The sequence below is a fragment of the Notolepis coatsorum genome (assembly GCF_963971535.1).
Source record: "Notolepis coatsorum genome assembly, chromosome: 19".
In the NCBI taxonomy this organism is placed as follows: Eukaryota; Metazoa; Chordata; class Actinopteri; order Aulopiformes; family Paralepididae; genus Notolepis; species Notolepis coatsorum.
Window position 1 is genome coordinate 15429078 of NC_140183.1, and position 72089 is coordinate 15501166.

The 72089-nt window shown below is 43.5% G+C and overlaps 2 protein-coding genes across 5 annotated transcripts; both read right to left on the reverse strand.

Moving 5' to 3' along the window:
- Positions 1-289: 289 nt before the first annotated feature.
- LOC311246264 (uncharacterized protein) lies at positions 290-10374 on the reverse strand. 4 transcript variants are annotated; one of them, XM_084336396.1, is made up of 4 exons: positions 10251-10304; positions 9870-9902; positions 926-1087; positions 290-467 (listed from the first exon to the last, which is right to left on the reverse strand). In XM_084336396.1, exons 1-4 carry the CDS (start codon positions 10258-10260, stop codon positions 370-372), a joined length of 303 nt encoding a protein of 100 aa, XP_084192522.1. In that variant the 5' UTR covers positions 10261-10304; the 3' UTR covers positions 290-369. The 4 variants fall into 4 exon arrangements, with proteins under 4 accessions (XP_084192522.1, XP_084192521.1, XP_084192523.1 ...); XM_084336395.1 differs by lacking the exon at positions 10251-10304 and adding an exon at positions 10052-10206; XM_084336397.1 differs by lacking the exon at positions 9870-9902 and having other exon boundaries at positions 10251-10374.
- Positions 10375-22578: 12204 nt separating this feature from the next.
- Positions 22579-40279, reverse strand: LOC311245799 (tissue factor-like). Its single transcript, XM_084335787.1, has 7 exons — positions 40161-40279; positions 35563-35677; positions 35107-35196; positions 32060-32163; positions 30203-30420; positions 26568-26736; positions 22579-23296 (listed from the first exon to the last, which is right to left on the reverse strand). The coding sequence occupies exons 1-7, from the start codon at positions 40225-40227 to the stop codon at positions 23184-23186; spliced, it is 876 nt and encodes a 291-aa protein (XP_084191913.1). The 5' UTR covers positions 40228-40279; the 3' UTR covers positions 22579-23183.
- Between the last annotated feature and the right edge of the window lie 31810 nt (positions 40280-72089).

Here is a 72089-nt window from a genome sequence, read left to right on the forward strand (position 1 = left end):
CTTTGTTACTCAGCTGATAGAGTTGTGCTCTTCCTGATGACTTGTCGTACAGAACTTTTAAGTCGCTTTGGATAAAAGCGTCAGCTAAATGACTAAATGTAATGTAAAGGGCTGAGCCCTCCATATTGTTCAAGTGGTGACTCAGCTCTTTAGAGGCTCCAATGTCCCGATAGATTTTGATAGAGGGCTAGAAATGATAGAAACATTTTCCTTTGTGTCATTACTTGGATTCTAAGATGAAAGGTTCAGACTTAATGCTTGGCAGAAATGAGAGAAATCAAATCAAATGCAAAGCAACTCAGATTTATTATGGAAGGTGACCCCTTGGGAACTCAAGAGGTGCTGCTGCTGCTGCGTCGTCTTTTGTCTTCATCTGACATAGCGTTTAAGGAACGCTAGAGCACCCCCTACTGTTCCACCGGCGCCGGCCAACGCAGCAGTGGCTGCCCCCGACAGGCCCACCACGCCTACAATAAAAGTGATCAGTTACAATTAGGGGTGTAACAATGCATCGATGAATCGAAATGCATCGATTCTAATGTGTTAGAATCGATGCATCGATTTGAATATGTTAGAATCGATTATAATCGAAATAAAAAAAAGAAAAATGTGTATGTGTATTGTTTTTATTGACCTATAGTCCCATTCATGCTGAGTGAATCAGTTCCCCCAGCCACATTTGTGTATTCAAAATTTTTTGGGGAATTAACTGATCGAAAATGTATCGAATCGTGGTCAAATGAAGATTTCATGATGCATTGAATCGTTGCCTGAATAATCGTAATCGAATCGTTGTGTGGTCGCATCGTTACACCCCTAGTTACAATAAATTTGTACATTCACAATATCATTTATACTTCATTTCACTAACAAAGGCTAAAATGATTGATATTTGACAAAAGGTAAAAAGGTCAACATCATTTACCTGCTGACTGCAAGAGCGCCACCGTGCCTCCAGCAGCCACGCCTCCTGCATTTGCAATGGCGGCTGACGACATCATACCTGCCGCATAGGAGCCGGCGCCGATCCCTGCTGCACTGAAGCCGGCAAAACCCAAGACAACGGGGGCCAGAACTACAGCACCACCTTGAAATGGACAGAAACAAAACAAAATGTCAAAGGGTTTGGGTTGGTCAGGTGTCATACCCAAGACCTCAGGAAGCTCCAGGTGGTCCAGAACAGGGCAGCACGGTTGGTACTGGGCTGCTCACTAAGGTCTAATGTGAGCCGTATGCATGCCCGCCTCTCTTGGCTTAAAGTGGAGATGAAGCAGTGAACAATGTGATCCTAGTTTGTTTGTTGTGTACCTTGTGTAAGACAGGGTCCTATAATAAAATGTGAAATCCTGCTTATTTGTCTGAAAAATCAAATATAATTTCCCTGTTTTCGCCATGGGCGGCGCCATTTTGTTGCTGACGTCACGGTGTTGGTTTGGTGTATACACTGCTAGTTAGCTGCATAGTAAACATGGACTGTCGGGTCAGTCAAATGTTGCCTACCAAACAACGGGACCGCGGTGGTTCTTTTTGTATTGCTCCTGGCTGTTCAAACTAATTTTACCATGTGAAAGAGAGAGGAAAGTTGGTTAATTTCCACAAACTACCAGTGAAAAAAACAGTGTTGTTGGCACGTTGGCTCAGGCTGGCTGCACTCAGGCGGCGCGATCAGCCTGTTGGACAGGGAATGAAGATCTCCAGCGAACACTTCATTGCCTCGGATTATGTTGTTGGGGTGGGAGGTTTGTCCAGAAGACCACTAATCAGCTGAAGCCCGATGCAGTTCCCTCGGTCTTCGACAGACAGACCGGCCCAGGCAGTTCAGCGTCGCGGAGCATTCAGCCTGCTGGCTACCTAGCTCCACTTCAACCAGCGTTGGGAGCTCCAACGTTAGCTTGCCGATGCTACCAGCACATCGACAAGCTGCTGGAGCCAGCTAACGTTAGCTTGCTGATGCTACCAGCACATCGACAAGCTGCTGGAGCTCCCAACGCTGGTTGAAGTGGAGCTAGGTAGCCAGCAGGCTAAATGCTCCCGACGACATCGACAAGCTGCTGGAGCCAGCTAACGTGGCTACTCGTCCCGGGAGATAACGGCGCTGCCTGGCTGGTTGTTGGCTAACTAACGTGGCTACTTGTCCCGGGAGATAACGGCGCTGCCTGGCTGGTTGCTGGCTAACTAACGCTAACCAGCCAGGCAGCGCGTTATCACCCGGGACGAGTAGCCACGTTAGTTAGCCAACAACCAGCCAGGCAGCGCCGTTATCTCCCAGGACAAGTAGCCACGTTAGTTAGCCAACAACCAGCCAGGCAGCGCCGTTATCTCCCGGGACGAGTAGCCACGTTAGTTAGCCAACAACCAGCCAGGCAGCGCCGTTATCTCCCGGGACGAGTAGCCACGTTAGTTAGCCAACAACCAGCCAGGCAGCGCTGTTATCTCCCGGGACGAGTAGCCACGTTAGTTAGCCAGCAACCAGTCAAGCTAACGTTAGCTGGCTCCAGCAGCTTGTCGATGTCGTCGGGAGCATTTAGCCTGCTGGCTACCTAGCTCCACTTCAACCAGCATCGGGAGCTCCAGCAGCTTGTCGATGTGCTAATAGCCTCAGCAACCTAACGTTAGCTGGCTCCAGCAGATCGACAAGCTGCTGGAGCCAGCTACCGTTAGCTGCTGGCTACCTAGCTCCACTTCAACCTTCCCGGCTACTTGTCCCGGGAGATAACGGCGCTGCCTGGCTGGTTGCTGGCTAACTAACGCTAACCAGCCAGGCAGCGCGTTATCACCCGGGACGAGTAGCCACGTTAGTTAGCCAACAACCAGCCAGGCAGCGCCGTTATCTCCCGGGACAAGTAGCCACGTTAGTTAGCCAACAACCAGCCAGGCAGCGCCGTTATCTCCCGGGACGAGTAGCCACGTTAGTTAGCCAACAACCAGCCAGGCAGCGCCGTTATCTCCCGGGACGAGTAGCCACGTTAGTTAGCCAACAACCAGCCAGGCAGCGCTGTTATCTCCCGGGACGAGTAGCCACGTTAGTTAGCCAGCAACCAGTCAAGCTAACGTTAGCTGGCTCCAGCAGCTTGTCGATGTCGTCGGGAGCATTTAGCCTGCTGGCTACCTAGCTCCACTTCAACCAGCATCGGGAGCTCCAGCAGCTTGTCGATGTGCTAATAGCCTCAGCAACCTAACGTTAGCTGGCTCCAGCAGATCGACAAGCTGCTGGAGCCAGCTACCATTAGCTGCTGGCTACCTAGCTCCACTTCAACCAGCATCGGGAGCTCCAGCAGCTTGTCGATGTGCTAATAGCCTCAGCAAGCTAACGTTAGCTGGCTCCAGCAGCTTGTCGATCTGCTGGAGCCAGCTAACGTTAGGTTGGCTCCAGCAGCTTGTGGATCTGCTGGAGCCAGCTAACGTTAGGTTGCTGAGGCTATTAGCACATCGACAAGCTGCTGGAGCTCCCGATGCTGGTTGAAGTGGAGCTAGGTAGCCAGCAGGCTAAATGCTCCGCAACGCTGAACTGCCTGGGCCGGTCTGTCTGTCGAAGACCGAGGGAACCGCATCAGGCTTCAGCTGATTAGTGGACAAACCTCCCACCCCAACAACATAATCCAAGGCAATGAAGTGTTCGCTGGAGATCTTCATTCCCTGTCCAACAGGCTGATCGCGCCGCCTGAGTGCAGCCAGCCTGAGCCAACGTGCCAACAACACTGTTTTTTTCACTGGTAGTTTGTGGAAATTAACCAACTTTCCTCTCTCTTTCACACGGTAAAATTTGTTTGAACAGCCAGGAGCAATACAAAAAGAACCACCGCGGTCCCGTTGTTTGGTAGGCAACATTTGACTGACCCTACAGTCATGTTTACTATGCAGCTAACTAGCAGTGTATACACCAAACCAACACCGTGACGTCAGCAACAAAATGGCGGCGCACATGTTCATAAATGCTACATAAATGGACAAATCGTTTTTTCTTAGAAACGCCTTCTTTTTATAACGTGATTTTTTTCTGTGGTTTATCTAAATACTAATTTGATGCTATGACTATGTGTTTATCGCTATGCTTCATCTCCCCTTTAACGTTGAAAATAGATTGTCTTTTAATATACTTGTGCTGTTCAAGTTGGTCATGAGCAGTAAAACTCCTGTTTTTATACATAAGATTGTTTTTAGTAATACTGTGCATGAGCATTACACTAGAGGTTCCAGTAGTGGGCAGCTTGAATTGCCAGGTCCTAGAACCAGCGCTTTGGGGAGATCTTTTATTTTTAGAGCATTAACTCTTTGGAATGGCCTGCCTCGGAACCTCTGCTGCATTTACAGTAGATTCACTTTTTAAAAGAATGTTAAATTGTTTTTAAATTGTTTTTAACACTGTAAAGTAATTTTTTGTTTTAGTTTTAGTTTTACACTAATGTAATTTTAGCTATCTTAATTGTTACAGTAGTTTCATTATGCATTGTGTGTACTGACTTTTAATAATTGTTTTTGCAATAGTGATTGTTTTTGTATGTTTTTGTGTGTGTGGACCCCAGGAAGACTAGCTGGTTGCTATCGCACCAGCTAATGGGGATCCCTAATAAAATAAAATAAAATAAAATACCCAAGACCCATCGTGCATTCAGTCTGGAGGTTTCCGTGTTTACCACTGGGAAGTTTTACTTGAACGGCCGACCAAGTGGTAAATAATACCAGTGGTAAACTCGAGTTTACGAGTTGTGACGTATCACTGACCTTTAAGCTTTTGTGGTGCAAACATACTTAATTATGAACATGGAGTATCATGAGACGTCTTCAGAAATATGTTGTTGACATGTTGATTCCAAAAAATTGCTCAAACCACCTGCATCAAGAAAGAAAGGTTGCATAATCTGTCTGAATCTGTTGCCTTGCATCCGATTGGTCCTGACTATCATAACTAACACACCCGAATGCTATCACCTTGCATATACGACTTGGTCACATGATACATTTATGACTTTAAAAGTTGATGAGGACCTGTCAACCACACAATCATTTTAACTTTGACCAAGCAAGTGAGGCAGCATTCCTTCACACCGGAAGGCAAACATTGCGGCATAATTTTGTGTTTTCAAAGAGAAAAAAAAACATTTGTGCAAATGCTTTCAGCTGCTCGGTTCCCAGACTCTGGAACGAAGGTTATCCTATAACCCTAGTTATATGAGTAACTGGCAAGCGTCTTGCTCGGTATTGGATAGTACTCGTTATACCTATTGTATACATTGAAAGTATTTACTCATGCACCTTATATCTACCTGGCCACGCCCACTCCTGGTCACATATATAAATGTGACGTGTGGCCGTGCTCAACCCTTCCAAGCCTGAGTTTCATTCGAAAGACAGTCAGGGGTCCTCAGTGCCATAAAGCAAGACGCTTGCCAGTTACTCATAACTAGGGTTATAGGATAACCTTCGTTATATGTCGTATAACTGGCTACGCGTCTTGCTCGGTATTGGACTAATGGGCTGAGCAAGGCACGTAGGCCCGATAAATGAACCCGCTGAGGCCCCCTTTACGACCACCAGAAAACCGGGGAGGGTCCTGGCCCTCATGCTCGTCCGAACGAGGAGCGGAGGGATAGAACACCGACTATGCGGAAAAAGGGTGCAGTACCCAAAAAATGCATAGAGTAGACCGCGTGAAAAAAAAACTGCATCTACCTCACCACGCATCCCGCCCGCTTACCTAGCGACGGGATGCAGGGGAGGTTCCAGCCCCATGGACCGGACGAGAAACAAGGCTCTCTGTCGGGTCCACGAGCTAGAACCCGCCAAAGGGACCTGGCGAGGACAACGAAGCCACGGCATACGTGCCCTCCCCAGGCATTGCTTACGACACCACCTCCCCTTCGTCATGACCACTGATTTCCACATTACAACGAATCGTTGATTGGAAGGTGGGAGTTCAGGATGAGCCCCGAGTCCCTGACGCAGCCGCACCTCCATCACTCGGTGTACCAGAGAGAGGGGGCCGGTACGTAGGATGACCACTGGCATACCGGGGAGACATTCACTCTTGAAGAGGGTTGCTCCTTTAACCTAGGCTGACAGGTACCTTAGTAAGAGCAGGGCTTGACTGTGCTTGGAGGAGACTTACTGCTCCTTTAGACCATGAGCCACACAGGGGCGCTTTGAGGGGCTAACTGCTAAAAACAGATCAGTGCCCCCCCCCCCCCGGAGGACGAGCCCCCGTGCTGTCAGGCCTGCCCTGCTATCTCCTCCTGGAGAAGCACAGAGCCTTCAGACTGACAGGTACCTTAGTAACAGCAGAGCTGGACTGTCGCCTGGCGGAAACCGAGCTGGACCGACCCGGTCCGGCATGACCAGAATGAGTCCTGGGTCCCTAATGCCGCATCCCCCGCTTTTAAAACCGGTTATCCCAGGCGGGGAGGTACATGTTCTGACCGTAAACCACAGGGGGCACTACCGGGACAGACTGCCCAAAAGCAGCTCCGTGGTGGCCCACCCACAGGGTGGGGAAAACCCCCCTGTGACGTACAATCTGTCTCGTCATTTCCTCCTGGAAACGTAGGAGACCCTCAAGCTGCGCAGATTCCTAGCATTCTGAGCGGAGCAGAGCTAGACTGCCGCCTGGCGGAGACATACTCCCTCCTGACTGACCACATACACGCTGTTATGTTGTCCGGACAGACCAGGGCGTGCCGGTCCCTAGACAGCGTTAAAAACGCCCGGAACGAGGCACTGACTTTCCTTCCCCAGTACGTTAATTGCCACAAAAAAACAGGGGGCAGCCTCTGTCTGGCCAGGTTTTGTCTGTTTCGGACAGACCAGGGCGTGCCGGACCCAAGGCAGCGTTTACAAACGCCCGGGACCAGGCACCGCCTTCCCTTACCCAGTAAGTTAATTGTGTCAAAACACAGGGGGACAGGCCTTTAAATTTACAGCCCAATCATTAGGGATGGGAATCGAAAACCGGTTCCCGTTGGGAGCCGGTTCCTAATTGTCCGATTCCTGGAATCGCATGCCTCCGTGACTATCGATTCCTCTTATCGCTGCCAGTTTTTTCCGACAGTTCAAAACAATAACGTTAGCGCCAGCATGCAGCCATAGAGCAGACTATTTTATTCCTTGCCTGGTTTTTGGTCATATGCTCCCGAAATGCTCCCGCTGTTTGACTGTTTCTATATGTGTAGTGAAAACGAACCCAATGCTTTAGAACCTAGTCATTCATTTAATTCGGTGTAACCTAAAGTAAGCCGCAGAGCTAACGCTAGCTAACACACAGAGACAGAGAGCTCAGGTAGAAAAAGGGTAGAAAGAGGGTGGGGGCGAGCGTGGACCGGGGAGGGGAGCAGTCTCTGTGTGTGTGTGTGCACGCTGGTCTTCTGAAAGACCAGAGACAGAGAAGTCCGAGGAATAACGACCTGTTGAATGCAACTACGGTTCAATAGATAAATTAGTTTAAGATATTGAACTGTAGTTGCATTCAACAGGTCGTTATTCAATAGATTAAATTAGTTTAAGAATAAAATAATTCAAAAAATAAATAAATAAATTAGTTTAAGAGAATCTCAAATACATTATTTTATTTAAGTGTATAGTTAATTTTATTATTTTTTTACAGTTTTTGTATTTTTCTGACATGGGGGCTCAACAATAAATGACAATCAGAAATGTCAAGTTGCATGTTGTTGTTCTAACCAGCTTAGTTCTGTTGCATTTCCAATTTATTTATTTAAATTATAAATCTATCAGGGATCGGTAAGGGAATCGACAAAGAATCGCATCGATAAGCAGAATCGATAATGGAATCGTATCGATAAAATCTTATCAATTTCCATCCCTACCAATCATATCGGGGCTGAAACTGGCCGAAAGAAAAGGGCTCGATTCGAAATCGGCCTCTGATTGGCCAGGGCTCGTCATAGCTGCGGGCTCTGGTAACAGAGCCAGGTTCGTAAAACCCGCGAACGGAGCTGGGGGTATTTCTGATAAGAGAGACCCCAACCCATCGTTTTACCCCAATCTGAAAATAGGAGAGGCCTGGGCCCTCGTAGGATCTTCGGCATGGGATTTTCATACAGAACCTGGGAAAAAACACCTGTCGCTATATTAACCTCTTTAACCCTTTCTCCGCCGGAAACGGCTTAAGACGGGTTTCAAGTTCATGCGAATTCTGCCAGATCACGGCGTACGACGTTATTCTGATCATATTTCATATTTTCGTCGTGGTATTTCACTCACGGACCCCTTGTCAGATGCTGCGGGACTCAGCACAACTCTGCAGCGCTTCAATACTGCCACCTGGTGGCTGATCGGCGAGTTGCCAAACCGGAAATGCCCGTTGCCACTCGTTTATCGTCCCTGGACTCAAGACACACACCGTGGATGATATGAATCGTTGCCATAACTCAATAATCCACATCATTTGGGCGTATATTAGTATTATACAAACCGGAACTGGATCGCATCAATCCACATCACATAACTGGGATCGGTTTGCTCCACGAGGAAGCTGCCGTGAGTTTCAGCGTTTTTCTTTATTATTAACCATACAAACTGCTCTGATCTATATATCACACATACTACATGAAGCATTTAACGACTATCACGGAATTATAAACAACCCCCCCCCCCCCCCCTCCGTTCACCCGCGCATGATCAGTCATAACGTTTAGGACCATGTACAGTTGACATTTTTTATATAGCGTCGATCGGTATCAAACTGCATTTGATGATCTAATATATGCATTTGTGCCTATATCTCACGTTCTGGGAAATACTGCAGAAAACGATAAAAACATATTTATACTCTAGACGGTATTTTCGTATGAATGTGTGAATGAAAAAGTAAAACGTTCCTACATCCTGAACGATAGATAATCGATGTTGAATGGGCCATAGTAATGTCAATTTAGCAATACAATTTAAAAAGTTATAGCCCTGCAAAGAAGGTGAACATCTCCATAGACTTAAAGTGGTGGCAGAGATCAAACATTGATGGATATAAGCGTGGCAGAGAATGGGTTAAGAGGGAGCAACGCCTATTTTCCCCGCAGACCAGATTTGATAGCATGAGCTGGGATCCTTAGCAGAGCAGCCTGACAAATTTACACGCACAACCATTTCTCGGATAAATTTCAGGACTGGAACCCTGTGATGATATTTAGACGGGACGCACTCTTAAACAGTACTGTATTTGTAGATCTGGTATGTCATAAATGTCTGGATGTAACAGTACTGTCTATCTGTATGTCATACATGTTATGATGAATTGAAAATGGGGGACCCTGATGTAAACAAGACGAAAGTCTTTCTCTGGTCTGCATCCCCTGTGTGTATTGTACCCATTCTGCAATCTGTTAATAAAATGTTCAATAAATCGATCAAACCTCACTTCGAGTCAGCAGATATGGGGGACCCTTCCTCTGCATCGAGCAGGATATGTAAATACCTGCTCCGACGCTGGGGACGTAGAGGAGTCCGAGAGGGGGGCCAGGAGGAGAGGCAGCTTCCTCTGGTCCACCAGGGAAGACTGCTCCAGCCACAAATGCCGGTGGGTGAGGGTAGCCAGCGCCCTCAGCTTGCCGGAGGCTATACCCTGCAGCTGGGTCAGGTGCAGGGTAGCCCCCAGGGCCTGGGCGAGGACTGGGCTGGGGGGCGGCCTGCGCAGACCGGCGCAGACACCGGGACCGGGGATCTGCCTCGCGTATGAGGGGGAGTTCACTACGGCCTCCGGCGGCGGCCCAAACCCAGCACCGCAGGGGCTCACCTGCCTGCCATGACAGGGATCCCTCGCGGTGAGCGGTGGAGGCCGGGCGGGAGGGACGCTGGCGTTGATGACAAACATTATTGAAATCAATCATTAGTTGACTCTTGAAATACTACAAAATCCGTACCTGCCCCTGCTGATATCAACGCGATTGTTGTTACTGAAACAAGAGTAAAAACAGAGAGCTACAATTAATTGAGATCACAGTAGCCTATGTTGTATGAATGAATGAAAACTTTATTTAACAGATTGCAGAATGGGTACAATACAGTACGGCTCAATACATACAATTGTTAAGGGGATGCAGACCTGAGAAAGACGTTTGTCTTGTTTCCATCAGGGTCCCCCATTTTCAATTCATATAGAATAGATGATACATTCATATGTATCAAATACAAAGAGACAGTTAATTATGATCGCGTTCATTGATTAACAAGGCAAATTATGTATTACACCCCAGAACTGTTAACTATCACTATCAGTGATATAACAATGGTACACTACTCACACAGACCCATGATCGTCTACTGCGTCTATCGTCTTGAGGTCGCGGTTTTAATGGTAGCAGCGGAGTAGGGTCCAGTTGCAGCGCCGGAGAGTCCTCTCAAGGGCAAACCTGTGGCAGCCACGAACCTACTTTCTATAGAAGCAGCTCGAAGGTGCGCTGTTTTAAGTGAGCGTGTGTTATTGGATTGATTGATTGATTGATTGAACATTTTATTAATGTCCGCCTTGTTTCGAACTGGTTATTATGCTTAGGCCCTCTTTCGAAGTCGGTTATGCTTAGAGTTTATCTTTAGAGCAGGGTGATAGACCACCAGCCCTGATTCCAAACTCTAACCATAACCATGAATGAATGAATGAATGAATGAATGAATGAATGAATGAATGAAAACTTTATTTAACAGATTGCAGAATGGGTACAATACAGTACGGCTCAATACACACAATTGTTAAGGCAGGGGATGCAGACCAGAGAAAGACTTTTGTCTTGTTTACATCAGGGTCCCCCATTTTCAATTCATATTGACATTTATGACATACACAACATACATGACATTTATAGCATAGGGACATATAGGTATTTAGTACTGTTACATTTGTGACATAAACAGTATTCAAATATACAGTACTGTCGGTTACCCATAGATCCTGACAAGAGTATATACATATGATGGGGAGGGGACTGTAGGCTACATTAGGAGGGGGTGGGTGGGTGGGTGGGAGAGAAATATACATATGGTGTGGAGAGAATATATACATGCAGTGGGGAGGAGACTATTAGGAGGGGGTGGGGGGTTTGGACATTTACGGTGGCCAGTTTCGAATTGCAGCCTCCCGTACCTGCTCTTTAAGAGCGGTTTTGAATGTGGGTAGGGATTCACATTCCTTTACAGCTTTGGGTAGGGCGTTCCACATTGATTGATTGATTGCTGTACTCTGTCGTCTACTCTAAGCCATCCTAGGTTGTCAAAGTGGGCAGGGGTTGTCGTGTTACTTCACACGGTAACAAATACGTGAGTCCTCTGCTTTGGTTGTTAATATCTTTATTAGCTTATGCGTCGCTACATTACACGGGTGTCCATTCTAGGTTCCTCTCGAACTCTACCTGACCCCCAGTACCGTGGCCTATACCTCTCGATAGCGCACATACATTAACATAACACCACAGGGGTGAGGTGGGTTCTAGGGGTAAGGTCAAGTAGTAGTCTGACCAGTTTGTTTTGTGATGTTTGTAATCTTGTTTTTAGCGCCTTTGAGGTGCTTTGGTACCATGAGGTGCAAGCATAGTCGTAGTACCGGGAGCATGTCTATGTTCCCCGGGTTCTATGTTCCCCGCTTTGATTGATTGATTGAAAATGTTAGACCACCAGCCCTGATTCCAAACTCTAACCTTAACCAGTTCGAACGAGGGCCTAAGCTTAACCGTTCGAAACAAGGCGGACATTAATAATTAATAAAATAATAAAAATTAATAAAATGTTCAATCTATTAATCAATCAAAGCGGGGAACATAGAACCCGGGGAACATATGGATGATCCCGTAGTAGTACCCTTGAATGAGTGCTCCTGCCAGAGTCTTCAGGGTATTCTTGTTTACCAGAGAGGAGATCCGGTACAAGAATCTAGTTTGTTGGTTGACTTTTTTTTTATTACATTGGATGCCATTTTGTCACAGGAAAGATTTGCCTCTAGGATGGAACCCAGGTAGGTAATTTCATCTTTCCTTGTGACAATATTGCCATTGTGAATGAATGAATTGAAAAGACTTCAAAAGATTGCAACTTTGAAAGGGGGCCCGCCTAAGCATAACCAGTTCGAAACAAGGCGGACATTAATACAATTTTCAATCAATCAATCCAATAACACAAGCTCACTTAAAACAGCGCACCTCCGAGCTGCTTCTATAGAAAGTAGGTTTGTGGCTGCCACAGGCTTGCCCAGTGAGATGATTCTCCGGCGCTGCAGCTGGACCCTATTGGAGTAGCGCATCATTTCAAGGGAAACGAAACTAGACAAAGATGTCCGCGCATGCGCTGTGACGGCCGTGCAGTGAGGGCCGCGCACGCGCTGTGAGGGTCGCTCAGCAGCGCCACCCACCCAATGGCTTTGATTGATTGATTGAAAAGTTTATTAACAGATTGCAGAATGGGTACAGTACAGTACAGCTCAATACATACAATTGTTAAGGGGATGCAGACCAGAGAAAGACTTTTGTCTTGTTTACATCAGGGTCCCCCATTTTCAATTCATCATAACATATATGACATACATGACATACAGATAGACAGTACTGCTACATCTATACATTTATGACATATCAGATTTGCAAATACAGTACTGTTTGTGATACAAAAGTGTCCAGAAAAGGAGTGTATATACATTTGGCGTAGAAACTGTACATTGGAGGAGGTTGGATGTGTGGGGTGGGGTTGGGTGGGTTGGGTGAGGGCTGTACATTGGAGGTGGGGGGGGGGGGTTGGGTAGGGGACACACACACATTTTACACTGTACATTGGAATATTGACAAAGCCTTACTTGGTCATTTACTGTACAACTAGGTTAGGACATTTGTAGGGGCCAGTTTCGAATTGCAGTCTCACGTAGGTGTTTTTTGAGAGTGTTTTTGAAAGTGGGTAGTGATTCACATTCCTTTACAGCTTTAGGTAGGGCGTTCCACATTGATGTGGCATAATTGCGAAACGTGTTTAGTCCCTTGTTTGAGCCGAATCTGGGTTTTACATGATTTGTGGAGCTCCCTCTGGTGTTGTGATCGTGGTATTCACTGACCTTTGGGAAGTATTTTGACATGTACATGGGTACCTTGGTCGCGTAGTGTATCTTGTAGACCAGGCCCATTGCAAGTTGCTGTACTCGGTCGTCTACTCTAAGCCATCCTAGGTTGTCAAAGTGGGCAGGGGTGAGGTGGGTTCTAGGAGTCAGGTCAAGTAGTAGTCTGACTAGCTTGTTTTGAGATGTTTGTAATTTGTTTTTTAGTGCCTTTGAGGTGCTTTGGTACCATGAGGTGCAAGCATAGTCGTAGTACCCTTGAATGAGTGCTCCTGCTAGAGTCTTCAGGGTATTCTTGTTTACCAGAGAGGAGATCCGGTACAAAGAATCGCGTTCGTTGGTTGACTTTTTTTATTACATTGGATGCCATTTTGTTACAGGAAAGATTAGCCTCTAGGATGGAACCCAGGTAGGTAATTTCATCTTTCCTTGTGATAATATTGTCACCCACTGTAACCGAGAAGCCGTCGGTCTTGCTGAGTTTGTTATTTGAACCGAAGAGAATGGACTCTGTTTTGCCCATGTGTAATGATAGTTTGTTGTCGGCGAGCCATATGCAGATTTTGCCTAGTTCCGAGCTGAGGGCTTTTTCAACCTGTAACTTGTTCTTGTCAGAGACCAGCAGGGCTGAGTCGTCCGCAAACAGGAACAAGTTGCAGTCACAAGCTGACGACATGTCATTTGCATAAATTAGGAATAGTAGCGGTCCTAGTATGCTTCCTTGTGGAACACCACAGCTCACTGTGAGGGGGGGGGGATAGGGTACCGTTTACTTCCACCATCTGTTCCCTCCCCTCCAGGTAGGATTGTATCCAGCTCACTGATAAACTATCAAAACCAATTTCTTTTAGCTTGTCAATCAGAATGGTGTGATTGACAGTGTCGAAGGCCTTTTGTAGGTCCAGCATGGCAGAATTGGTTTGATTGATTGATTGAAAACGTATTAACAGATTGCAGAATGGGTACAATACAGTACAGCTCAATACACACAATTGTTAAGGGGATGCAGACCAGAGAAAGACTTTCGTCTTGTTTACATCAGGGTCCCCCATTTTCAATTAATCAGGACATTATGACATACATGACATACAGATAGACAGAGCAACACTGTGTGTCTACAACTAATCCAATACAGGAGCAGAGTAGAAACAGTACAGAAAAAAAATAAAAACGCATAGTATAAAAGGACAAATGCTAAGAACATCCCCTAAAGTGCATATAGTAAAGTGCATAATGCATAGGCACAATTTATAGTAAAAGTGCATAAATCATATATAAAGTGCGTGATGCACAGACACACAGAAACAGCACTTCCACAACCTGACTAACAACACACCAAATATAATAATGCCAGAGGCACGGGAAAGCAGCCTGGCACCATAGATCTCTTCTAGAGCTGGCAGGCTAACCGCGATTGTCTTGCGTGCGTGACACACAATTCTGTTCAGAGATTTCTTCTCCTGGTCTGTAATGTTACCAAACCATATATCTAGCAATATTATGAGCATCTTCCCTGTTGTGTCAACAACATAATATTGCATAATAAGAAGAAAACTGTCCCGTCTGTGAGTGATATTTGTTTTTGCTTAATGGAGTAGGAGCTGCCGTCTGTGAGAATATTAGATTAGAGGCAGTTTGACCTGTTGGTTTGTGGGTTCTCACTCAAATGATATGCGGAGGGGGGAACGCAGAGAATGACACACACACACACACACACACGAGAGGGGCAGGGTTGGGGGAGAGCGAGTGGAGAGACAGAGCAAGGGGAGGGACTGCAGGGAGAAAGCAGAAGGTGAGAGAGATAAAACAGAGAAAGACACTAATGTCTCCCACTCTGAAGTAGTCTGAGATAGAAAGAGAGGCTGCATATGGTAGGCAGCTAAAAAGAAAACCTGCAAAAATTCCTATATATACTGTAGATCTAGCAGTCTGTGTGACCATGCTTGGTGGTTTTAAAGGTATACATGATCATATATAGATATAGTGGTTATAGGTATACATGATCATATATACTGTAGATAGTGGTTATAGGTATAAATGATCATATATAGATATAGTGGTTATTAGGTATAAATGATCATATATAGCTATAGTGGTTATAGGTATAACTGATCATATTAGACCACATAGTGGTCTGGTGGTTAGTTATAGGTATAAATGATCATAGATATAGTGGTTATAGGTATAAATGATCATATATAGATATAGTGGTCTGGTGGTTATAGGTATAAATGATCATATAATGATATAGTGGTTATATTTCATATTAGCTTACGCTCTGCTCGTAGTGGAACATATCCTATATCCAGTCTAATACTGAATACATTTCTTCACATGTACACACCCATCCGCCTGGCCACACCCCCATCCGCTCCTCTACATAAGCGGGGATGTGGCCATACTAACAGCTCCTTCCTTATTTTCACCACCGACAAGTGTCTGTATACACCACTTGAGTTTAGTGCCGAAATAGTTGGAAAGGGGCTACGTTGGAGAGAAGGAGCTGCGTTGACATTATATCTTTGTTTTCTCTCTCACAATTTTTCGAGGAAATACAGCGATAATGTCTTCACCACCGGAGTGTCTAGAAGATGATGATCATTCTAACTTCGTCCGGCGCTTTGTATTAGGGGCTCGTGTCGCTGAACCATCCCCGCCGGCATTACCTCCGGCTCTGCAGTTGGACACTTTGCTTGGGAGGCGCTCGGCCGTGTGAGGGCTGACGGCCTCTCTGGGGCGGGTGATGTTGTTGCGACGCGGGCGCCAGGTGTGTCGGTTGTGGGGGGAACGGCTACACAGCTTACGAAGGCCGGCTCCAGGCTGGGATCCCTTTTTCACTGCCACTTAGCGGCGTGGAGGGGGTTCTGGTTTGATGCCCACGTTAACATTAGCTCCTCCTCAAGTAAGAGCTTTGTTTTCCTGGGACCGTGATTCCGAATCTGCGGTTCAATTCCCCGGGTCTCTGGACAAACGGATACCCACTGTCGCCGTGCTGGCCCCGATTTTCAAGATGAAAAGCACCCAGTGCGAGGGAGGTGAGCTTGGTGTTCATTATGAGAATATCTCCATGCTCAAGTCGGCTATAGTCCGCGAGGGACTTGTTGCCGGCACCGCTGTGTCTGGTAAACACCGTTCTGAAGAGGGACGTGTGTTGCCTTTTTTCCCTTCTTTTCTGAGAAGAGGAAAAGACAGCGGCTGTCTGAAGTGTTGGCCTGTATTGCTTTTCTCACGTTGTGCAGTTTTCAGTGGTAGCCACTTAGCTTGCTTCTGCGTGAGCTAGTGGCTAGCGATAGCCGGGTTGAGCTACCTGTTAGCCAGTTAGCTGTTAGCTACGATGTTAGCTACCGGCTTCGCTCGGCTGGGAACGTTAGCTTGATGCTATCAGTTAGCCTAGAGTTAGCTGTTAGCTTGTGCTACAACCATTGGCGTAGCCGTGAGAATAGCAGGCCCTGGCACTCTGACTACGACATCATCTTTGACACCATGACCGGCTGCAGGAGGGGGGCATCATGCCGGAGCAAGGCTCCGGCCATTGCTTCTTTTTGCCCCGCCAGCGAGAGGCCTTTCGTCAACGTGGAGACCAACCTGTGTTGCGGCCTTTCACCCTGAGTTCCTTGGTGCAGGTAAGATGTCCATTGGACATTACCCCACTCTTCCTTCCTTCCCCTCCCGAATGTTTTGTTAATAACGATGTCTTTGTCTACAAAACATATGTTACTTCACTACATTTGGAGATACGACATGTGCTGTGTGTGAATTGTCTTGGTCGCTTTGTATAGCTTGGGTAGCGTTGGCCAAGGCTTGTGCCTTTCTCTCTACCTAGGAACAGCGTTGTTTTTTACGTGAGTAAAAATGAACTGGGTTTTTTGTTGTATGATGAGAAGTTGTGTGTGTTCATGTAACGTTTAGACAACGTGGTTGAGCCCACAACTGGCTGGGTTACCCTACAATACTGTGCATAGTGGCATGTGATCGAGGGATGAGTCCCTCTCTCAGCTTGTTATTCTTACTTGAGGGTAATGATGACAATAACAAGTGGCAAGTTTTTTTCACACATAAGCAGGGCTGTGCCTGTTCAAACAAGGTCTTCGGCTGTGCTGGCGTGCATGATGTAAAGCTTACTCTACAAATCGTTTCAGGGGTAAGGTGGTGAGGGGTGGGTGAAATTATTCCCCGGTTTGTCCCTGGGCCCCCCCCCTCCCCTCAAATATGATTTTGTTTACTAAATGTGTGTTGATTCACTATATTTTTGGGGATACGGTGTGAATCCCTCAGCTGCTGGGGTTGTGCTCTTGCTTAGAGAGAGGCAATTTTGAAAATTGTTTGGTCGCTGTCATGTGGACTTAGCAAGGCCTGTGACCAGTACTTAATCGAGGACTAGCGTCTTCTCTCATCATGAAAAACGGCGTTTCCTCTTACAGTAGTGAGTGTACTTTTGCCCTTTTTTGTTGTGATGGAGGGTTGTGTGTATCGTATTCACGTTTAAGATCCACAACTGGGTTAGGTGTTGGCCTACAGAAGTTACATGTGTAAGCTCTTGTACCAGGGCCCTTGGCCCCTCTCTTGGTCTGTGTTTTTTTCTTCCTTTAGGGTAAAGGTGTAAAAATTCAGGTGGCAGGTTCGCACCCAACCCATATATAAAACCAGTTTTTGCACAGGCGAGGTTATCGTCTGTGGCTGGCGTGCAGAATGTGAAGCTGTTACCTTAACAGGTATAAATGTGCTTCATGTAGCACGCTATGACTGGTGTCATAGCTCTGCTTTGTCATTGCATCGTATCAGGGGTGAGGGGTCATGAGGGGGTGAACTGATAAACCCTCCCTCCCCTTTTTTTCTGATTGGTCAGGGGGTTGGACCTCCTGTCCTTCGGGCTTCCTGTCACGCTGTTGGGTCAGCGCGTCACAGGGTAGGGAGAGGGGGGGGGGGAGGGAGTTCCCTGGTCCCACGCCATATTTGGGCAGGTGGGTCACGGAATTCCCTCCGCCATAGAGTATGTCACTGGGCGCGTTTCTATTGGTTGCGAGACTTCCGTGAGTTCTTTTCAGGCTCCATGTTGTGGACCTCTGTTATTGTCAAGATGTGTTATGCGGTGCGTGAGAACTTAAAAAGAAGTTTTCTGCTCTGCGCTCTGTTGCATATGTCTTGAGCTTTTGGTCACGTAGCTCAATGTTACATATATCTTTTCAATTATTACTCACGTGGGAAGTCTCTCTGGGGGTTCCCCGTCTCCTCTCTTTTATACAGAGCAGGGTTGACAGGGGTGTTTTCCCTCGGACGCGTCATATGGGACCCATATCTGTGTCTTGGCCAGCTTCCTGCCGCTCTCCCAGGCGGCTTGGAGGGAACGTTATCTGGGTTCTTGTTAGAATTACCATTGATATGTTTTGGGTCTCGACGTGTACATAGTGCTGGCCCTGGGTGCTTCTGTGTGGAACCACGCATGGGCTTGCGCGCCTTGGTTGCTCATCATTGAAACGGCAATTTTATGGGGCAACTAGGATGGAGTTTGTCTCTTCCGAGCGCCAGTGTACTAGGTTAGTCTCGATGAATTCTCGTTCATCTCTGGGGCGAGATAACGGAATAGATCAAAGCATTGGCGGAGGGGTCTCACGCTTTTGGGGTGGGCCACCGGGCGCGGTGCTTTTATGTTCTGACGGTCTTGGTGGCGCTCTCTGTGATGTTTTAGATCGACACGCGTACCTACCTATTAGGACACGGGACTGGTTCTGGTCGCGCCGGACCAGGTCAGTTAACCCGTTGTCCGTCAGGGCGCAGATCTGCTGTTCTGGTACCCTGAAGGACTTGTGCTTTTTCGGGGGGAAAATGCAGAGTTGGCCCGGGCGTTGCAGGGGTTGATGTTATGGAGGTGTTCGTGGTTATGTCACTGCGTGTTATCCTTCACTATTGCTTGGTCCATATTGTGTTGTACCTTGCGCTGTGCTAAAGGAGCCTGGTCCTTCTCCATTCTTTTTTCGCCCCTCTCTTCTCCTGCTTGGCGGGGCTGGGAGGGGGCTGTCGAGGTGGTTCTTGTACCCCTCTGGCATCCCTGTGTACGTCCCGTTCCGCCGGGCCCAGGTCCGGACTCGTTCTCGTTGACCTGTTGGCCTGGGTTAACCCCTTCTTGAGAACTGAAACACTTGTACTGCTGTATAGCCGGTGTATACCCGCAGTTGTGTTTTGGAGTTTTTTCTTTGGGGGGTTATAGGAACAACCGCCTCCTGTTGGGTGGTGGTTGGTTTCCAGGTGTGTTGGTAGCGGAGTCGACTCTCGGGTTAGGCCGGGCTTGACCCCGTCTGCCTGCGAGTGTGCCCCCGCACCCTTCATGACGTCTGCCAATCGTGTCAGCCTTATCTGCCTCGCCCCTCTAGAGGGTCGTTTTTTTTTGTGGAGGCTGCGACATGGTGCACAGCATACCGAACGCCCCTTCCGCCGGGGTGCTGTTTTCAGCAGACCCCTTAGGCGCCTGTCTAGTCCGCAGTGCTCCAGGCACAGGTCAGGTCTTTTTTACCTGTTGCCTGGATTGAGGGATCAACCTCTTTGGGGGTTGTCTCCCCGGTGCGCTGCCTGGTCCCGCTGTGGGGGTGTAGCCTCTTTGAGTGCTTCAGGGTGGCGTGCTGTATGGGGGAAGGGCCTGCTCTTGGATGGGCCCTGTCCGATACGCTGGCGATGTGGGGGGTGGTGTCACTAGTGACTGCCTGGTGGGGTCTCGATGCTGCAGCATCGTTGGCCTCACCAGGCGCCCTTTTTCCGGGGGGTCCTGACTAGTGCACTGCAACCCTGCCCGAGCATGAGGGGGCCCTACCCGACCCGACGGGTTCGGGCTGGGTAGGGCTTTGTTTTTAAATAAATAATTCGGGCTCGGCCGGGCAGCGCCCTCTTTTTATTTTTATTTTTTTGCGCTCGCTATAGTTTCAAGTTTCTTTAATAGTTGTCATACAGAAGTACAGAATACTTTCATACAAAATGCTTCTTACTGTTACGCTCCAGAGACTGTGCTAGACAAGATAGTATCAAATAACATAGTATAGCATGTAATTTAGAAGAAGAAAATGAGGTCACAGTGTTCGGTATAGACATATGTACAATGTTCTGAGTTACCATATAATATACAATACTATGCAGTGTACTAATGTACAGTACTATATAGTGCAAAGCAGAAATGGGATGAGGTACAATTTAGGTACAATTTACAGTAAGGTGTACGAGTTGTAGTGCAATCCTTCATCAATAAATATAAAGTGTGGGGAGTGGGTGCTACAGTGTGTTTGTTTAAAGTGGGTGTGTGCTATAAAGTGTGTGGAGTGGGTGCTACAGTGTGTTTGTTTAAAGTGAGTGTGTGCGTGTGGATGTGTGTGCTATGTGCGTTTGGTGGTTTGTTGTTGTGTAGTGTTCATTGTTCGTTTAGCAGCCTGATGGCCTGGGGATAGAAGCTTCTTCTGAGTCTTTCTGTGCTCGCCTTGAGACTCCGGTATCGCTTGCCTGACCGCAGCAGTTCAAAGAGGCAGTTGTTCGGGTGACTGGAGTCTTTAATGATTCTCTTAGCCTTGCCCTTGCAACGCTTGTTGTAAATGTTCTGGAGGGTGGGGAGCCCCTATACTCATATAACTAGGGTTATAGGATAACCTTAAGTTTCTGTTTCAGTTTTGCGCCAGCTGTCATCACAGATCAGAGAGTCAGAGACTCATGTCTCTCTGAGTCGCAATGGATAAGTTAACAGATATGGAATTAGGGAAAGGGAGAGCTATATATAGCCAGTTGGCGAACGTTTTAATTTGTTCTTGGATGTATGTAGCCGGTTGGCGAAGTTTTGTTAACGTTGTTCAACGTGTTGCTGACATCAACAGCGAAGTGGTGAGTGATGTATTATTATTTGCTGGTGTGGGTCGCCGCTGCCCTGTTCTGTTGTGCTTTCATTATATAATATAAATGTTGCTCTGCTCGAAATCTGATTTCTGCTTTCTGTTTGTTTGTATAGTGACTGAGTAGGCTATTGTGTCGTGTGTGTGTCAAAGAAGATTCCATATAGCCTTCAATACGTTTTACGAGGCTGCCGTGTGAGTCAGTCTAAGCGAGCACTGCGACGGCATTCTAATAAGAGCGAAACAGGCTATGTAAATGCTTCTTATTTTTCAGCGTGATATGCGTTATTTAGGCAGACCTATTGGACATTTTCGTTTTTGTTTATTTATTAAGTTAATATATAAAGTGTTTCGAATATCTAAAACAAAATAGTTTTTTATATTTGGCTATAATATAATGCTTGTTAGTTTTCAGTGCAATATGTGCCTATCTGTTATTTAGGCAGACCTATTGGACATTTTTGTTTTTTTATTAAGTTCATATAAAACCGTGTTTCGAATATTTAAAACAAATTTTTTTTTTTTTTTAATGTAAGTCTCATTCGGGCTATGGCTTCAAATGTTGCATTACAGTCGGGCTTATTGTCGGGCAGGGCCTGAACGTCATGGGCTCGGGCTGGGCACGGGCTTAATTTCAAGGCCCTTCCAGACCACTAGTCCTGACCCTTCCTGGGGCTGGGTCCTCCTTCGCGCTCCGCTGCTACGGCCTTGCCACGGGGTTGGGTTCTTGACCTTGACCCCGTGATATTAGGGATTGTAACAGGGTTTTTTTTTTCTTCCCGTTCGTTCCCTAGTGGCATGTGGGTTGCGCGCCTGTGTAGTCGTGGGTTCTTCTGTGGGAAGGTAAGTCCCACGATCTGCTCACCCTGTGCGTTTGAGTTGCTAAACCCTCTTCGCACAGTCGGATCAGATTCCCTCCCGTCCTCCACTAGGGGGGTCCAGGGGCTCGGGTCCTCCCCGGTTCTGATGGTTGTGGGGGGCCTCAGCGGGTACATCAGCTCCTGTGTTCCACTACGAGCAGAGCGTAAGCTAATACGAAATATAACATACGGTTATCCTATAACCATAGTTATAGATAGGATAACCGTATGTTATAGGTATAAATTACCATATAGATATAGTGGGCTGGTGGTTATAGGTATAAATGATCATATATAGCTATAGTGATTATAGGTATAGATGATCATATATAGATATAGTGGTCTGGTGGTTATAGGTATAAATTATCATATATAGCTATAGTGGTTATAGGTATAAATGATCATAATAGATATAGTAGTCTGGTGGTTATAGGTATAAATGATCATATATAGATATAGTGGCTATAGGTATAAATGATCATATATAGCTATAGTGGTTATAATTATAAATGATCATAATAGATATAGTGGTATGGTAGTTATAGGTATAAATGATCATATATAGATATAGTGGTTATAGGTATAAATGATCATATATAGATATAGTGGTCTGGTGGTTATAGGTATAAATTATCATATATAGATATAGTGGTTATAGTTATAAATGATCATATATAGATATAGTGGTCTGGCGGTTATAGGTATAAATGATCATATATAGATATAGTGGTTATAGGTATAAATGCTTAGAACTCAGAAATGTAGTTTGTTTTACAACTGTCTTACTTTGTGAAAACATGAACGAGACATAATTATTCAGTGAAAGTCATGGAGCTTTTATTTATACACAGTTACTAATATGCAAAACAGTCCAGCGAACCGCCCTGGCGGCCCGAGCGTTAAGCGTTTCACATGCATCCAGACATGTCGTTGCGAGGCCGTGCCAGCCAGGCTGAACAGATCCCAGATCCTGTAAAGGTCCACACGACACCCGTGTTCAATTCGCTTTGGCTAAATTGAATGACCTTTTACTGTCATGTACAAAGCACAGGTATAGTACAATGAAAAATGGACATGCAGGCTCCCAAGAGTACAGTGCAAACAGGTAATCAAGTAATACGCCCTCTAGAGGTTGTCTCGTCAAAAAGCCTTGATGACTGGACCAGACCCCCAGACCACCAGTCACGCTGTGGTCTGGCCATAGTGGAAAAAAGCATGTACTGTAATCGGTGATAAGCCTCCACCCTCCATTGTGCAGCTGCTCTTAACGTAGCATTCTTTTAATAGAACTGCAAGAGCACCTCTCCAGCGGAATCTTCTGCCGAGTGCAATGACACCTGTCCACAGGTCTCCAGGACTGCCGAGATATGAAGGGGGGCGGAGCTAAAGTTCGAGTCTGCTAGCAGTTCATTTATGATCTAGCAGGTTCATTTATGAGCCCGTCTGTCGCCAGCGTCGCCAGCAGATAACACTCACTATGATGATGATGACGGCGATGGTTAGCAGGAGGAAGAACAGTCCAAGCAATGCTCCAACACTCCATTCTGAGAGGCAGAGACGGGATGAGAAAGAGAGATAGTGACAGGGGGGGGGGGGGGGGGAGAAAGAGAGAGACTAAGGGCTTGTCGTGGCAAAAGGCTTTTACACTGTACATCTACAATTGTGGAATATGCCCCCATTTGGATTACCAGTGTAACATAACAAACACTGTGGATGTATTGCGTAACCGAGACGCACCAATGAACTGCTTGAACGTGTGTTGATGTCTCTTGCACAGCTGTGTCCATAACATATTGGGCATAATGACATTATTAACTAATTGATACGTGATTGGCCACAGCTGTGGACAAATTACTGTCTCTGGAGGAGACCTGGGGATTGGCTGATGATCGGCCCCCAGGCGCCTCCCCCAGCTCTCTGCTAGTTTCCCATAGGTGCGTGATGAGATCATGGAGATACACCGGGGGGCTTTATAATGGAAGCCCACAGTCAAACATGGCAAACCATTCCGGATGAAAGACGTGAGAGCGCAGACTCCCTTCTGCGACGTTAGCTTCAGTTGCATCCTCCATCTTCTCCTCCACAGCAAGAGGCTACTGCTCTGGGGCTCCTCGACACACCACACCCCCAGTTATGGTTTTTCCTTTGTTTATTCATTATTATTTCTGTTGTGCATGCCACCATTGTGGGCTAATTAGCCCTGCTCAGCATCGGTTGGCAAGGGTACCTCCCACCAGGACCGGACTGGGGAAATAATTCATACCGGGAGATATAGCGCGAAATATAGCCCCAGTCAGGCCACTTTTTAAGCGGGGGTCTAGGGGTCCCCCACCAGGATTTTTTTTGTTACAAAGACTTAATTTCCTGCATTCTGGTGAATTTTAGTGCATGTGAATCACAAACTAATGAGCCAACAATTGCTTAGTACAATGTACTGTTATGGACCTCAAATAAAACTGTTGTGGCACTAGCAATGCTACTCTCTCCACCTTCAAAAAGAAAAAAGCAAGAGCACAACATATTTTTCTATTTACTATTATAATACAGTTAACCACTCTCTCCTGTAAGGGCCTTTCTTTTTCTTTGTTTTATCCCTCTCTCCTCCACCCTTTCTCTTTCTTCCACTGTCCATCTTGACATCAACGTTAATTGACTTTCGCTCTACTGTATCTCTCCCGAGTCCCTCACTACCTGGCTCATTGCCTGGCTGTTATTCTGCATCTGAGTGCCGTCTGCCATTCCATTCGCCGCCTCCGCTGTCAATCAGTTGTATCGCCTGGTCCCGCCTCCAGTCCACCAATCACAAGCGGCAGCACGGCTCCATTGTGTGTGTGTGATCCGCGTGAGAGAGAGTCAGATAGTTCTCCAACTCTGACGCAGACAGTGAAATCCTGGTTGTTCCCCACCCATCTAGGTTATCTAACTATCGCGCCGCGCCGCCGCCACAACTAGAAACAATGGCCTGGCAAAAAAATAAAAATAAAAAAATAATAATAATTTTTTATTTTTTTTTTTTATATAATTTTTCTTTTTTTAATCTGTGCAGGCCAGGCCACCGGGAAAACTCCCGGTGCTCCCGATGGCCAGTCCGGGCCTGCCTCCCACCCATGCTAATTACCCCTGCTCAGCATCGGTTGGCCAGGGTACCGCCGCCCCCATGCTAATTAGCCCTGCTCAGCATCGGTTGCCCAGGGTACCGCCCCCCCATGCTAATTAGCCCTGCTCAGCATCGGTTGGCCAGGGTACCGCCCCCCCCCATGCTAATTAGCCCTGCTCAGCATCGGTTGGCCAGGGTACCGCGCCCCATGCTAATTAGCCCTGCTCAGCATCGGCTGGCCAGGGTACCGCCCCGCCCCCCATGTTCCTCACTGCAAGACACTATTCAATTCACCTGATCCTCTACAACATGTGTCGGGGTGACTGGCTGTTCTCTCAGTGTAAACCATGATTATCTTTTTTTTTTTTATTGATCTTTTTCCCCCTCCTTTTTCCTCCGATTTTCTCCCATCCCAATGTTAGTCGTTATGCCAATTCCCAATCCCCTTCCTGGTCGCTGAGTCTGGCAGAGTGGAGGCTATCACGTGCTTCCTCCGACACACGTCTAGCCAATCAACCGCTTCTTTTCACCTGGCAGCGCGGACTCTCACTGAGAGGGTGTAACGTGTGGAAGGATCACACTACCCCCCTTAGATCCTCCTATCCGCGCTTAGCAGGCGCCCCGACCGAACTGTAGGAGTCGCTGTTTACAACGACCCGGACCCACCCCGCCAGCTTTCCAACCCTCTAATACAGCCAATTGTATTAGTGTGAACGGCCAGCCAAGCTGGTGACAACGCCGGAGCTGTGAGCTGGATTCGAACAGGCGAATCCAGCCGCTCCGGTGTTGGTGACGAACGCAATCTCTGCTACGCCACCTGACCGCCCGACCATGATTATCTTAAACATGTGACCAGTATGGTTATCTTAAAACATGTGACCAGTATGATTATCTTAAAACATGTCACCAGTATGGTTATCTTAAAACATGTGACCAGTATGATTACCTTAAAACATGTGACCAGTATGATTACCTTAAAACATGTGACCAGTATGGTTATCTTAAAACATGTGACCAGTATGATTACCTTAAAACATGTGACCAGTATGATTACCTTAAAACATGTGACCAGTATGGTTATCTTAAAACATGTGACCAGTATGATTACCTTAAAACATGTAACCAGGATGATTACCTTAAAACATGTGACCAGTATGATTACCTTAAAACATGTGACCAGTATGATTACCTTAAAACATGTGACCAGTATGATTACCTTAAAACATGTGACCAGTATGATTACCTTAAAACATGTGACCAGTATGGTTATCTTAAAACATGTGACCAGTATGATTACCTTAAAACATGTGTATGGTTATCTTAAAACATGTGACCAGTATGATTACCTTAAAACATGTGACCAGTTCCAAGGAAATCGATGGAGTGATTCAATATTATAAATGGTAGCATTTATCCAAAGTAAGAGTACATTTCCCTAGCCATTTATTTACATTTGGATCACTAATTGAGCCTTTAAATTGTAAATTGTACAATTATATTGCCATACAAAGGAAGGAAGACATTTTTACAAAGTCATGTATTATTGTCCCAATGTCCCATGATAGCCTCAACAACATCTCTACATATTACAGTTTGTGTAGAAAGATATTTTCCGCAGTTTCACACTGAGCCGTTACCGTCTGTTTTTTTCCCTTTGTATGGTATACTGATGGTATCATGTATCTATTTTAAATATCATGGTTTCTAGACATAATTACCTTGCAGTATAGTCCTGTTCCCTGCCGGCGTGCACTGCCACTGGCTCCAGGCTCCCAGCTGAGAGAGCGTGGGTCTGGTGGGGATGAACGCTCTCACGTTGACGCAGTAACTTTCTCCAGGCTCCAACTCACTGATCTCAGTCACGTTGGAGTTGCTGACGACCTCTTTCTGTAGGACAAAAAGAAAAGCGGTCAACTCGCCCATCCATCCATCACACACATCTAAAGTACCTGCTTTCTCCTGTTTCCTGTTTAGTTATGTATTGGATTAATCATATAATAATATTTGCTTTTGATAATCATGTTAATGTGTCTGTAGGAAAAGGAAATGCATGAACATTTTAAATTTTTAGGGAAAGTAATCATAATGTATAGTATTTATCAGTCACAGGAGTCTTCTGCTGAATATTCGGGATAAATAAAGTATTTCCATTTTATTCTATTCAATCATGTTGAATGGAGATCCAATTTGTGAATCACCAGCAAGTCACGTGGTTCTATAGGGATAACACTAAACACACAAGATGCAACACACAGGCACTACTTATGTTAAAAGGTCATCATCACACAGCAGTATGTTCATATGGACCCTATACTACAAACAATCTGGCACTGGTACTGATATTTTAGATATTCTATAGACGGGTTGCTTGTTTGCAAACCAGATCCTAAATGTGTTCAAGCCTATCAGCAACACCCACTGAATCATGTGACTGGGTTGCCCTCTACCTGGCTCTAGGCTGGTAAAGCTATGCCTCCTAAAATGTGAATCGGAAATACAGAAATACAGGCTTTCCGGTTTCCGGGCACCCCCTGATCCGTTTATAGTCCCCAGCGAAACAAACAACAAGCAGGTCTGTCAGCCTGTCGAGGGAGGCGATAACGAGGTTGTTTCTGGGGGGGATACATTTTCATGAGCACCGTGTCGTGATTTCAGGGGCGGGACTTCCTACCTGATTCCCACTTTCGGCCGTAGTGCTTTACCAGGCTTTATCTCTCGAGATAAAGCTGGGAACGAGGTTAACCTGGCTCTATGGAGAAACCAGGGCACTCCCCTGACTAAAAGTTGTTTCAAATTAAATCAGCTGGATGTCATTTAGCCAACTTTGGCCACGCCTCCCCTCTCACTGCAATGCAAAGCCAATGGGAGGTTAGAATCTCTTCCAGTGCTTTTCCCTAGGGTACTGATGTGTTTTAAACAGTCAGACGGATAAAGCAATGCTTTTATCCTCGGTCCTGTCACAGCGGTGAAGTAATTGCAAAGACGGACAATATAGGTGGATCTTCATGAGACAAGACTTCTTTTGAAATTTCATTCAGTTGAAAACACTCAAATAAGCTCTCGGTTTGCCCTCAAATCACACAGCTCACGTCTCAGATTCTAAACTCCCCTCGAGTTTGTATGAATTTTCTTCCATTTTCTGCAATGCGAGGGGAGATATGGCCAAAGTAGCATACGAGTAACATAAGCAGCTGATACAGAACCAAGCATTTCACCGTAAAGTACCTGTATTTTATTGTGATATTTAATAAACAAACTTGAAAACTTGAAACTCATGTGACCTGATCCAACGGGCCGACAGATCTCTAACTTTGTGCTCATCATCATAGTACTTCCTGAAGGCAAGTAAAATACACATTTAAATAAGTAAAGGATTCATCAAATGGATCACGTCTATACAGTCAGGTGTAGTAATCATTCTGAAAAGCAACACTTGTGCCTTTTTATGACAAGCAAATTAAAGATGGCCACGATGTAATCAATCGCAACAAAGCTGGGAGATGAACAGCCAATCGGCTACAAGGGTTTATACGCCTATTCTCAGTCCTTGCCCCACAATGGTGGAATGAACTACTGTACCCACCCCAGTTAGGACAGCCAAAACCCTAAAAATCTAACTCTAACTAACCTTACTGTCATGCACTTGTCCTAATAAACTAACCTACACTGTCGATGGATTACATCGGTCCCATTCTATTACCATATCTATTCACTCTTACCTGTTCCAAATAATCCTGGTGTATTATACATTAATCTCACCCACATTATAATAGAGAAAAGTGAGTAACTGTGGAATAATAGAATGATTCCCCAACTCTCTCATGTAAAGACATTCCCCTCCCCTGTATCTATCCTGTGTCCCCCCCCTCCCCCATTTGACCTATCAAATGGGACCACCCCCCACCCCCCATTTTAACTATATAGGGCTCCTCCCGAGAACAATCATGGTCTTTTTACCTGGGTCATTTCAGTTGATCACCTGGGGAGAGCCCCTCAGCCATTCTCTCTATGTACTATATATATTTCTATCTGTTTGGTTAATAAACCTTGTTATTATCCAAACCTCGGTTGACTGAGAACATTCTTCTTCAGGATATCCACGAATATCCCACACATGCAACACTTTGATGAACATTGTTACTCAGCTGATAGAGTTGTACCCTTCCTGATGACTTGTCGTACAGAACTTGTAAGTCGCTTTGGATAAAAGAGTCAGCTAAATGACTAAATGTAAATGTTATATGTCCGTCACAATCTGGGTAAAAAAAAACTGTTCATACTAAAAAAACAGTTTCAGACAATTAATTTGCTGTAATGTGATGTGATGTTCTGCAAAAGCCAATATTGTCCAAACTTAAAAAAAAAAAATTGTTCTCGATTGTCTACAGGTGTTTAGTGTGAACTAGGGCTGACCCCTATTAGTTGATTAGTCGACTATCGGTCGAAAGGAGCCGTAGTCGACTGGCCAACCTCTTAAAATAAATGCTAACTGCCTACGAAAACAGGCACAGAGGCACTGAAAGAGGATTTCACCCATCTAATGAACACACTAGACTAGACAAATATCAAGATGTATCCATCAGTGGACCAATTGCATGCTTTTGCAGAGGACAAGAAGCCTTCAGTCGACTCCTTCAGACATTAAGCACCCCCCACAGCCCAAATGGAATGATAAAAAAATAAAAATAATAATAATATTAAAGGGGAACTATTTGACTATTTCTTTCACTATTTGGGCACTTTTACACAATTCCTGTGAGTCTATGGAACACCTCTGTAATTTTAAATTTTTTTTATTCATTGTTTTGTATTTCTAATCAAGTACTCAAAAACAGCATTTTTCTACCTCAAGATCTTAAGTCGTTTTGAGGCTAAGCTCCAACCACGGTGTGGCCTGGTGCCAACTGCCACATCAACTGCCACATTATTATGCAGCTGAGAAATCTCTGACATCACAGATATGCACATTTTCAGATGACTCAATTCAGTGAGGGTGAATATTGTGAGAGGAGAATTGGAAGAATGCGCCAATATGAGAATTAGAGACATAGATCCTATTAATATAAGTCCATATAGCTAGGAAACAATGCTAAACACTGAAAAAGGCCATTTATAAGATAGTTCCCCTTTAAAACTTAAAAAAAAATATATTATACTTTTTTTTTGTCGACCAATAGTCGACTAACGGCAAGATTTGGCCAATCATAGTCGACCATCCAAATCCTTAGTCGGGGACAGCCCTAGTGTGAACACACTTGAAATGACCAAAGATGACATTGCGGGATGCTGTACGACGACTGCAAACCCGTTAAAGCTGTGAGACGCTATTGCCGTTTGTTCCGGTAAGCTGTACCTTCCTAGTCCTCCCGAGTTTGTAGTAGCTGATCTTGTACTTGAGGTCTTTCTGGAGGACGTCTCGGACGCTGAGGGGCCTCCCTGGTCTCTCCGGAGGGGTTTTAGGGTTGGTGTGAGTTGTAAGGGCGTAGAGCGGTGTCAGAGGGTCAGTGATGTGGACAGTCACTCTGTTGTCTTCTCCGGTCGCTACTTTGAAGGTAACGGCACTGATGTTACCTAGAACACACGTACAGAAAGTAGTACCAGTTTACTAGAGCCGTTAGGTTCATGCGAGGGCTGTCCTCAACCAAACAAAGTGTCCACTAATAGTCACGCGACTTTGTCCGGCAGCTAAGGATCATTCTGACATTGTTCGTAAATGGTGCACTTATATAGCAGCTTTTATCCAACGCGCTTTACAATTTGTTCCTCACATTTTTACCCATTCCCTCACACACTCACACACCGACGGTGGAGGCGACCATGCAAGGTGCCAACCTGCTCATCGGGAGCAGTTAGGGGTTAAGTGTCTTGCTCAAGGACACTTCGACACGCTGCCCGGGAGGAGCGGGAATCGGATACCTCCGGATTACCAGACGACTGCTCTACCTCCCGAGCCACTGTGTCCCCTGTTCGTCAAATAGCATCAAACCTACACTATTTTTTTTTATCCTCTTTTTCTCCGCCTGATTTTTCTATTTTTCTCCCCATCCCAATTTAGTCGTTATGCCAATTCCCCCCCTCCCCTACCTGGTTGTTGTGCGCATGTTCCCCCTACTGGTCGGTACAAGGGAACCCTGAAGTCTACCACATGCTTCCTCCGACACATGTGGAGACAGCCAGTGGCTCTCTTCTCACCTGGCAGCGAGGACTCTCATTGGTGAAGCATAACGCGTGGGAGGTAACGCTGCCTTCACCATTTCCTGCCTTTCGCTGAGCAGGCGCCCAGACCTGACCTGTAGGCGTCGCTGTCCACAACGCCAGATTACCACCCTTGACTTCCCTCCCGCTAACTCAGCCAAACGAGTTAGTATGACGATCGGCCCAAGCCGCAGGGCAATGCTGACTCCGGGAGTCGAGACCGCAGCCTCTCAAACATACACTCTTGAGTGCATAGTAGTATAGACATATTAGCATGATAGGTAGTAGTACAAGTATACTAGCATAGTAGTAAGGTACATACATACTAGTAAAAGGATAGTAAGAAGTAGGTTAGAAAGAATAAAGAAAGAATACATTTGATCATCATCAATATATTATAGATGATAAAGAATTTGAGATTAAAGCGTGGTCCCTATGGCTGGGGGTAAATAAAACTATATACAGAATATATAAAACTATGTATGTCTGTACAAGCTGACCGAGGCTCACTGACATTTACGCCACAGTGCACACAAAGTAGATGTCAGTGAGCTTCAGTTAGCTTGTACAGACAGGAGCTCGACCCCATTGACTTTGCATTGGCTTGTGGCTAACTATCCAGAGCTAGCATGAGGAACATGGATTGTGCTGAGAAAGGACTCTACTGATCAACATCTTCATCATTAGTAAGCAAGACACAGGTCTAGGGTTTCCGAAAAGGTCAATATAAATATTTTTCCAACATCCTTCAAGGAGACGGGATCCTTCTCTAATCTCCCTGCCTGCATGAAAGCACTTTGTGACACATCTCACTGTGAATGCACATTTTGACAATAATACCGTATTGGTCATAATATTAAGACGATCTGTTGTTGTGAATGTATGAGAACATTTAGAAGTCTAGACCCCCAAAATAAGACGGGGACCTTTTTCAGATCTTTTTCACTGCTTATATTCGCCACAATACGATAACAATACAGTAAATCTAGAGGTCAGAGTGTGTGTGTGTTCTTACTCTCTCTGTAGGGGTTAAATATCGGGGACAGAGTGTGAGGTAACTCCTCCAGGTCAAAGGTCATCGCATTGAAGGCTTCTGATTGGATATCGGCAGAGTAGTTCCTGTTGAATGGGAATAGAGCAAGATAATCTCCCCAGATTCACTCTTCAGGAAGGAGATTTTCTTCAACATCCAGACATATACTTCATTGATCCCCACGGAAAAGGAGACCAGTACAGTCTCAAAAAGTTTCAAAATGTCAAACTTGTCATCCCTACTGCTTGGGCCCTGTTCCTCGTACCTGGCTAACTGAGTTAGCCGGATAGTTTTCAGGATAACTTGACTTAAGCTAGACCTTTCGGTTCCCCGACGTGCGATTGTCTAAATCACTATGGTAATAGATCAGAAAGTTTGAACCTGGTCCAGCGCAGGGTTTAGTTCAGTTAGCTCGATAAACTGGCTACGCCCTCGCAAAGAAATGCCAGCTCTCTTCTGAATTATGTTTTTGTGCTTCGTTTTTCTAAAGGGGGCTTTTGAAATGTAAAATAATAGACCTAAAATGCTGATAATAAATCATATTCAGCCTATGGATTTACTTTGTCCTAAATAATGCACGTCATAGTTATACGGATAGGGCGCTCACGAGGCATTTGGCTCTGATGCGTTTAATATTCTCCGCTGTTGATGTATTTGCTTAACGGAGTGCCCGGATTGTGTTTCATTCAAGCATAAATTGAAGCGTCTTATACGTGGATTGTGGATGTGAATTACGACGAATCTGAATATGTGGATTGTTGAATTGTATCACTGTCACTCACACGTTATTGTGATATTGTAACTGGGATTAAAATGTCTGAGGAGGAGATGCGCTGTTTGACGGATTTGATGACGTGGACGTGACTTGAGAAAATGAATAAGCAATTGCAAGCTTTTGACGTTTTGATGAATGAATTTGAGAAAATGCATTTATCTGTTCAAGCACTGTTATCTGATGATGAACAAGAGGGTGATTAACATGACTGGTGTCACTGGTATAAACCAACGGTTAATCAATTCAATGCATGTATGGATGATGTCTGAAACAGATTAAAACCTGATTAATAGTAAAACTGTATAGCCTCCAACTCCCTCTCTGACACGTTATTTCGGGGGTCGCGCCTTGAAAACTTTGGGAACCATGTATTTATATAGTACATGATACCTAAGCACATACAGTACAGATATCCTCATAAGTATCTATTAATTCGTATCAATTAGATACTCTTTGGGCTTGTTTTTATCTACTTATTCTGAAAGAATTGAACTAATTATTTTCGCTAGCAAGATCTCATTCAATTATTCATTCCATTAAGCCTACTGCCAGCAGGCACATTTAAAGAAATATAATCTGATTGATTGGGGTAATGAGGGACTTAAAATTAGCCTATAGATTATGCATTTAACTTGTCGGCGAGGCTATTGAGCCGTACTGTATTGTACCCATTCTGCAATCGGTTAATAAAGTTTTCAATCAATTAATCAATCAATGCCGTTAGAAAATCAGGATTTCTGCTATCGACACCTGCTGTCTTTTCAGGTGAGGCGGCCGCGCGCAATTATCCTGAGTATCAAGTCTGGTTCGAATTAACGAGACTGAATCAGCGTTCGAGGAACAGTGAAAGCCTGGATTCAAACATCGGGTTAATTGAATCTGGATAATGGAACTTTTGATCGACTTAGTTGAACCAGGTACGGGGAATAGGGCCCAGGTGACATTAGCAAGTAAACAAATATGAGTCACTCTCTCTTACTGTTTTTCAAATTTTACGGAGGAATGACCTGTAGCCATGCCAAAGGAGTTATGCAGCAAGGCAATAATCCTAAATATTCAAGCAGAAATACATAATAGTGGTTAAATGAGAAGACATGTAGCATTATGGATGGTCTGAGATGACACTGGGGCCTTTGGGACACTTTGAAATACTGTAGACGTTGTAGTGAGTTCTTCATGCAAGGAATCCTTAAAAAGTGAATTGAGGGAGTTCCATGATGAAAACTAACCAAAAGCCAGCAAAGCACCTGCAAGAGACTAGTATTCAACTCTAGGAAAGGTCTGGGAAAGGTTCAGTTGACCCAAGGGTTCACATACTTGTGCACACAAGGATATTTCATGTTGTATTTAGTAAATAATCCAAATATATTCAATCCATCCGTGTTTTCCTTCAATCATGACATGCTTTATCAGAAGATATGAAAGATGAAGATATGAAAAACTTTATTAATTTACTGTCATTTACAGTGTTTGTGTATTGCTTTTATTCATTTTCGGACATCACAATGACTATAAATTTAAAACGCAATTGTTTTTTTTTAATCTACTTTTTCTCCCATTTTCAATTTTTCTCCCATCCCAATTTCGTATTGTTCAATTCTACCCTTCCCTGTCTCAAACGCTGTTAGGCCATGCCTCCCACAGGTCGGCTGCAATGTGGACCAAGCCTTGCATCACGTGTCCCCTCCGGTACACAAGGAGGCAGCTGTCGCATCTTTTCACCTGAACAGCGCGATCTCTCAGCGGCGAGGGTCTGCGTGGGAGGGACACGCCGCCCTCGTTGCTTCCTGATTCTGCTGCGCAGGCGCACCAACCGACCTGTGGGAGTCGCTGTCCCCATGTCCGATCCCCACCCATCAGCTTCCCACCCCCTAATACTGCCAATTGTATTAGTATGAACGACCAGCCAAGCTGATAGCAACGCCGAGAGCTGGGCTCGAACCCAGCATCCCCTGCATTAGTGGCGAGCGCCTTGCCCACTGCGCCACTTAGCCGCCCTGTAAAACGCAATTGTTAATGATATTATTATTATAATTATTTAATTCCGAGGATGTCTGTAGAATAAAAGTTATTATAGCAATCCACAGGCGTGCGCCAGTCTTTCAGGGACATAATGGTTCACTGAATCCATTGATGAATTGATTAAAAGAGAGGGGAGGAGGGGAGAAACTGCCCGATTAAGTTGCTCCATTTAGTGGATAGGACAAAAACAGAATCAGAATTCATATATTTAACATTTTAAGAACTCTCCAACCTGTCCATGGGTATGAGGTGGTTGGTGAGGTCACACTCTGTCTCTGAGGCATGGAAGCAGTCTGGAGACAACATCCAGTCCTCTCCTATCCTGGAATGGAACATCAAACAGGAACACAACATCAGTCTAGAATACAACACAACATCAGTATATTACGGCATTTGTAGTGTTAGCTACCTAGCATACATGATAGTAGAGAGCCACGATGCAAAAGTATTTAATTTTTTCCAAATATAACAACGTTGGACAAGAGTCTTCCTCAGGGTATGAAAGGCAGGACAAACACATCCATTAATACAGAGGGGTGGGGCCTAGCACAGGTGAGCTCCATCTGGGAGGGGAGGCAGGTAACCCAAATTGTGGGTGGGTAATTGGTACAACATTAGAAAAAAAAACACAATATGGGATCTCTCTATCTCTCCCTCTCTCCCTCTCCCTCCTAGTGTGTGTACTCACAGTGAATAGTACACAGTATAGCTGTAGTTCTCTGGTCTGGGCTCCCAGGTGAGGGCGGTTTTAAAGTTGAAGGAGAGCCAGCGAACATTCTTGGCTCTATGCACAGACTCTTCACCTAGGATTTCACAATAATAGCACATAAGGAAAAATATATTAAATATACATATAAAAAATACAAAATAAAAGGTAAGGAATACAAAAACAATAATAAAAACACTAACTCGAGAACTTAACAGATGACTACTAAAATTCCCGTCTACAGAATATTAGCAATGTATGGATAATACATCAGTTTATGAATTCAGTATTGCAGTAGTTTACTAAGTCAACATCTTGTATACATTCTTGTTGAGAAAATGGCCCCACCACAAAGATATTAAGAATAGAGATGTTTTCCGAGCTTTTGTGTCTGGAAACGGTTAGTAAACCTCGGAAACGAAGGGAGTAAAACTTCAGAAGGTTCCAGAAACAGATCAGACTTTTCTGATGTATATGTATACATTTTATATACTAGTGTACTGGATGTCATCAAGACACTGATTAGTTAAGTATCCCGCATTTCAATGACGTCATGCCTAAAATGTTCCGATTCTGATGTAATTCTGATTCTGTCCTATATACACTATCCGTTCACTAATGCTTTGCAAGTTGCCCAGTCTACACACCAGAGCATGCATATATGCACTGCTGGCTAGAGCTGTGTTGTCTAGTTTACACACCAGAGCACGCATAAGAACTGCTGGCTAGAGCTGTGTCGTCTAGTGTACACACCAGAGCATGCATATGCACTGCTGGCTAGAGCTGTGTTGTCGGTGCACAGACTTCCAGCATTCCAGACCTCTTTGTCATCATCTCTAATAGATATGGTGCTTGGCCATCTCATGACACATTTGCAATTGAATCAACACATTAGTCCCGGTCCCATTTCAATAAAGGAAATGCATTCCAGACCCCCTTTTAATCATTTCTAATACGAGGTTGCTTGATATAATTATTAAAATGTCCAATCTAAGGAATTTCGTTTGCTCATAACAGCCTGCTGCTGAAGAAAAGTACAGGGACAAGCAAGTATGTTTCCATGATTTTATTGAAAGTCATAACAACACAAACTGCCTATAATACTACTGAATCGTACAAATACCTGGGAACTGTGTTTGATTGTAAACTGAAGTTCAACTTAAATACAGAGTCCATTGTCAAAAAAGGTCAGAGCTGAACTCTTTTAATGTTAGTGCGAAGATCCTGAGCACTTTTTATAGTTATTTTATTGAAAGCCTCTAAACTTTTTCTTTTATCTGCTGGTTCAGTGGCCTATCTATTAAAGATAGGAACAGCCTACAGTATATTGTGAAAGTGTGCTCCAAAATAATTGGAGTAAAACAGAGAGACCTATGTTCTCTCTGGACCGACCAGGTGGTCAAGAAGGGGACGAGCATCACAAATCAACCTCTCCACACTCTGTCTCAGCGGTTTTCGCTGTTGCCTTCTGGCCGCCGTTATGACGTTCCACCAAGTAGGACCAACCGTTACGCCAAATCTTTTGTACCCTCGGCTATCAGACCTTTAAACACAGACAGTAGTCATTTTAAGTAGCCTTTTACACTTAGTTGTCTGTTTTTACTTTTACTGGATTGTGTATTGCATGGAATGTTGTTGTTGCCGTGCTGTCATTGAGATGTTTTAGTTTTTTGTTGTTTTTGTTACTCGTGAAGCTACAAATATGATTGCCCCACGCGGGATCAATAAAGTTGTCTGAATCTGAATCTGATTCTCGAGCTGTGTCTTTTCTTTTCTATGAGTCATCTATGGGAAACTGGGCGCCAAGCGGATGAAGCTGCATTCTAGGGTTTGGCCAGCAGGGGGCGCAGCGTGCTGGCTGAAACCACTGCATGGAGTCTGACTGTCCCTCACTGTTTGTCTGTTTGTGATTAACGGAAGTTTTCATGTGATTGGTGCTGCTGCCATCCCGTCACCTACACAGAATGTGGTCCATGTGGTCTTATATAATTATAATTTTTTTGTTTAAATATACGTTTTCTGCCAGTACTTTCAAAGACAGTTAATTGTATATGGCAGGAGCTGATCCTCGAGATCTTTATCTCATAATAACAACATATTTTCTTATGATAACAATAGCCTGGCTCATAATTACAAGTGTGGGATATATATATATATATATATATATATATTTTTTTTTTTTTTTTAATCAGCATTCATGTAAAAATAAACAATTTATGAATTATAACAGTGTCAACAGGTAGACAGATTTCTCCACTAGAGGTACAGCATTAAGCCCACAGTAGGGGGTACAGCATTAAGCCCACAGTAGGAGGTACAGCATTAAGCCCACAGTAGGGGGTACAGCATTAAGCCCACAGTAGGAGGTACAGCATTAAGCCCACAGTAGGAGAGATACAGCATTAAGCCCACAGTAGGAGGTACAGCAATAAGCCCACAGTAGGAGAGGTACAGCATTAAGCCCACAGTAGGAGGTACAGCAATAAGCCCACAGTAGGAGAGGTACAGCATTAAGCCCACAGTAGGAGGTACAGCAATAAGCCCACAGTAGGAGAGGTACAGCATTAAGCCCACAGTAGGAGAGATACAGCATTAAGCCCACAGTAGGAGGTACAGCAATAAGCCCACAGTAGGAGGTACAGCATTAAGCCCACAGTAGGGGGTACAGCAATAAGCCCACAGTAGGAGGTACAGCATTAAGCCCACAGTAGGGGGTACAGCATTAAGCCCACAGTAGGAGGTACAGCAATAAGCCCACAGTAGGAGGTACAGCATTAAGCCCACAGTAGGGGGTACAGCAATAAGCCCACAGTAGGAGGTACAGCATTAAGCCCACAGTAGGGGGTACAGCATTAAGCCCACAGTAGGAGGTACAGCATTAAGCCCACAGTAGGGGGTACAGCATTAAGCCCACAGTAGGAGAGGTACAGCATTAAGCCCACAGTAGGAGAGGTACAGCATTAAGCCCACAGTAGGAGGTACAGCATTAAGCCCACAGTAGGAGGTACAGCATTAAGCCCACAGTAGGGGGTACAGCATTAAACCCACAGTAGGAGAGGTACAGCATTAAGCCCACAGTAGGGGGTACAGCATTAAGCCCACAGTAGGGGGTACAACATTAAGCCCACAGTAGGAGGTACAGCAATAAGCCCACAGTAGGAGAGGTACAGCATTAAGCCCACAGTAGGGGGTACAGCATTAAGCCCACAGTAGGGGGTACAGCATTAAGCCCACAGTAGGAGGTACAGCATTAAGCCCACAGTAGGAGGTACAGCATTAAGCCCACAGTAGGGGGTACAGCATTAAGCCCACAGTAGGAGGTACAGCATTAAGCCCACAGTAGGGGGTACAGCAATAAGCCCACAGTAGGAGAGGTACAGCATTAAGCCCACAGTAGGGGGTACAGCATTAAGCCCACAGTAGGGGGTACAGCATTAAGCCCACAGTAGGAGGTACAGCATTAAGCCCACAGTAGGAGGTACAGCATTAAGCCCACAGTAGGGGGTACAGCATTAAGCCCACAGTAGGAGAGGTACAGCATTAAGCCCACAGTAGGAGGTACAGCATTAAGCCCACAGTAGGAGGTACAGCATTAAGCCCACAGTAGGGGGTACAGCATTAAACCCACAGTAGGGGGTACAGCATTAAGCCCACAGTAGGGGGTACAGCATTAAGCCCACAGTAGGGGGTACAGCATTAAGCCCACAGTAGGAGGTACAGCATTAAGCCCACAGTAGGAGGTACAGCATTAAGCCCACAGTAGGAGGTACAGCATTAAGCCCACAGTAGGGGGTACAGCATTAAGCCCACAGTAGGAGAGATACAGCATTAAGCCCACAGTAGGAGAGGTACAGCATTAAGCCCACAGTAGGGGGTACAGCATTAAACCCACAGTAGGGGGTACAGCATTAAACCCACAGTAGGGGGTACAGCATTAAACCCACAGTAGGAGGTACAGCATTAAGCCCACAGTAGGAGGTACAGCATTAAGCCCACAGTAGGAGAGGTACAGCATTAAGCCCACAGTAGGAGGTACAGCATTAAGCCCACAGTAGGAGGTACAGCATTAAGCCCACAGTAGGGGGTACAGCATTAAACCCACAGTAGGAGAGGTACAGCATTAAACCCACAGTAGGAGAGATACAGCATTAAGCCCACAGTAGGAGGTACAGCATTAAACCCACAGTAGGAGGTACAGCATTAAGCCCACAGTAAAAGGGGTACAGAATTAAGCTCACAGTAGGAGGTACAGCATTAAGCCCACAGTAAAAGGGGTACAGCATTAAGCCCACAGTAAAAGGGGTACAGAATTAAGCTCACAGTAGGAGAGGTACAGCATTATGCCCACAGTAGGGGGTACAGCACATGTATAAATATATTTATGTTCTTGTGTACAAATGTTATGTTCTTGTTCTATACACATAACGTTTATTATTGTGTAGTGATGCTCCATGGAGTGTATGAGAAGGACATGGGACATCTATTTTCTTGCTGACAAGCTTGGCGGTTCTTTAAAAATGACAATGACAATAAAAACACAACACAATGAGAAGTCTAGTAGTAATGTGACTGTAACCTACCTGCTGCTGTGAACACTATGGTCGACAGAAACACTCCCAGACAAACTCCGTTGTTTGGGAAAAACATCTCACTGCAGGCTTATTTCCTCAAGTCAAAGTTGAACACCGTTAGAATCAGGAGTTTACATTCACAGATTTTACTGAAGCGAAGACACTCCCTCCTCCTCTGCCTCCTCCTCCTCCTCTTCTTCTCTGGGTTTAATGGCGCAAACAATTTAAGGAGCATACCGCCACCATACTTAGCAGGGTGTAATTACATATAGTTTAGTTGAGTTTATTATGGATTATTTTATGTACTAAGCAGATATCTGAGAAAGTGATTAAGTCGTCTAAGCTCAACATTGTATACTTATCAAGTAGTTCACCCCGCACCAAACCCTGGAAGCACATCACCCCCACCCTCATACACCTTCACTGGCTTCCCATAAAATCTTGTGTCACCTTCAAGATCCTCCTGCTCACATATAAATCCTACACACCACTGCCCCTCAATACCTATCCGACCTTCTCCACACCTACACCTCCTCCCGGAATCTCCGCTCCTCTGACACAGGCTTACTCACCATCCAACAAGCCAGGTTGCGGACCTTCGGGGACAGGGCTTTTAATTGGAACTCCCTCCCCAATGCCATGGATATCCGAAATGTTAATTCTCTTGTCCACTTTAAAAACCTGCTGAAGACCTATCTCTTCACCCAGGCCTCTGGTCTCTGATGCTCCTTAGCATCCTATTCATTCTGTTTGTTCTATTTGGTTTTGTTCTGTTGTTGTTCTGTTCGCTCTGTTCTGTTTTTGTAATTTGTTTCTTAGTTTAGGTCACCGTTATCCTCTCCCCTCCCCCTTTTTATTGTAAAGCGCCTTGGGTATGTGAAAGGCGCTATATAAATTCAAGCCATTATTATTATTATTATTATTATTATTATTATTATTATTATTATTATTATTATTATTATTATTATTATTATTATTATTACAGTGATGGTGCTGCCGCAATCTCCTATCCAGAATCTCCAGTGCTCGTCCATACAGTGATCCAATTGGATCTTGTTGGCCTGGGACAGGGGGGGTATGATATTGAATACCTGAATACCTGGGGCCACAGTGGCTCAGGAGGTAGAGCAGTCGTCTGGTAATCAGAAGGTTCCTGGTTTGATGCCGGCTCCTCCTGACAGCGTACGTTGAAGTCTCCTTGAGCAAGACACTTAACCCTGCGCCTGATGAGCAGGTTGGCACCTACAAGATACAAGATACTTTAATGCCACACAACGATGGTTGGTGGTAATTGTTTGCGGTACAGATTGTTAGGCACTGGTTACATCAACATGAAACATCAAACATCAAAACGCCCCCCTCCCACCTTGCATTGTCGCCTCCGGAACTTGCTCTTACTTTATGTGTTGTATTGTCACTATACTGTGTAGACCTATAGGTGGAACTTGGTCTATACTCTATACTGTATGTGTTGTATTGTCACTATACTGTGTATCTCAGCTGGAATGTGGTCTCATTTTATGTGTTGTATTGTCACTATGCTGTGACTGTATCTCAGCTGGAATGTGGTCTAATTTTATGTGTTGTATTGTCACTATGCCGTGTATCTCAGCTGGAATGTGGTCTCATTTTATGTGTTGTATTGTCACTATGCTGTGTATCTCAGCTGGAATGTGGTCTAATTTTATGTGTTGTATTGTCACTATGCTGTGTATCTCAGCTGGAACCAGGTCTTACCTTGTGTTTGTCTACATCAGGCCTCTGAGTTAGTCCTTGTAGGATGGAATCGCAAGCAGCAGACCCAGCATGACAGTCATGGGGGGTCCTGCCCTACAGTATAAGTAAGATGCACCACAGTAACTAAATTATATTTACAGAACTGGTTTATGCTTGTGTACTGGCTAAGTTAAAGTCACTATTGCACCTAACTGGGTCTGTTTGATCTTGGCTCAAGCTAACCAAACATTGCATTGGCTTGGGTAAATGCAGTCAATTTTATTGCCATGCACAGTGTATGTATACCAACACCATTTACAGATACATAAATAACAAACACACATGGGGAATTGAAGGGTTGTGCTGTTGAAATTAATTGTTGTTAATTACCTTTGTTTGTCTCTGTGCTCTCCCGGACTTATGGTCCACTCTCTCAGGTGAGATCGCTGATTGCCTAACCAGAAGCGGGAGATTCCAAGGCAATTTCTAGAGAGGAGACCCAGACTGTACCAAGTGCGGTAGAGTACAGAGGGGGTTTTAGGCATTTGAAGGGAATATGCTTTTAAAATGTCCTAAAACAAAAACTTGTTGTTAATAGTTGTGTTAGTATGTGAGAATATCTCATTATCTATAGTATGAATTATCCATGGGAATACTATCTGTATTCCTTACATCCATCTCAAAAGTCATGGAAAAAATAGTATACGAACAGGTCGAAAAGTATCTCGCGAAAAAAAATCTAATCTACGAATTCCAATCTGGTTTCAGAACATCCCACTCCACTGACACATGCCTTCTCTATTTGAACGACCACATCAAACAAGAGGTGGACGTGGGCAAATACTGCGGCATAGTCATGGACCTACAAAAGGCCTTCGACACTGTCAATCACACCATTCTGATTGACAAGCTAAAAGCAATTGGTTTTGATAGTGTATCAGTGAGCTGGATACAATCCTACCTGGAGGGGAGAGAACAGATGGTGGAGGTAAACGGTACCCTATCCCCCCCCTCACAGTGAGCTGTGGTGTTCCACAAGGAATCATACTAGGACCGCTACTATTCCTAATTTATGCAAATGACATGTCGTCAGCTTGTGACTGCAACTTGTTCCTGTTTGCGGACGACTCAGCCCTGCTGGTCTCTGACAAGAACAAGTTACAGGTTGAAAAAGCCCTCAGCTCGGAACTAGGCAAAATCTGCATATGGCTCGCCGACAACAAACTATCATTACACATGGGCAAAACAGAGTCCATTCTCTTCGGTTCAAATAACAAACTCAGCAAGACCGACGGCTTCTGAGTTACAGTGGGCAGTGGCGGACTGGGACACAAATTCAGCCCGGGACATTCAGACGCACCAGCCCACACACCGGCCCACGCACCGGCCCCGAAACCGGCCCACACAACGGCCGTTATGAAACACTTGTCCAGTATTAAACAACCCAAGGCCGTGGCTAAGGAGTCAACATCAGGGAGACCAAATCTACACCCCGCCCCTAGATGTGCACTCGTGCACAGTGCACACACACACACACACACACACACACACATACATATACCGTTACTTTGGCTTTTTACTTTTTAGTAACATCTTAGTGCCTCATTAGCCTAGGGATTAAGGATACATGAAGTATTAACTACACCATAATAATATTGAGGTTTTGATCCATAGAAGGTCTGTGCTACACAATTTCAGTTAGATTGGATTTATTGTCCTTTAATTTGGCACACATGACATTAGTTGCTTGCCGTTTAAATCAACATCGAAAGACCCCCCACTTCCTCCCAGACACCCATTCCAAGAGTCTCAGTCTCTCTCAGTCTCTCTCAGTCTCTCAGCCTCTCTCAGTCTCTCAGTCTCTCTCAGTCTCTCTCAGTCTCTCTCAGTCTCTCAGTCTCTCTCAGTCTCTCAGTCTCTCTCAGTCTCTCTCTCTCTCTCTCTCTCTCTCTCTCTCTCTCTCTCTCTCTCTCTCTCTCTCTCTCTCTCTCAATAGTGACTCAGTATTAGCAGAGTTGATAGGAAAAGGGAAGTTTTGTCTGGGCTCTGCTGAGAAGTCATGGGTCAAATAGAAGGTGTGGGGGTGACTAGAGAAGATGGGGAAGTTGGTGAGTGGTGACTACTCCCATTTTCAGAATTTGAGGGTTCATTGGAATCTGATTTTCTTCAGAATTCAATGAGGCAGAGAATGCTCTGATTCAGACTGACATCACATCTATATTCTGTATGCTGTTCCAACTCTTTGTTGAGGCTTTATTGAATAAAATGTTTGAATACAATGTTTTTATCGCTGCACCATTTCATCCAATAGAGAAAAACATGTTATCTTCACTAGAATTGAAAATAAAGTTGAAATCTGTGCTAGTAGTGATGGACCCAGTAGTGGGGGCAGTAAGGAAGAAGATACAAATATACTAGGGATGTTCGATATTGGCTTTTTTACCGATATCCGATATAGTCCAACACTTAAATTTCCGATACCGATATCAACCGATATCAATATATGCAGGGTTTCCCCCCCAAAAAACGAATAATTTCAGGTAATTAACATTACATATCTCTTGTTGTGGAATTAACACAACATTATGCATACTTTTGACAATAAATAAAATCAGAATTTGTTCTTACTTGCTTGCCTGGGTAAATAAAGGTTAAATAAATATAAAAAATTAAAATATTTAATTTTTCTTTTTTTGAAAACAGATACCGATAATTTCCGATATCACATTTTAATGCCAATATCGGTAGGCCGATAATATCGGACATCATTAAAATATACACATTATAATACACAATTTGAAAAGTAATGTCATGATCTAGGTGTCTTTTATAAACGTTTTCATTCTACTGGATGAAGCTCAACTTCATCATGGCTGCTTGCCATCTCTCTCTCTCTCTCTCTCTCTCTGCATTCACACTCACACACGCTACTGGTGGTCATGAGCAGCATCAGCAAACACAGCTGCCCTGTGGCAGACTGACGGAATCATGTCTGCTATTCAGCGCCAACCACCATCAACAACCTTCATAAATTATACATTCAACATTAATGGAATAGGCTAACTACCAACTTAGCTGTAGCAGTTAGCTGTTATATGCAATCACATTTGTTTAACTACGGGGTAGTAGTTGATCGAGTTGTTAGCTTGAGCTAGTTAGCTGTGGTTATTTACAAACATGTAGATGAGACTAATCATATCGAGAACATGGCTAACAGTTGGGAATTCTAAGGTACATCTTATTTAAGCATGTAAAATGGCAACTAATCAATTCAATCAATTAGATTACCAATATTATATCAACATGAAAATTTGGAAGGGAACATAATAGTATTTTATTTTAGTATTTACTATTATAATATTAGTAGCCGATTAATTTGCAGCCCGTCCTAGGTTCTGATTGGCTCTCTAGGTTAGCACTTTAGCTTCTGATGCTGTGGTGGGCACTAGTCCTAACATTGCTAACTAAACTTTTAGTCAGAGAAAAAACTTCACGAGTCACGACTATTTATGTCCACGTGCTGTAAGGAATCAGGAATACGGAAAGCACATTGTCTTGTAATAGAATGACTGAAATCACTGCAAGAGCTAGTATAGGCTAGCTAGCCCTCATGAACCGGCAGACACCAACAGTAGAATATGCACTAGGCTACTGCACGCACCTGTCATGTTACTGTTGGTTCCTTCCACTTGAACTTCATCATTATTAGCAGCAGCAGCTACTCTAACGAGAGCCCTTCCTCTACTAAACATGTCTGTAATTTTAGAACATTGTTCTGCGTCTTTTACTAGCAATTTTTGTTTTTTTATTCTAGCTTTTTCAGCTCCACTTTTTTTTTTCGTTCTCCATTTCTGCGCTTCTAGGCCTACTCGCGGTTGGGAGGAAACGTGAATCTCATTCACTGATGTCTCATGTCTCATTCAAGACAAAAACAAAAGCATGTCTTTCACTTAACACCAAGAAAACAGTGTCTATGATGTTCACAAAGTCACCAGTAGAGGTCACTCACTCTAATGTGTTTCTGGGAGAGGCGGAGCTGGACATTGTACATTAATTCGGGAGCATGTCTATGTTCCCCGGGTCCTATGTTCCCCGGGTTCTATGTTCCCCGGGTTCTATGTTCCCCGCTTTGATTGATTGAAATTTTTAGACCACCAGCCCTGATTCCAAACTCTAACCGTAACCAGTTCGAAAGAGGGCCTAAGCTTAACCAGTTCGAAACAAGGCGGACATTCATAATTAATAAAATAATAGAAATTAATAAAAATGTCAATCTATTAATCAATCAAGCGGGGAACATAGGACCCGGGGAACATAGGACCCGGGGAACATAAGGATGATCCCATTAATTCAAGTATCTTGGGGTCACATTGGACTCTACATTGACCTTCAAAAAGTCATGTGAAGAAAGTGACAAACAGTCAAGTTTAACATCGAAAACTTCAGGCAGATCAGGCCCTGCCTGCCAGTTAATGCTGCAAGGATGTTTCTGCATTCAATGATTTTATCACACATCGAGTACTGTTTTATCAACTGGTCTCTTTCATATGTCACTACTCTTACACCAATAGAATTACTCTACAAAAAAGCCATAAAAGTATTTGATAGGAAACCAATTTCATTTCATCACTGTAATGTTTTAGAAAAACATAACATGCAACAAGGTTCTGCATGGACTTGCCCCTCCCCCATTGAATGAGTTCATCCAACAGAAAGCAGACACTGGCATTACCACCAGGGCCATCAGTAGAGGGGACTGTAAGGTGCCTTTTCGGTATACTACCTTTGCAAAAACTGTGTTCTCTGTTAAAGGTGGTAACTACTGGAATAGCCTACCAGTTGTGATTAGAGAGTGCCCTACATACTCCATGTTCAAGACCCATCTTAAACTGCATCTTAAGGCAAACCAGAACTGTGATCATTTTTAATCTGATTTAGTTTATGCAACTTGTTTATTGTTTTATTGCCGGCCCACACAATGGCCCACATACTGGCCCACACACCGGCCCACACACCGGCCCACACACCGGCCCACATACTGGCCCACACACCGGCCCACACACTGGCCCACATTAGTGGCCCACACACCGACTCACACACTGGCCCACACACCGGCCCACACACTGGCCCACATACTGGCCCACACACCGGCCCACACACCGGCCCACATACTGGCCCACACACTGGCCCACACACTGGCCCACACACTGGCCCACATTAGTGGCCCACACACCGACTCACACACCGGCCCACACACTGGCCCACATTAGTGGCCCACACACTGGCCCACACACTGGCCCACATACTGGCCCACACACCGGCCCACACAAAAAAAAAAAATTATATATATATATATATATATATATATATATATATATTTTTTTTGGACCAGCCCACTTTGGTTCCGGCCCATCGGGATTCGTCCCGAACGTCCCGATGGCCAGTCCGCCACTGACAGTGGGTGACAATATTGTCACAAGGAAAGATGAAATTACCTACCTGGGTTCCATCCTAGAGGCTAATCTTTCCTGTGACATAATGGCATCCAATGTAATAAAAAAAGTCAACCAACAAACTCGATTATTGTACCGGATCTCCTCTCTGGTAAACAAGAATACCCTGAAGACTCTGGCAGGAGCACTCATTCAAGGGTACTACGACTATGCTTGCACCTCATGGTACCAAAGCACCTCAAAGGCACTAAAAAACAAATTACAAACATCTCAAAACAAACTAGTCAGACTACTGCTTGACCTGACTCCTAGAACCCACCTCACCCCTGCCCACTTTGACAACCTAGGATGGCTTAGAGTAGACGACAAAGTACAGCAACTTGCAATGGGCCTGGTCTACAAGATACACTACACGACCAAGGTACCCATGTACATGTCAAAATACTTCCCAAAGGTCAGTGAATACCACGATCACAACACCAGAGGGAGCTCCACAAATCATGTTAAACCCAGATTCGGCTCAAACAAGGGACTAAACACGTTTCGCAATTATGCCACATCAATGTGGAACGCCCTACCCAAAGCTGTAAAGGAATGTGTATCACTACCCACCTTCAAAAACACTCTCAAAAAACACCTACGGGAGAATGCAATTCGAAACTGGCCCCTACAAATGTCCTAACCCAGTTGTACAGTAAATTACCAAGTATGGCTGTGTCAGTATTCCAATGTACAGTGTCCCCCACCCCCCCCCCCCACCCCACCTCCAATGTACAGCCCCCCACCCACCCACCCAACCCCAGCCCACCTACCCAACCTCCTCCAATGTACAGTTTCTACGTCAAATGTATACACCTTTTCTGGACACTTTTTGTATCACAAACGGTACTGTATTTGCAAATCTGGTATGTCATAAATGTATAGATGTAGCAGTACTGTCTATCTGTATGTTGTGTATGTCATATATGTTATGATGAATTGAAAATGGGGGACCCTGATGTAAACAAGACGAAAGTCTTTCTCTGGTCTGCATCCCCTTAACAATTGTATGTATTGAGCTGTACTGTACTGTACCCATTCTGCAATCTGTTAATAAACTTTTCAATCAATCAATCAATCAATCAATCAATCAATCAGTATGTATTGATTGAAGTGATACAATGGCCCTATAGTCAAGGGCCCAATAGCCAAGGACCTATAGCCAAGGACCTATAGCCAAGGGCCCAATAGCCAAGGGCTCAATAGCCAAGGGCCCCAATAGTCACGTTTTGTTTTTGGTTTGTTATTTCCTTTGGTTTGAAAAGTTAAATTCCTTTTGATGATTTGAAGATTATTGTATATATTTGTTTCTCTTTACTGTATATATTTTGTACCATTTTGCTGCATATTTTGACTGGTGAACAGACAAATAAAAGAAACAGCAGAGGTCTCATTTATAAAGCTCTCGTACACAGAATGTGTACACCACTTTAGAGCCAACTTCAGGATTTATAAAGAAAACAAACTTGACCTGTATACAAACTTGAAATGTATACAAACTTGAAATGTATGCAAACTTGAAATGACGGAATGTATACACATAGTTACAAGTGCCAAATGGCTAAATGTACAAAATAATACGTGTGCCGCCAAGCACCATTCACAAAGTGGATTCTATGTCGTCTACCGTTATCTTTCACGCTCTGTATACTGGGCCACGCAGGTTATCCATGTCCCTACAAGTAACTTAGTTTAGTTTAGTTTAGTTTAGTTTAGTTTATTTAGGATCCCCATTAGTTGTTACCTCAGTAACAACTACTCTTACTGTTGGCTTCCGATCAAATACAGGATACAATATAAAGCCCTCAACAACCTTGCCCCTCCCTACCTGTCCGACCTCCTCCACCGTCAAACGCCCACCCATCGCCTTAGGTCTGCTGATGCCAACCTCCTAACACCTCCCACGACCAGGCTCCGGACCTGGGGCGACAGGGCCTTTGCTGCTGCTGCCCCCTCCCTCTGGAATGCCCTCCCCAGCCATATCCGTGATAGAAACACCCTGACATCTTTTAAATCAGCCCTCAAAACCCACCTATTCAATCTTGCTTTTGACCTCTAATTCTGTCGGTTTTATTTTATTTTGTCATGTATTATTTTTGTTCTGTTTTTGTTTTGCCATAGTTTGTTTCTTTTACCCATGTAAAGCGTCTTTGAGCATCTGGAAAAGCGCTATATAAAATAGATTTTATTATTATTATTATTATTATTATTATTATTATTATTATTATTATTATTATTATTATTATTATTATTATTACTGAGGTCCTCTCAAAATAACATTCAAACATAAAATCATTGTACAATCAGAATAAAACAATACTTCCATGCATGCACATTGTACAAGCAACAACACCAAAACAAAGAATAATAATGAAGTTTATTACGTTAATGATGTTATTGGAGATAGCAATTTGTATGTCTACATGAATGAAGCTCCACAGAAGTGGAGAGGTGACAGAGGTCCCAACTCTCACCTACCACCACACAAATGCCCTAATTTGGATAAATCTTTTGGAAAAAAAGTATATCATAAAATGTATTTCTTTCTGTAAAATCGCTGTTCTAAATTTACTTTTGAAACTTGTCTTACTGGCAATATGTGTTAGATGGATGGCAGTTTGTTCCAGTTTGACATAGCTATACATTACAGTTTTCTTTAATGAAAGCTTAATTAGAACAGGACATTAGTCCCTCTACCCGAGCGGATCACCGTGGAGGCTGTGCAAGCGGACAGAGGGACACAAAGTAACACACACTAGAAACTATAGAGTGTTCTCACGTTCACATTCACAATCAAACTCTTCATATTTGTTCATACTCTTTGCACATAACTGCCCAATTGCACAGCCCTGCTAAATATTCCATCCCACTGTATTGTTATTTTTATTCGAATTAGTGTATATACTTGACCACATTGTGCACAGTTGTACAGCCCTGGCATGTTTTTATTTCCTAATTCTATTCTATTCTATTGTGCTTCTATTTTAATTTAGTTTATATCCCATTGTATCTTATTCCACCTTTTTATTTTACACTTGTACCGCCCTGGCCTATTTTTATTTCATAATTATATTATATTCTATTGTGCTTCTATTGTGCTTTAATTTAGTTGATTTTCCATTTTATTTGATTCCACCTTGTTATTTTATTATCTGTCCGTTAATGTCGCGCCGAAAACGACCAAATCAAATTCCTTGTATATGAAAACTACTTGGCAATAAAGACCTTTCTGATTGTGATTCTCTGTCAGTGAGGTGTGGTAGCTGCTCATATGACGACAGGAAGGGGCTCAACAGGGTAGTGAAGGTATAGCTTCAGAAATCATTGGTCAAGATCTGCCGAGCATCAATGATATATATCCCGCTTGTTAAAGATGAGTCTGCAAATAACCAGAGACTCCTCTCATCCAGGTAACATACTGTTTGTCCCCCTCCCTTCTAGAAGAAGAATGCAAGAGTATTATATGTAAAGCCACTGACTTCAGTAACCGCTCGTATCTGAAGGCAGTGAGGCAGCCCTTAACTCCTCTCCATCTGTTCAGGATATGATGCCCGGATGAACCATGTCCCCTAGGGACCTCTTAAACATGCTGAAACATACTCCAGACACTCTTAAATGCACCAGACACTTTATTATGTATCTGTATGCATGAGAATATAGTTTATTATGTATCTGTATGCATGAGAATTTAGTTTATTATGTATCTGTATGCATGATAATTTAGCTTATTATGTATCTGTATGCCTATGAGTATTTAGTTGATTATGTATCTGTATGCATGAGTATTTAGTTTATTATGTATCTGTATGCATGAAAATTTAGTTTATTATGTATCTGTATGCATGAGAATTTAGTTTATTCTGTATCTGTGCATGAGAATTTAGTTTATTATGTATCTGTATGCATGAGAATTTACTTTATTATGTATCTGTATGCATGAGAATTTAGTTTATTATGTATCTGTATGCATGAGTATTTAGTTTATTATGTATCTGTATGCCTATGAGTATTTAGTTTATTCTGTATCTGTATGCCTATGAGTATTTAGTTTATTCTGTATCTGTGCATGAGAATTTAGTTTATTATGTATCTGTATGCATGAGAATTTAGTTTATTATGTATCTGTATGCTTATGAGTATTTACTTTATTATGTATCTGTATGCCTATGAGTATTTACTTTATTATGTATCTGTATGCCTATGCGTATTTAGTTTATTATGTATCTGTATGCCTATGAGTATTTACTTTATTATGTATCTGTATGCCTATGAGTATTTACTTTATTTGCTTACTTTGTGTATTCTTTCCACGTCTATGCTGATTAGTATTATACTGTACTGTTATGTGTATGATTATTGTTTACCTGTGCACTCGCCAAGACAAATTCTTGAATCTTGAATCTTGAACAAGAAATACTACCTGGTTTGACAAACGTACCTACTGTACGTTAAAACACAACACATGGGAAAGTGGGCAGGGAAGGTACAGTAAGGACGGGGGGAGACAGCCTAATGGTTTGGGGGGAAAGGGGCGAATGAATGCCGCTGCCCTGCAGTAACTCAGTCAACGCAGTACAGTTGACCCACACAGGAAAATTCGCAGAGTCAAATTTACTCAAATTGAGTAAAATTTTACTCCCAAAAAGACAGTATTGGCTCCGACTCCAGATAGAGTGAAAATGACTCTTGTCACAGAGTTAAATCTTCAGAGTTATTTCTACTCCATTTAGTGTTAACATTTAACTCTACAAAATACCAACTTACTCCATTTAGCATAAAGTAAAAACAACTCTAACATCTATAGAGTTATTTTTCACTCAATATAGAGATATTTTAAGTTATATTTCACTCAATATAGAGTGGTATTTTAATCAATATAGAGTTATATTTTCACTCAATAGAGTTATATTTCACTCAATATAGAGATATTTTAAGTTATATTTCACTCAATATAGAGATACTTAAAGTTATATTTCACTCAATATAGAGTGGTATTTTAATCAATATAGAGTTGTAATTCCCTCAATATGGAGTTGTAGTTCACTCAATATAGAATAGATTTCACTCGATATAGAATATCATATTTCACTCAATATAGAGTGGTATTTTAATCAATATAGAGTTGTAATTCCCTCAATATGGAGTTGTAGTTCACTCAATATAGAATAGATTTCACTCGATATAGAATATCATATTTCACTCAATATAGAATTAAATAATAATTTACTCTGGAATAATACATTTAAAATAAACGGGGGCAAAGCAGAAATCAGTATTTAACAATGCACTTTTATTTGCAACATGCAGGCATATCCTTTGGGATGCAAACAGTTTTACAACAGCGTGTGAGAATCATGACTTCAAGGGGCAATCGATAGAAAAAAAAATTAATAAAATAAGATTCATCAATAAGCTTGTGCAATCTTTGTTTTCAGTTGCCAAGAAATTTGAAATTCCTAGTACCTTGGACTTAAAGGTCTATGATGACTTAAAACACTGAAGTCGACAAGGAGGCGTTTCAGTTGGGATGCAAACAGTTTTACAACAGCGTGTGAGAATCATGACTTCAAGGGGCGATCGATAGAAAGAAAAAAAGGTCATTAATAAAATAAGATTCATCAATAAGCTTGTGCAATCTTTGTTTTCAGTTGCCAAGAAATTTGAAATTCCTAGTACCTTGGACTTAAAGGTCTATGATGACTTAAAACACTGAAGTCGACAAGGAGGCGTTTCAGTTAAAGAAACCAGACATGGGTGTGTTGGAGATTTGTTCACCCCAAGTTGCTTATTAACATGGAGCCTAGCCTCATCCAAAATGTCACACAGGTACTGTATATGTTTGTACTTTGAAATGATCTTTGTTTCTATACGCCCAATGTAATGTAACATAGTAAAAAAAAAAAAAAAAACACGTCTGAGGAAGAACTTGCTTGGTGTGGATCCTTCCTAATCTTTTTACATTACACTTGTCAAACATTCCTCTCTTGCTAATCACACTTGGTATATGTCTACGTGATTGTTAGATTCAGTGAGCCCCTCTGCAAACAACTCCATTATATACAAAAATCACCATGACTTCAAGGCTTCATGGGGAGAGTAATCGATAGAAAAAAGGTCATAAATAAAAGACAATTACATTTTGGCCTCTGTAAAGTGACAGCAGCATCTGCACCCTTTTAAAAAGGGATAGCTCACCCAAAAAAAGAAATCTACCAATTACACACCCCATGAATCCTTGAATTCATGGAGATTTGTTTGTTTGTCGCATTCCTGAGCCAATAATTCAAGCCAGTCATCAAATTATTGGCTCAGGAATGCAACAAAAAGAAATCACCATGACTTCAATTAAGGCTTCATGGGGAGAGTAATCGATCAATTACATTTTGGCCTCTGTAAAGTGACAGCAGCATCTGTACACCCTTTTAAAAAGGGATAGCTCACCCAAAAAAAGAAATCTACCAATTACACACCCCATGAATCCTTGAATTCATGGAGATTTGTTTGTTTGTCGCATTCCTGAGCCAATAATTCAAGCCAGTCATCAAATTATTGGCTCAGGAATGCAACAAAAAGAAATCACCATGACTTCAATTAAGGCTTCATGGGGAGAGTAATCGATCAATTACATTTTGGCCTCTGTAAAGTGACAGCAGCATCTGTACACCCTTTTAAAAAGGGATAGCTCACCCAAAAAAAGAAATCTACCAATTACACACCCCATGAATCCTTGAATTCATGGAGATTTGTTTGTTTGTCGCATTCCTGAGCCAATAATTCAAGCCAGTCATCAAATTATTGGCTCAGGAATGCAACAAAAAGAAATCACCATGACTTCAATTAAGGCTTCATGGGGAGAGTAATCGATCAATTACATTTTGGCCTCTATATAAAGTGACAGCAGCATCTGTTCACCCCAAAGAAATAAAAGAAAACTAATAGTGTTCATCCCCAGTGCAATAGTTCAAGAGCTTAGTGATTTTCTCTTTTCCTTTTTTAAATCACAGGAAACAGTATGGAACAATAAATGAGCTTGAATCGTCATCACTGTATGACATCTGTATATCGAATGCTTTGTAAAACAAAAGCTCTTTGACATCAACTACATGAGGTCCATCTGTAGTACACACAACTTTAAATGCATAAAAATGGTCATCCAGAGACACAGTTTGTAGTGCAAATGTAAACAACAGTAACCTCTCATCTTTAAGAACAACACAGTGGATTTTGTGAAAAACTGGAACCTCACTAAGAACTTTAAGGCAAACAACTAAACCTGGACGATACATATTTCCATGGTGTTTGGCCCATCTAACATTTAACACCTTGGTGTCACTTGGTACCTGAAGAGTCTCCGCTATCTCACAGCCTCTGTCCATCACATTTAATGCTACCATTTTACTTGGACCAAGCACCAGTCTGTTGGGATCAAATGTCTGCCAATTGTATGCTACTTGACTTTGGTGTTTCTTTGCCAACGTTTTAGTTATATTTTTGAAGCTTTTTAGTTGTTTTTTAAAGAAATTATGCTTCGCTTCATAGCGCATGCACCAGACATGCAAAAGTGGTCCAATTTTACGAATACATGTAGGATAGTGCACCATAAAATGATGCTTTGGTAGTAGCCTCCTGTTGGGAAACAAATGCTTGAATAACCCGTGGTGCTCTGCAATCAAGTGTTTTAAATAAATAGTAATGCCAGTTGATAACCTGGGAGAAAATACAATATCTGCTATTTGAAGCAACAGCAGAAGCAAATACCAGTGTTGATCATTTGGACAAACCAAGTCTCCAAAGATAAGTGGTAGATTGCGAAGTAAACACCAAGATTGGATTGCATTTAACCCCAAGTCATTTGAGGTCTCTACTAACTTCAATGCAGGTGGCTTGTTGTTTTGTTCCAGGTAACCATAGTTAAAGCTCTTAATTCTCAAGTCTATTTCCTTTGATGTTGTGTAGTTTTTAATCAAGTGTAGTATTAGCAGTTTCATTTCATATTGTGCCACGCCCTCCAAGATATCATGCATAATATCGACAGAGAAATTGTCACATGTATTGAAGTACTGCAAGGAATTTAGAATGCAAGAACGTTTAACTCCCATCACATAGGGAAGACCAATAGTAGTCTCCATTGTGTGGCAGTGTTCTGCATGAAGTGCTCGAGTTCGCATAACTATCTTGGGTGAATCTTCTTTGAATTCCGTCTGAAAGTCCTCTTTCTCAGCAAGACAAAAGCGGCAACAATATCTGGCACTGAATGATTCTACGAAACCAAACAAACCGTGAATACCAAGGTTGTCACCTGTAACTTGGACAATAGTTCCATACACTGGCTGATCATACAATGGGACCTTAATTCCATCCTTCTCCAGTATTTTAATATCTTCCACAAGTGGAGCAAGTATTTTAGAAAAGCCATGTGTTTTAATGTCTTGGGCATGGAATAAAGCGACCAAATGAATATTAAGCAGAATTGAGTTGTACTTTGGAGAAAAATTACGCAAGGTGAAATAGATTGCTCCTAATTTATGTATTCCCTTTTTACTCCCCAACGGATTCGCGCATTCAAAATCATCATAGAAAAGCTGCACCTGAATTGCATGCTTCTGTTTTGAAAATAGAGGATGACTCTTGAAATACTCTCCATCACACAAGTCATTAAGAAGATCTTCTCTTAAACTGGAATCACTCTGCATCATCTCTTTTATATTAGGGTGTTTGTAAATAAAGTCTAATGTTTTCAAAATTGGGATATAAACACATTTATCAGTAACAACAGCCTGATCATAAGTTCCAGTAGTCCGATTGCGCAGGGTATCAAATCTTGTACCAAGGACATATTCAACTGGGTCTACCCTTCCCCACTTCTCTGTAAAATATTGCCTTCTCTTAGTTTCAGAATTTAAGATACAAAAGGGATTTTCAATTTCTTCATAACACTGATCAATTTTACACTCAACCTCACTTTTGATAGGTTCCTGTAAAGATAGACACTGCTTCACATATTGTTTTGCTTGATTATGGATATCATCAACAATCACTTCCATTGAAGTTACCAAAGAGTTGATTATTGTTTCACCTACACCTGCCACTTTAAGTTCAGCTACTGTTGCAGCACAGCTGTCTACAAGACTATTATTAAGAAGGACTGGAAGGACTGGGTCAGAAGGGGCACTGCCTGATGGAAAGTCATCAACATAACTTTCAGCTAAATGTTCAGCTGTAGAGCGGCCTTCACCAGGATCATCACATGGTTGATGACGTGCTTTAAGATGCTTTCGAAACCCAGAAAAAGTGCAAAAGACATGTAAACAACCAGGCTGACCACATTTAAGACGAAGTGTCCTTCCTGAACAAAGTCCGTGGATCATCCTTAAGTGCCTCATCAGTGAATTGGCATTTGCCTGAGAGTTTTTGCAAATGAAACACAACATCTTATCAAAAAACACTGGAGCATCAGAGGCCTCAAGATAAAATATCTTCTCAGTATCAAAAGTCTGTGCAGCATCAGAGGCCTCAAGATAAAATATCTTCTCAGTATCAAAAGTCTGTGCAGCATCAGAGGCCCGAGATAAAATATCCTCTCAGTATAAAAAAGAAATCAGTGCAGCATCCGAGCCCTCATCTCTTTAACCCTGGGGTTGACATTAGTTGTAGCAGCATCGATCTTGTAAATGGCGGTTTGCAAGAAGTTGTACATATTGGCCAGATCCCGGTTGTATGAGGTACCAAAGACAAAATGAGCTTTGAAAAGCTCATCAAAAGAGGCAAGAGAGTCTGGTGACTTACAAGGGATTGCATGTTTGTCAATCACAATGAAGTACTTGTGAATCACACTCCTCTGGGTCCCCACAGCAAGCAGATAGGGTTGAAGGCTCTCCGTGATGCTGTCCAAATGCCCCTGGATACTGGTCCCAGTCTGTGACAAGAGAACTTCATTAGTCTTGCTATTAAAATTAGTCACGGTTTGCAAACCGTGGTCTTTGCATGATTTCAATCATGCAGGTCAATATCAGGGATGCACGATAATTATCAGGCCGATATCAGCAATTATGACGTCATCCCGATAAAAGTATTGACAGCTCTGATAATAAAAAAAATATATATATTTTTTTTACTTTTTTCTTTTCATGTCAACATTCACACGCACTATATATGCTTATTTAGGATTTGACTTGATTCAACAACAAAGCAGTCGGGGCAAAGGCAAGCCAAAAACGGTCGAAAATGTGGTTATTTGAAGTTTGGATTTTTTTCTTCTCACAACTGAGGTAGGTAGATTACATTTTTAGAGACTAAAGTACCGAAAAAGGTACCGTTGGGTACCGGTATCGATTCACAGGTACCGGTACCGTATCGGTTCAAATGTGAACAGCATCCCTACTGACAAAGCACAATACCTGTTGGTTTTTAGTTGTTCAGGGAAACACATTGTTAATGACATTGACGGATTGTGAATTTTGTGATCGACTCAAATTATATTTATTTGGAAAAATAAATAGTCACTTTATTTGAAGAGTCAAAACTGTTCTCTTGGCTTTGTTTTGTTCATATAGTAACGCTCATGTCATGATAAATCTGGTTAGGTCAAAACTACAGGAATATACATAAAAAAAATTATAATTATAGTACAATAAATATATATATCGGTTATCGGTATCGACCTTGAGGAGCAGAAAGTTATTGGTATCGATATCGGGGTCAACAAATCAATATCGTGCACCCCTAGACAGAACAGTGATCCTTCTTATACTTTAATTCAACTGTAACTAGGGATGCTCGATATTGGCTTTTTTACCGATATACCGATATTGTCCAACTCTTAATTTCCAATACCAATATCAACCGATACCGATATATGCAGGGTTTCCCCCCCAAAAAACTGAATAATTTCAGGTAATTAACATTACATATGTCTTGTTGTGGAATTAACATAACATTATGCATACTTTTGACAATAAATAAAATCAGAATTTGTTCTTACTTGCCTGGGTAAATAAAAGTTGGTTATAGAAATGTAAAAAGAATAATTCATTTTTTTTTTACCGATATTTTCCTATATCACATTTGAATGCCAATATCGGCCGATAATATAGGCAACTGTAACCTTACCTTTATGAACTTCACAAGGGAGTCAATGGCTTCTCTGGCTGAGAGCTTTCCCGGTCTCTTGTTGCGTCCCTGAGGTGATGGTGGCAGGAGGTGGACAAGAAGCAAGAGGGAGGACATTTCACTGTCCCATGCTAAAAATACAAAAAATTAAATAAAAAAAATCAGAAATACATTTGACTAAAAGCTGTGTTTCCATTTGTTTAAAAAACAATTCACCCTTCCATTATTATATTCCTTTAATTCAAGCATACCATTGTTCAGTTCTATTGTGTCTGTTGTGGATTCAGCATTCTGAAGCAGGTCTTGAAGGTCGCCGGTCTGGGTGAGGCCACGGCTTTGTTCAAGGACTTTCTGCCTGCAGAAAGTAGGCCACTTCTCCAGGAACTTTGCAGAGATGTCATCACCAAACATCAGACTGAAATCCTGCTCAATCTGCAGACAAGATGGAATAAAACATGGTTCAAATTTTTTTGTCATACATTGTTAAATAGTAGGGCTGACCCCTATTAATCGATTAGTCGACTAATCGGTCGAAAGGGGCCGTAGTCGACTGGCCAACCTCTTAGTCGAATATAATATTATAAAAAAAAAAATATATATATATATATATATATTATAATTTTTTTCAAAAGAAAAGAGGCATAGAAGCGTGGCTAACGCTAATGGCAGGCATACCAGAGGCTAACTGCCTACGAAAACAGGCACAGAGGCACTGAAAGAGGATTTCATCAGTGGACCAATTGTATGCTTTTGCAGAGGACAAGAAGCCTTCAGTTGACTCCTTCAGACATTAAGCACCCCCCACAGCCCAAATGGAATGATAAATTTTTTTTTTTTTTTTTTTTTTAACAATCCTAGTCAACCATCCAAATCCTTAGTCAGGGACAGCCCTATTAAATAGGTTCACCCTATGACCAGGGATGTGATCTAAATTGTTTAAAAAGGTCATTTTTTATTTCAGTTAGACTTTAATGCAAGCCACATACCATTCCTGTGATGTCTAGGAATCTTGGAAAGGTGGTGAATATTTCAGAGGACTTGATTGGGTCGTGCATCATTTCTTGGCGATGGGTGAAGGTCTGTTTCATCTTCTCCTTGATGATTGCTTCATCAGTTGTATGCTTCATCAGTGCACTGGCCTCACGAAACTGGGTGTCTGTGGTTAGCTGGTTTTCCTCAGAGAAGGGGGCTCTGTCGCCAGAACTTGGACCACCTGTAACAGTGTAGAAACCACACATACTGCTGCAATACTTTCCAGTGATATGCATTTACTATAATGATCCATCTTCACAGTTGCTAGATAAACAGTGGACTGGGACAATCAAAATTACATACCGATCAGTGGCTGAACATTACGGCTCTTCTTTTGTCCCTCTGATGCTATCTTTTGAAGTGATTTCACCCTCCATGCCAGAAACCCACTCCCATCTACTGGATTGTAATACTGCTCCTAAAACACAAGAAGTAAAGAGGAAAAAAAAAAGTTATTTGGTTTAAATGGGCATGTGTAAATGTGTTTATTTCTCTCCTTAAAACTTAACACATGCCCTTCTCTGAAGAATTGCTAAAATCAAGGTCAACAGGTAGGACATCTGTGGTTCTTAAATTGTTGAGGTTAGGAGAAATGGTCAGCATACAGAAATGTTAACAAATATTTAGTTGAAATCGTACTCCGCACAGCCCTTTTAAGCAATTCCAGAGAAGTGAGGAGTAATGGGGTTGGTGTTTTATGTACCATGCATGTGATTGGATAATGTTATGCATAATGTTGTGTTAATTCCACGACAAGAGATATGTAGCCTAATGTTAATTACCTGAAATTATTCCTTTTGGGGGGGGGGGGGGGGGAGAAACCCTGCATATATCGGTATCGGTTGATATCGGTATTGGAAATTAAAGAGTTGGACAATATCGGTATATCGGATATCGGTAAAAAAAAGCCAATATCGAACATCCCTAGAAATTATATAACAAGAATGACCTATAAACATAATAATTGTTAGACTAGAAGTCTTTATTTGTCATGCAGTTTTAACACACACGCAAGATGGGCGACCCACAGGAACACACATGCACTGAGTCGCCGATGAAATGTCTCTCTGCACTTTTCCCTGATGTACTTACATATCCCAAATTGCCCTGGGGATCGGCCAGGTATGGGAATAAGGCAGTGATGCCCTTTGCGTAGTCTTCTTTAACACGCCTTGAAGGACTCGTCCTACAGTGCACACATACACAAGTATGAGATCCAAACAAAAGTATTGCTGTGCCAATGCCTTCTGCACAATCTATGTAAAGCGCTTTGGATAACCATTTATCATTTACCAATTCTGCAAAAAGGAGGATCTTAGTAAAAACCAAAAATGTGTATTGGGTGCGTAATGTTTAGATAACATAATTACCCATGCTCTTTTGCCATGTGCGCAACCAATATCTTCACCATGTCGCGTCTTCTGGTATCCGTTAGGGTTTTCGTCTGAGCATAATCGGCAATGATCCTCTCTCCTCCAGCTGTGTCCCTCAGAATCTTTTCAGTCATCTAAGCGGGAGTAAAAAGGGGGGGGGGGGGGAGGACACACATGGATAGACAGTCATTTGGTGGCCAAGTATATTTAACCCTTTCACTGCCACACTAGTACCAGTATGTGGTATACAGTATGTGGTACAGTATGTGATAGTAAAGGGTTAACCTTCTGTAGTGCGGCAGTGAAAGGGTTAACCTTCTGTAGTGCGGCAGTGAAAGGGTTAACCTGCTGTTGTGCGGCAGTGAAAGGGTTAAGGTGACAAATGTAAACCATGACCCCCCCCCCACCCCCATTTTCTCCCCAATTGTACTTGGCCATCCCCAATGCCCATGCTACCCCTTTATCAGAGTCACCATCTCCATTTCAAACAGTCATATGCAAAGCTTACCAGAGTGATACGAGTCAGGTCAGCACCGTTTCTTGGAGCAGGACTAGACTACAAAATGATGGTGTCATCAGACTCCCCCTCATTGTCTGCACCAGAGCTGAGAACGGAGCTTTGGCTGCTGGAGTTGCTTGCAGAGGTCCTCACTGAATCTAACAATCATGTAGACATATAAGTGTGATTAGATAGGAATGTTTGTGACAAGTGTAATGTAAAAAGACCACATTAGATTAGGAAGGATCCACACGTTACATTGGGCATATATACAAAGATCATTTCAAAGTACAAAAATACACAGTACCTGTGTGACATTTTAGGTTAGCCAGGACACGTGTAGCCTTTTTACAACGCATCCGCGTTTCCGGCGCTCTGATTGGCCAGGTCATGTGACATGTGCGCCCAATAGCGTGTTTGCCCATTTCCGCGTCGAACAGCCTGCAAACTACCTGGCGTTCTATCGCCATGCTCTAAGACAAACTCTAACCTTAACCAACTTCGAAGAGTGCCCTTAACCAGTGTAGAAACTTGCCGTCCCACGATTGCCGCTCATGTCACATAACCTGGCCAATCAGAGCGAAAAAAACGGGAACCCGGAAATGTTGTAAAAAGGCTTCAAGCAGCCAGGACTGTATGGATGAGGCTATAAGGCTCCATGTTAGCAACTCACCTTCAGGATTTGAGTCTTGGGGTGAACAAATCTCCAACACACCCAGGTCTGGTTTTTTTAGAAGAAATTGAAACGCCTCGTCGTCGACTTCAGTGTTTGAGTCATCATAGACCTTTAAGTCCAAGGTACTAGGAATTTCAAATTTCTTGGCAACTATAGACAAAACAAGATTGCACAAGCTTATTGATAAATCTGTTGTGCAATTTATTTAATTTGTATTAATTAAAATGTCATAAAATGGGATATTAAAATAGCCACTGAAAATGTGATCATATGAGGAAGATTGACAGCCTTAATTGACATACTTAACACCGGTTCCTGACAGGCAGCGAGCGTGCGAACTGGAGACGAAATCGTGCGCGACACTGTCCTGATATGAGGCGGCGCGTGTCCGGGTGTGTCTGTGTGTGTGTTACCTGGAAGCACACAGGGGCAAAGCAGCCTGCGATTCTTGACCAATAAAAAGTGTTTAGGGGCGTGACTCGGCCGCGTAATCGCTCAACTAGAGACACAGCGAGCGAATATTTGAGGGGGGAACGACATCGCCGCTCAGTTTGCTGTCGCTCGCGGCAGGTCAGGATAGTCTGATTGAAACGAATACATTTTAATCATTTTCGCAATCACGCTCGCTCGCGTCACTGCCTGTCAGGAAGGGGTGTAAGACATTGATTGGTTCACTCTATCCTAAATAAAATGGATTGTGCTTTGTACTGTAGGCCTACAGCTTAAATTAACATGCAGGGAAAGCCTAAACTGATACCCAGTATGTTGTTGCATAGGGCAGTGGTTCTCAAACATTTCATGTCAAGGACCCCCCAAATTGACAATTAGCCCACAGACCCCCCATTTGAAAAGATGTGCCATGGACCCCCATAAGACAATATTTGTACGGCTCTAGCAGTGATTCTCAACCATTTTAATTCCAAGGGCACCCATTTAATGGCATTTGTATCTTTGGGACCCCAATTTATATTGTAAAATCAATGTTAATTTAACTCTTGACGGTGTACAATGGACGTTGGGGTCCATTTGTACACAGTCAGAGTTACAGACCAATAAGGGTCCATTTGGTTCCTAACTATCAAGGCGGACGCCATTTTGAGAACCAACGGCACGCTGTGCAAAATGTTTCACTCACCACACTCCAAAAAAGTTGTGAAGGTCAATTGGCCCTCAAAACAGATGAATTTCTGCCGGTCAACGTGTTTAACACGTACAGCCTGCATCTGATGGCAAATAAATAATAACAGTTACTAAGATGATACATATAGGGCACAACAACTCATGCATTATGAGGAGTGTTACAATTAGAAAATATTACAAAAGCACCATACAGTAAATTTCGCTGAGTACATTTTACTCAAACTGAGTAAAACTTTACTCACGTCTTGGGCTCAAATTGACTCAGTTTGAGTAAAATTTACTCTGTGAAATTTACTGTGAGGATAGTTCCACAAGTTTCCATTATATTATACATGGAGGCAGAACACACAAATTAGTCAACCCAGTACAATGGTTCAAATAAACACTTGTTGAACCGAACAGTGCGTCAAATTAACTTGTTATGTCCATTTACCACTAGTAAAACAGTCAACCTACAGCACATTGCGGCAAATTTACGTGACTCTATTTAGAGTAAAACACACGTTGTCTCTTCAGCAAAATCCGCCAACATGTAACATATAATTGTTCCATCTCCTGTACTATGTCTACTTGTCTTGTATGTTCTTAATACGTCAGTTTTTGTATGGATATAGTTATATCACTACTTTTAACAACAGCCTACAGGCATGGTCTACAGGTATGGTCTCAGGCCTATACAGGTATAGCCGCATGCAGGTGAAAATTAGCTTCTGGCTAACACTAGCTCATATACATTTTACATGAAAACCGACATGTTGATTAATGTGCACTGTCCCTGATAGCAATACTGTTGATAATTGAATACTCGTGTTGCACCGACGTACCTGTTCTTAAGTTATTGTCCATAAAACTGTAAAACGTTTATTTAATAGCGTGCGTGCTAGCAGCTAACATGCTAACATCGTGATAGATGGCTCTGTGGCTTAGCTGTAATGTACGGTGACTCTATTTAGAGTAAAACACACGTTGTCTCTGCCACCGTTTCAGCAAAAACCGCCAACATGTAACATATAATTGTTCCATCTCCTGTACTATGTCTACTTGTCTTGTATGTTCTTAATAAGTCAGTTTTTGTATGGATATAGTTATATCACTACTTTTAACAACAGCCTACAGGCATGGTCTACAGGTATGGTCTCAGGCCTATACAGGTGGAAATTAGCTTCTGGCTATACACTAGCTCATATACATTTTACATGAAAACCGACATGTTGATTAATGTGCACTGTCCCTGATAGCAATACTGTTGATAATTGAATACTTGTCCATACAACTGTAAAACGTTTATTTAATAGCGTGCGTGCAAACGTATAGCAGCTAACATGCGAACATCGTGATAGATGGCTCTGTGGCTTAGCTGTAATGTTGCAAATTAGTTACACACATTGCTGTTTAATAAATTAACAAATAATAATAATAATCTTACCTTGTATTTGGCATCCAAGAGAAGGAAAATATCGCTGTATTGCGCTCTTGCTGCACCTGAGCTTGAAGCGAGGACTTGGCGAGAGAGAAAGATGGCGTCGGCACCTTTGGGAATTATATGGATAGTAGGCGTGACCAATGCTGTATTACTCCAATAGAAACTCTTCTGGAACTTTACTCTCACTCTATTGGCCACAGGCAATGATTATGCCCCAAATGGAGTAAATATGACTACTTGAGAGGAAAATAATAACTCCGTAATAATTACTCTGGGAAAATGACTCCCCAGTTTTTCCTGTGCAGTTGAATCACACTGGATAGAAAAAATAAATAAAAACACCACGGTATCCTTTATTTATCCAGGAATGTCCCATTGAGATACAAGATCTCTTCTTCCAGGGAGTCCTGACCAACACGGCACACAACAAGTTTCAACATAAAAACATAAAAACAAGGGCATTAAACAAAAAACATACAAATCAAATACAAATACAGAAGGCCATTTGTGCAGTGGCAAGAAGCATAATCAGATCAGCATAAATAGCATCAGGTAAAACAGTAACATGTTTCATGAAGGGCTAATCGTAGCATACCTTTAAAAGCATTCACAGTAGGAAGTGCCTCTAGACAAAGTTTCACTTGCATCGTATTCCATAAAAAGGGAGCATAGTGGGAGAATGCAGCTTTACCAAGCTCTGACTGCATCAAAGGAACATTTAAAAGCATCCCATTTGCTACTCGTCTGGTATTAAAAAAGCAAGTATAAAAGGACAGAAGTCTGGAGATATATAAGGGCAGCTTACCTAGCAATGACTTAAGGATAAAAATCAACATGTGTGATTGTCTTCTTTGGTACAGAGAGGACCATCCTAAGGACTGATATAAAGTGCAGTGGTGGGTGCGAGAGCCTGCATGTGTTGAAGAAAGTGCTCTGTCAAAACACCGGCCCTTTGAAAGGTTCTGCTCACGTCTGGTCAGTCCCACAGAGTCAGTCCAGCTGGTGGAAGGAAGGGAAACCCGATCAGTGACTTACTGTTCACAGGTCAATATCCAACCATATACATACGGAATCAAAGAGGCACTTAACTGGGGAGTGATGAAGTGTTGGGGAGCCCAGTTAGTACCTCTGCACTGGAGACGTTGGGGAGCCCAGTTAGTACCTCTGCACCACAGCACTGGAGATGTTGGGGAGCCCAGTTAGTACCTCTGCACCGCAGCACTGGAGACGTTGGGGAGCCCAGTTAGTACCTCTGCACCGCAGCACTGGAGACGTTGGGGAGCCCAGTTAGTACCTCTGCACCGCAGCACTGGAGACGTTGGGGAGCCCAGTTAGTACCTCTGCACCGCAGCACTGGAGACGTTGGGGAGCCCAGTTAGTACCTCTGCACCGCAGCACTGGAGACGTTGGAAGCCGATGATGTAGATGTAGAACAGGCAACAAGATTATTAGACCATGTCTGTGTTCGAACAGTAAGATTATTAGTTCTATCACTATTTTTTAAAGATATATATATTTTAATAAAGAAACATCTCATCTTATCTAATAAATAAACATCTTATCTAGATGATTAATAAAGGGACATCTTATCTTGATGATTAATAAAGAAACATCTTATCTAGAAGATTAATAAAGGAACATCCTATGTTATCTAGATGATTAATAAATAAACATCTTATCTTATCTAGATGATTAATAAAGGAACATCTTATATTATCTAGAGAGGATTATTTGTATGTACATATGATGAGAAAAACGTGTACCTTCACTATGAGTTATATATTCTTCATCTGAGAGAGGGAGATGGTATGTATGTATGATGATAAAACCTCATGCATTCACTCTGAGGGATCTCTTCCTCATCTGAGAGAGAGAGGTGGTATGAGATGTGACAAAATTCACCATAGAATTATATAATCTCGAGTCAAATTTGATTAGGGGAATTGACTCTACTCCACGTCTATATAGTGGGTTGAGAGTGCACTGAAGAGAGGCGGGCGCTGTGTGACCTGGAGTTGAGAGGAGGCTTAGGCAATAAAGAGTTGCATTTCAGAGACAACAGCTGTGGTCAGAGAGAGTCTAGAGTGGTACAACAAAGTCATATACAGAAATGGTTTCAACCCGAGTAGTTAAGACGAGGCTCACTCTTTACAATAATGAGAAATGAAGTCACTTTCAGTCGCATCTACTCCAAAACATATCTTTAGTTTCACACAGACATTCATAGCTTTCTAATGATATCAATATTGTCTTTCTACTCCAAATATTAAGTGAGATGCGGTACATTATATAATGACTGTCACCGAAATCATGATTTTGAGAAAAAGGCATCCAAAGTTTGCAGTACATTTTGAGGAATTTATTCACAAATAAATAAGAACCACGTGTAGCTGGTACTGTAGGTCTCTAGGACCATGGGGAGGAAGAGAGGGATTAAAAGGGGTTGAGGTCATCTGTCTGGCATCGAGCCTGACTGTGAGAGCGAGAGAGAGCAGAGTATTGGAGCCCATGTGCTTTGGCACTTCATGTGGTTTGGCTGGACAACCATAGAGTTGACTGTGAGAACTGGAACATGTGTTTTTAATACTGTTGGCCTTTCATCTGTCACAGTTTTTAATACTGTAGGCCTTTCAATACTGTAGGCCTTTTATCTGTCACCGTTTTTAATACTGTAGGCCTTTCAATACTGTAGGCCTTTTGTCTGTCACTGTTTTTAATACTGTAGGCCTTTTATCTGTCACCGTTTTTAATACTGTAGGCCTTTTATCTGTCACCGTTTTTAATACTGTAGGCCTTTTATCTGTCACCGTTTTCAATACTGTAGGCCTTTTATCTGTCACTGTTTTTAATACTGTAGGCCTTTCAATACTGTTGGCCTTTTATCTGTCACTGTTTTTAATACTGTAGGCCTTTTATCTGTCACTGTTTTTAATACTGTAGGCCTTTTATCTGTCACTGTTTTTAATACTGTAGGCCTTTTATCTGTCACTGTTTTCAATACTGTAGGCCTTTTATCTGTCACTGTTTTTAATACTGTAGGCCTTTTATCTGTCACTGTTTTTAATACTGTAGGCCTTTTATCTGTCACTGTTTTTAATACTGTAGGCCTTTTATCTATCACTGTTTTCAATACTGTAGGCCTTTTGTCTGTCACTGTTTTAATACTGTTGGCCTTTTGTCTGTCACTGTTTTAATACTGTTGGCCTTTTGTCTGTCACTGTTTTTAATACTGTAGGCCTTTTAATACTGTAGGCCTTTTAATACTGTAGGCCTTTTATCTGTCACTGTTTTTAATACTGTAGGCCTTTTAATACTGTAGGCCTTTTAATACTGTAGGCCTTTTATCTGTCACTGTTTTTAATACTGTAGGCCTTTTGTCTGTCACTGTTTTTAATACTGTAGGCCTTTTGTCTGTCACTGTTTTAATACTGTAGGCCTTTTGTCTGTCACAGTTTTAATACTGTTGGCCTTTTGTCTGTCACTGTTTTTAATACTGTAGGCCTTTTATCTGTCACTGTTTTTAATACTGTAGGCCTTTTATCTGTCACTGTTTTTAATACTGTAGGCCTTTTATCTGTCACTGTTTTTACCATACTCAACTTGCACCAGTTTCTTGTTTTATTTATTAATTACATCCCACTATCAGAGGGCCTGGACAGTAGGCTTTATTGTTTTATTTATTAATTACATCCCACTATCAGAGGGCCTGGACAGTAGGCTTTATTGTTTTATTTATTAATTACATCCCACTATCGGAGGGCCTGGACAGTAGGCTTTATTGTTTTATTTATTATGTCCCACTATCAGAAAGTTGTGTTTCCTGCAGTTAACATTATTGGGCGAACAAGAAGATGTTCATTCTATTGTATAGGAACAGATAGTACTGCAGGGAGGAGGGGAGGAGGGGAGGAGGGGAGGAACAGACAGTACTGCAGGGAGGAGGGGAGGAGGGGAGGAGGGGAGGAGGGGAGGAGGGGAGGAACAGACAGTACTGCAGGGAGGAGGGGAGGAGGGGAGGAGGGGAGGAGGGGAGGAGGGGAGGAACAGACAGTACTGCAGGGAGGAGGGGAGGAGGGGAGGAGGGGAGGAGGGGAGGAGGGGAGGAGGGGAGGAACAGACAGTACTGCAGGGAGGAGGGGAGGAGGGGAGGAGGGGAGGAGGGGAGGAGGGGAGGAACAGACAGTACTGCAGGGAGGAGGGGAGGAGGGGAGGAGGGGAGGAGGGGAGGAACAGACAGTACTGCAGGGAGGAGGGGAGGAGGGGAGGAGGGGAGGAGGGGAGGAGGGGAGGAACAGACAGTACTGCAGGGAGGAGGGGAGGAGGGGAGGAGGGGAGGAGGGGAGGAGGGGAGGAACAGACAGTACTGCAGGGAGGAGGGGAGGAGGGGAGGAACAGACAGTACTGCAGGGAGGAGGGGAGGAGGGGAGGAGGGGAGGAGGGGAGGAGGGGAGGAGGGGAGGAACAGACAGTACTGCAGGGAGGAGGGGAGGAGGGGAGGAGGGGAGGAGGGGAGGAACAGACAGTACTGCAGGGAGGAGGGGAGGAGGGGAGGAGGGGAGGAGGGGAGGAACAGACAGTACTGCAGGGAGGAGGGGAGGAGGGGAGGAGGGGAGGAGGGGAGGAACAGACAGTACTGCAGGGAGGAGGGGAGGAGGGGAGGAGGGGAGGAACAGACAGTACTGCAGGGAGGAGGGGAGGAGGGGAGGAGGGGAGGAACAGACAGTACTGCAGGGAGGAGGGGAGGAGGGGAGGAGGGGAGGAGGGGAGGAGGGGAGGAACAGACAGTACTGCAGGGAGGAGGGGAGGAGGGGAGGAGGGGAGGAGGGGAGGAGGGGAGGAGGGGAGGAACAGACAGTACTGCAGGGAGGAGGGGAGGAGGGGAGGAACAGACAGTACTGCAGGGAGGAGGAGAGGAGGGGAGGAGGGGAGGAGGGGAGGAGGGGAGGAGGGGAGGAACGTTTTATTCATCATCTGAATTTGATGATACAATCAAAATATTCTGAAATCCAAGACTTTGCTTATTATTGTAAATCAGATGAAAACCTTGTATAAAGCCACGCCTTTCCTTCATAACCTCAGCGAGACAGAGCGGGAGGAGGGAGAGTTCTGAGTAGGACCCGAGTTCGCTGCTAGCTTGTCATCATGCCTTTACAAGTTTAAAATTTGTATCCATCATCTGAATCTGGCGAAAAAAAGAAAAAGCCGAGACTTAAAAATCAATCCATGTTTATCTAGAAATGCGTCGTTGTGACATCCGACAGATTTTTATAGAGCATGTCACAAATGTTCTTGCATTTAAATTCTGGGGATTAGCCAAACCTAGCTTTGGGATTAACAGCTGTTGTGGGTGTCGGGACACAGTTAGGTAAAGAGGGGTCACAGTTAGAGGTCAGGGGTCACAGGTAGGTAAAGAGGGGACACAGTTAGAGGTCAGGGGTCACAGGTAGGTAAAGAGGGGTCACAGTTAGGGGTCACAGGTAGGTAAAAAGGGGTCACAGTTAGGCCCCGTTTAGACGGAAACGCTAGCAGGTGAATCCGCAAAAATATTTTTACGGATGTGCCTTTCGTTTATACGGAAACGGCGTTTTTACGGGGTGAAACCGCAAAAAAGTGAGACTACCTTCCAGGGTGGAATTCCTAGAAACGCAAAAGCTTTGCGCTTTCGTCTAAACTGTCAAACCGTATAAATCTGTTAAAACGATGACGAAAGGTTTGTCACGGCTCTGGTCGCGCGTACTGCTTACGTCACAGGTAGCAGGTATGCGCCAGTAGCCGAGACGTAAACAAAGCAAGTATGTCTGACTTATATCAACGGAGATCACCTGAAGGCTACATTGGCAGTACTTTTAACCCTTTCACTGCCACACGACAGAAGGTTACCCCTTTACTATCACACAACCGGCTGTCGTGTGGCAGTGAAAGGGTTAAATACACAAGAATCTGTCCCGCGTGAGTGGACGCACTGTCTGTGAGTGACTCTGCTTTGGTGCAATCACATTCCCCATCCACAGTCTGCGAATCAGAGGCAGAGTAGGGCGGGTCTTCACAGCACGTCATGTGACATATGCGCCAATCGTGTGACAGCGGGTCTCCGTCGTTACAGCGTCGTCTGCATGGAGAATTCCACTACAAAACGCTCGTCTAAACATAAAATTAAAAGTGAAACCGCAAGATGACTTTTGCGGTTTCTGTTCACAAAACGCTCGTCTAAACGGGGCCTTAGGTAAAGAGGGGTCACAGTTAGAGGTCAGGGGTCACAGGTAGGTAAAGAGGGGTCACATGTAGGTAAAGAGGGGTCACAGTTAGGGGTCACAGTCAGGTAAAGAGGGGTCACAGTTAGAGGTCAGGGGTCACAGGTAGGTAAAGAGGGGTCACAGGTAGGTAAAGAGGGGTCACAGTTAGGTAAAGAGGGGTCACAGTTAGAGGTCAGGGGTCACAGTCAGGTAAAGAGGGGTCACAGTTAGGTAAAGAGGGGTCACAGTTAGGGGTCAGGGGTCACAGTCAGGTAAAGAGGGGTCACAGTTAGAGGTCAGGGGTCACTGTTAGGTAAAGAGGGGTCACAGTTAGAGGTCAGGGGTCACAGTTAGGTAAAGAGGGGTCACAGTTAGGTAAAGAGGGGTCACAGTCAGGTAAAGAGGGGTCACAGTTAGAGGTCAGGGGTCACTGTTAGGTAAAGAGGGGTCACAGTTAGAGGTCAGGGGTCACAGTTAGGTAAAGAGGGGTCACAGTTAGGTAAAGAGGGGTCACAGTCAGGTAAGGAGGGGTCACAGTTAGGTAAAGAGGGGTCACAGTTAGGTAAAGAGGGTCACATGACCCTCTATAGTGACGTACAGTAGGAGGGACAAGCCGAACAACTAATTTATAAAACTTAAAGCTGGGACAGAATCGTGAGCTTTGAGCACAGCCAGACCAGATGGTATGTGGACCAGGACCAGGACAGCCAGACCAGATGGTATGTGGACCAGGACCAGGACAGCCAGACCAGATGGTATGTGGACCAGGACCAGGACAGACCAGGACCAGATGGTATGTGGACCAGGACCAGGACAGACCAGGACCAGATGGTATGTGGACCAGGGCAGGGTGGAACTAACCTCACACTGCCTGTTCTGTGTGCGTCATGTAGCCTAGAGCCAGTAGTTACTAATGTATTGTTACTACATCATTGATTCTGCCTGTGTTGTGATAAACAGTGGAGCAAACATTGAAGAAATTAGCACTGCAGAGAGAATTCCTGTGTGTGTGCGTGTGCGTGTGTGTGTGTGTGTGTGTGTGTGTGTGTGTGTGTGTGTGTGTGTGTGTGTGTGTGTGTGTGTGTGTGTGTGTGTGTGTGTGTGTCCCACCCAGCACACCACTTATTCCAGCGCATGCCCTCAAGTCGCTATAGGTCCATTTTAACTAAACACACACGCTTCACAAACAGTTTTTTCCCCACAGCGGTCCGAACACTAAACACCCTGGCCCGCCCCCCTTTGCAC

Coding starts and splice junctions, on each gene's coding strand:
- LOC311246264 (XM_084336394.1), bottom strand. CDS start 9,836: ATGATTGATTTCAATAATGTTTGTCATCAACGCCAGCGTCCCTCCCGC. Junction 1,088..9,424: donor CGTCCCCAGCGTCGGAGCAG/GTATTTACATAT, acceptor GTCCATTTCAAG/GTGGTGCTGTAGTTCTGGCC. Junction 468..925: donor GGCGCTCTTGCAGTCAGCAG/GTAAATGATGTT, acceptor CTTTTATTGTAG/GCGTGGTGGGCCTGTCGGGG.
- LOC311245799 (XM_084335787.1), bottom strand. CDS start 40,227: ATGTTTTTCCCAAACAACGGAGTTTGTCTGGGAGTGTTTCTGTCGACC. Junction 35,678..40,160: donor CATAGTGTTCACAGCAGCAG/GTAGGTTACAGT, acceptor GTGAAATCCTAG/GTGAAGAGTCTGTGCATAGA. Junction 30,421..32,059: donor ATTTAACCCCTACAGAGAGA/GTAAGAACACAC, acceptor CGTGTGTTCTAG/GTAACATCAGTGCCGTTACC.